The 60,948-nt window shown below is 47.0% G+C and overlaps 1 protein-coding gene and 1 long non-coding RNA gene across 13 annotated transcripts; one reads left to right on the top strand and one right to left on the bottom strand.

The window, feature by feature from the left end:
* Positions 1-548: 548 nt before the first annotated feature.
* On the bottom strand, positions 549-12,826 carry LOC145524899 (uncharacterized). Its single transcript, XR_014067933.1, has 2 exons — positions 10,016-12,826; positions 549-727 (listed from the first exon to the last, which is right to left on the bottom strand). It is a non-coding gene; the product is annotated as an uncharacterized LOC145524899 (long non-coding RNA).
* On the top strand, positions 12,186-27,229 carry SPATA19 (spermatogenesis associated 19). 12 transcript variants are annotated; one of them, XM_081537959.1, is made up of 11 exons: positions 12,186-12,291; positions 13,168-13,283; positions 14,258-14,287; positions 19,339-19,442; positions 21,154-21,304; positions 21,644-21,700; positions 22,190-22,282; positions 22,444-22,535; positions 25,514-25,591; positions 25,844-25,919; positions 27,051-27,229. In XM_081537959.1, the coding sequence occupies exons 6-10, from the start codon at positions 21,656-21,658 to the stop codon at positions 25,908-25,910; spliced, it is 375 nt and encodes a 124-aa protein (XP_081394085.1). In that variant the 5' UTR covers positions 12,186-12,291; positions 13,168-13,283; positions 14,258-14,287; positions 19,339-19,442; positions 21,154-21,304; positions 21,644-21,655; the 3' UTR covers positions 25,911-25,919; positions 27,051-27,229. The 12 variants fall into 12 exon arrangements, 10 of the variants coding, with proteins under 10 accessions (XP_081394085.1, XP_081394088.1, XP_081394083.1 ...); XM_081537962.1 differs by having other exon boundaries at positions 13,168-13,352; positions 27,055-27,229; XM_081537957.1 differs by having other exon boundaries at positions 13,168-13,352.
* Positions 27,230-60,948: the final 33,719 nt, after the last annotated feature.

Below are 60,948 nucleotides of genomic sequence, written 5' to 3'. Positions count from 1 at the left end.
GTCGGCTGCAGTTTCAGTCACTGCTGGGGGCCTCACGGAGAGAAGTCAGCCCCTGAGCAAAAGCTGAGTGGGCCACTTACAAAGTTCTTTAACTTGTAGACTTTGAACCCGAAATCTTAAAGAGCTGGGAGAAGATATGCTGACTGCTTGGTTAGGTGATGAAGACAGTCTTCGGGCTTGGCTCCATCTGTCCAAGTGGGTCCCAGCCCTCACGGGCAGGCCCGTGGCGACATTTCATATACACGAGTCAGTGGTGCAGCGGCCACTCTGTGCTGAACCCCAAAGGGGCCGTCATCTGGATGGACCCAAGGGACCTGACTGCTGAGACCAGCACACCTTCCCCCTGCTTCTTAACGGCCTTGCTTCCTTGTGGTCTGCCTCAGCAGTACTCGGCTCATGTACCAGCTCAGACTAGGCTTGCTTTTAGTTTCCTTTGGTCTTCAGGTGGAGTGCAAATACCAAAATGCATTTCTATTTACGCTCATGGCTCCAAGTGAAGAAAGCAGCTGCACCACCAGCCCAACAAAAGCAGAAACCGGGCCAGCTACAAATTTAAAAACATCTTTTATGATAAAAAAAAGTCTCCATATAAATTGCCCTTAGAGCCAGGTAGCGGGGCGGTTGTGCCAGCAGCATGCCTCTCAGTGTCTGTCTGGCTTTCTTTGCCTCAGTGAACTGTCACCATCCTCCTAGTTTCCGTTTCCTGCTTCCTTGATCCTTTTGGAGTCTAATGAAAAAATATATATATATTTTGATATTTCATACACTCTGGTCTTAATTCTTAAAAGCGGGTACTTGGAGTGTTTTGTAGTCTCCTGTTTTCACACAAATAAGAGTGCCAACCCTTCAAACTCCCCGGCCACAGGCTGTAAACTGGGACCCCTGGATTTTGTGTGGCTGAGGATATGGACATAAATGAACCTTTCTGGTTAGACCTGTCAGCTCTGTGGCAAAGCTAAATTTAAAAAAATTAACTGGTGAGGAGAAATAAATAGTTTCAGTCAGGAGCCTCTTCTCTGTATTAAACTGTTATTTAAAGGCCCTTCATCTATTTTAAAATTGTCCCTAACTTCACGCTAACCCAGTGCTCCGCACTTCAGAACATTCTTCCATATGCATTTCATTTGGTACCCATGGTGACCTTAGGGATTAAGTAAGGTGCTTGTTCTCTCTTTTTTAGAGCCAGGAACGGATTATGAGACCCGGTAGAATCAACCAACCAATGTCCCTTCTTCCCACTTCCCCTCTCCCCCTGCCCACTGCCTCTCCTATCCCTCAGTCCCTCCCTCCCTTCTTTCCATACCCCTCTTTCTTCCCCAAAAGTTTAAGGCAGCAAGAAATGGCCTTATAGAAGAGGCCTCAGTCTTGAGTCCTTGTCCGGTACTTTTTCCTCAGTCTACCTTTCCGATGGACCATGACCCTGTCCCAGGATATCTGTCCCTCTGGTCAGGGGGCCTTGGACCCTTGGTCTACAAACATGGTGTCAAGGAAGGATTTCAAGATGGTTTGGTCTCTGTCATCTGGGGGTGGTGGGCAGGATCTTTTCTCTAGGACTTTGAAATCCTAGATCATTGACCACTCTGTATTTTTCTCCTTGACATCGCAGCCCCAGCCCATAAACCACCAGCATTTATAATGTTTACTCTCCGTTAGTAACTGATGAATATCAGCAAACTGTTCAACTTTCCTGAGGGAGCTGGTCTTGCCAGGTTCCCTCCTTCAGAAATACGGACATTGGGGGTGGGAGGAGGCATACAGGTTCAAATGTCAGGAGTCAGGGGTGCTGTGTGGTCCCTGAGACCCCTCTTGGGTATAGGTTGAGTCACAGGCTCTGCAGTTCAGCCACTGGCTGTTGCAAGAAGAGAGATAACGCTCTCTCCTGCCAGGACAGGCTATCTTGGAGCCCTTGCTCTGTGGGGCAGCACTTTCCTCCCGCCCGTACAGAGAGGGGAGAAGGCAATGGCAACCCACTCCGGTACTCTTGCCTGGAAAAATCCCATGGACGGAGGAGCCTGGTAGACTACAGTCCATGGGGTCTTGGAGAGTCGGACACGACTGAGCGACTTCACTTTCACTTTTCACTTTCATGCATTGGAGAAGGAAATGGCAACCCACTCCAGTGTACTTGCCTGGAGAATCCCAGGGACGGAGGAGTCTGGTGGGCTGCTGGCTATGGGGTCGCACAGAGTTGGACACGACTGAAGCGACTTAGCAGCAGCACAGGAGCAGGATGTGCCTGGCTGGGCACTGACACGGGGCAAGCCTTCTGCACAGGACCTTCCCCAGCTGCAGAGGCCTGGGGGGTGGTGCTCAGGCTGACAGGCTGCCCCTTTGGAGGGTGTGCTGGTGGTAGCCAGTCCTCTTGAGAAGAAGAGGCATGCAGCTCCTTTTTGTTCTCAGTTTGGGGCCTGAGTTGCCAACCTGAAGACAGCAGGAGTATCGCCTGTTATGTGCACTTAGCACTCAGTTACACTTGCTCAGGCTGTGTCTGCCTCACTAGTGTGTAAACTCCTTGGGGTCTGGGCCCCATCTGTCCTCTTCACTGTCAGAACCCAAGTGCTTATCACAAAAGTGCGACTTACTAAAAACTTAATGAAAGAATGACTTCTCAGAAAACACCTGTTCTGTTTGGCATTGCCAGACAAGGAGGTTATTGGTAACCTTGGTGTGAGCAGTATCAATGGAACGATGGAACTGACTCCAGGCTGGAGTAAGGTGAGGCAGGCAGAGTGAGCAATCAGAGACACGGTCTACAGGCAACACTTTCGAGAAGCCTAGTGTCCTAAAGTATAGGACATTTGTGTATAGTAAGGCCAACAGATGGTGCCTTACTGTTTGGTGCCTGGCCCTTGGGTGATTAGGGTGGGGAATGATGGCCTGGAGTATGACGGCCTGATAAAGGAGGTGGTTGGGGTGTAGACCCTGGATCAGTTGGCCTGTGTTTGAAAAGTGAGCAAGTTATTTGCTCTCTCTGGGAAGTGGTTGATCCTCGGAGGGGCAGTCCCTCCAGGGTCAGCAAGGCTCCAGATGTCAAAGCATCATAACACAGATTCGAGATGCTCAGTTAATCACAGGATGATAAATACAAAGCAAAATACACCAGGCACACAATAGCTTGTTAAAAACTAAAGATGCAGAGAAAAATCTTGGAAAGTTCAGGGGAAAAAAATCATTATCTTCAAAGAAGCAACAATAAGATTTATGACAATCTTTCCCATATAGACAATGGAAGACAGAAGATAGTGGAGATATCTTTAAAGTGCTGAAAGGAACAGTCAGCCTCTAAGTGAACAATGAAATAATTTAAGTATGTGACCTAAAGTAAAACAAGGACAGGATAGGAAAGAACAGATTGTGTAAATAGAAAAATGTAAGGTGTTAATCTTAAAGCTATCTAAAATGTATTAGTAATTACATTGATTTAAAATGGACCAAATAATCCAGTTAATAGACAAACATTGTCACACTGGATAAAAACCCAGAACCTTATACCCTTTAGAGGAGCATTATTATACAAATAAAGAGATGGGAAATGATAAAATTTTAAAATATATACTATGTTAAGTCCTAACAAAAAAAGAGCTGCTATAGTCATATTAAGTTAGAGTCAACTTTAAGGTAAGAAATATTGTTTTTGTTCAGTAGGGCTATTTAATGATGATCAATAGCAGTTTGCTTTGGCCACCTGATGTGAACAGGTGACTCATTTGAAAAGACCTTGATGCTGGGAAAGATTGAAGGCAGAAGGAGAAGAGGGCAACAGAAGATGAGATGGCTGGATGATATCACCAATTCAATGGTCATGAACTTGGGCAAACTCCAGGAGTTGGTGAGGGACAGAGAAGCCTGGTATGCAGCAATCCATGGGGCTGCAAAGAGTTGCACACAACTTGGCGACTGGACAATAACACACCAATGTTAAATTTGTATGTACTTAATAGCACACTTTCCAAAATTTATGAAGTGGAAATTGACAGAACTAAAAGAAAGAACAGAGAAATACACAATCATAGTTTCAGATTTTAGCATTTTTCTTCAGTAACTTGTATAACAAGTAAGGAAAAATTATTAAAGATATTACTAAATTCCTGCAAGGAACAACATGCTCAATCAACTTGAACTGACTGACATATGTAGACCTCTACACTCACCATCTGCAGTGTGCTTATTCTTTCAAATGCTGCCAAAACAGACTATACACTGGGTGAGAACACCAACCCCAGTTCATTTCAAAAGAGAAAGCCCGAGTAGTTTTCTACTGACTACAGTAGAATTAAATTATAAATTAATAATTAGAATATCTCCAAAAGGTTTTCAGTTAAGAAATACAATTCTACATAACAAAGGTCAAAGAAGAAACCGCAATGTAAGAAAATGCTTTGGGTTGGATGATTCTGAAAATATCATTATTGTCAACTAAAGCAAAGTTCTGAGGACAACTTTTAGTTCTGAATGTATATATTAGCAAAGGAAAATAGTTGACAATCAGTGATAACGTCATCTGAAAAAACTAAAACAAACTACATCCAAAGAACATAGAAGAAAGAATAATGGTAGACATTATCGAGATTGAACACACGACAATCAACAAAGGATAGTTATGGGAAAAGATTAATAATGTTGACAAACCTCCAGAAAAACTAATGAAGATAAAAACGTGAAAGTCATATATTAGCATTCTCAGGAATAAATAAGTAGAATCACATCAAATTCTACAAACATTAGAAAGGTATCAAAAGGTGTGAACACCTTTATGCCAATAATTTTGACTGCTTAGATGAACTGGATACATTCCTTGATAAATACAATATTTAAACTTACACAGAAGAAAACCAAATCTGAATAATTCTCTATATATTTTAAGAAGTTAGCTCTACTTTAAAAATATCTGTTAAAGAAAACTAAATGGATTCACAGATGAATTTCTCAAAACGCATAAGAAAGAAATAATATAAATCTTAAAAGTTATTCTTTCAGAGGATAGAAAACAGTCAACACTTCTAAATTATTTTATGTGTTCAGCCTAACATTGATACCAATATCTGACAAGGAAATACAAAAAAAAATTACAAGCCAATATCCCTTATTATAAAAGATGCAAAAGTGCTAATGAGACTACATATATATAAGTGTGTGTGTATATATGTATATATATATTATGTGTATCAGTTCAGTTCAGTTCAGTCACTCAGTCGTGTCCGACTCTTTGTGACCCCATGAACTGCAGCATGCCAGGCCTCCCTGTCCATCACCAACTCCCTGTGTATATTTATATAAACACTGAACAAGTGAGTTTGTCACATAATTTCAGTGGTTTCCCTGGTAGCTCAGCTGATAAAGAATCCGCCAGCAATGCAGGAGACCCTGGTTCGATTCCTGGGTTGGGAATATCTCCTGGAGAAGGAAACAGTTACCTACTCTGGTATTCTCGGGCTTTCCTGGTGGCTCAGATGGTAAAGAATCTGCCTGCAACGCGGGAGACCTGGGATCGATCCCTGCGTTGGGAAGATCCCCCTGGAGAAGGGAACAGCTAGCTACCCACTCCAGTATTCTTGCCTGGAGAATTCCATAGACAGAGGAGCCTGGCTGGCTAGAGTCAGACACAACTGAACAACTTTCACTTCTTTCACTTAATATCTGAAAACTAGTCAATGTAATTCACTGTAATAACAGACTAAAAGAAAGCCCTTCAATCATCTCAATAGATGCAGAAGAAAAGTGGTAAAATCCAACACCTTTTTTGGACAAAAATTCTCAGCAAACTAGAAATAGAACAAACTATATTTAAGGGAAGCTACTCAAAATCTAGCACTTATTTAACAGTGAAATGCTGAACACTCTCCCTCTAAGTTTAGAAACAAAGCGAAGATTGTTTATACCATTTCTACTCAACATTTTACTGAAGTTACTATCTAGAACAAAAGAGCAAGAATAAGAAACACTATAATAATTGGAAAGGAAAAAATGATCATTATTCACCCGTGATATGATTGCATATGTAGAAAATCCAAAAGAATTTATAAATAATCATTATAAGTAAATTTCAAAGGCTACTGGATACATGGACAATACAAAACATTTGTTTATTACTGACTAAGCAGTTGAAATAGAATGGAACTGAAATAAGAAATACAGCTGAGGGCTTCCCTGGTGGCTCAGTGGTAAAGAATCCACCTGTCAATGCAGGAGACATGGGTTTGATCCCTGGTCTGGGAAGACCCCACATGCTGTGGGACAACAAAGCCCGTGTGCCACACTCTTGAGCCTGTGCTTTAGAGCCCAGGAGCCACAACTACTGGGGCCATGTGCTGCAACTACTGAAGCCTGCACACTAGAGCCCATGTTCTGCAATAAGAGAAGCCACCGCAATGAGAAGCCCACACACTGCCACTGGAAAGTAGCCCCTGCTTGCCGCAACTAGAGAAAGCCTGCACAGCAACAAAATCCCAGCAGAGCCATAAAGAAATAAATAAAAAGAAATACAGTTGAAAGTAGCACTAAAATAACAACTACCTACAGATAAACCTGGCCTTCCCCGGTGGCTCAGAGGTAAAGAATCCTCCTGCCAATGTAGGAGGTGTGGGTTTGATCTCTGGGTTGGGGAGATCTCCTGGAGAAGGAAATAGCAACCCATCCAGTATTCTTGCCTGGGAAACCTCATGGACAAAGGAGCCTGGTGGGCTACAGTCCTTGGGGTCGTAGAGTCAGACATGACTTAGAGACTAAACAACAACAGTAGATAAATCTAGTGAGATATGCAAGCTCTCTACACTGAAAACTACAAAAGCGTTGCTGGTAGAATGAAAAAACTTAATGGAAAGATACAGTATGTTCAAGAATGGTAATCTCTTTTTTAAAATAGCATTTCTCACTAAGTTGAGCTACAGAATCAATAAAATACTAATCAGAATTCCAGAAGTTTCTTTCTTGGTAATTCACAATTTGATTCTAAATATATATATGGAAGTACAAAAGACCTATAGTTGCCAAGATGATCATGAAAAAGAATTTAAAAGCAGGAGAATTTCCATAACTAAGTATCAAGACCAATGATAAAAATTAAGGAAGAGTGCTATTGATGTCAAAAAAGGAAGACAGATTAATAGAATAGAAAAGAGAACCCAGAAGTAGCTCTACAATGCACAGCCCTCTGTTTATGACAAGGCACTACTCCAATTCAGTGGATAAGGATTATCTGAATGGAAAAGATAAATGAATCATTTTTTCAAAGTTAGGAGCTTTTGTTTATTAAGACATAACAAAAATCCAAAGTGTGAGAAGACATTTGTAATATATACATACAACCAACAAAAGATTTGCACCCACAAATGATTTCCTAGAAATCACTATGGGAGATAGAAAATTCAGTTGTATGCTGGTCAGAAGACTTGTCAAGGCAACTGAAAAAACAAATGCAAATGGAAAATAGGCACATGAAAGGCGCTCAACTTGATTAGAGGAATGCAAATGAAAAATATTACCAGCTTGGCTATGATTTATAAAAAGATTAAAATGCTAAGTATTACTGAGTTCATATAAATGAACTGGAAACACTGCTGGAAAACTCTGTCCATGCCTACTAAAACTGAACATACCCATGCTTGTACACAGCAATCTCAAGCTCAGATTGCACTTAATAAATATGTACTGAAACATATATGCACCATGAGACAGACCTGCATGTTCCAAGCAGTAGTATTCCTCATATACATAAAATGTCAACTACCCAAGTGCCCTTCAGTAGAAGACATGGTACAGTTGACATAACAGGATAATATCCAGAATGTAAATGAATGATCCACTACATCACAGAGCAACGAGGGAGACATCCAAACATAAAGTTTAGCAAAATAAGTCACACAAAGGAAAACACACAGCGAGTATATAATTTAATTAAAGTACCAAAAAAAGAAAAAGAAAAAACCCAGGTAAAACTAACCTACACTATGAGAAGTCAAGATAAAGTTTATCCTTACAGGGTGAAAACAGCTGAAGGGAAATGTGAGCAGAGTTTTGAGATTTGGGTAATGTTATTTTTCTTGAGCTGTATAATATTTACACAGATGTGTCAAGATTGTGAAAGTTCTTTGCACTACTATGTAAATTATACTGCAAAATAATTTTTTCTTTTACAAATAGGGTGTCTCTGATTGCAGTTAATTTCCAAGTTCAAAATTAAAATAAAATAAAATGATAATAAAAGACATCACAAACCATTGCAACCAAAAAAAAAGGCCAGAGTTACAACTTGAGTATCAGACAAAGTTTTATTTAGGGACAGAAAAAGAAAATGAGAGAGAGAGAAATGAATACTTTTATAATGATGAAGCTTGAACTACACAATGACTATTGAACAATTTTGCACATATATGTAGACTAACACAAACTGGTCATCCACAAAGATGAGTGTATAATGACCTCTGAAAATTTGCACCTCTGTAAAAACAACAAAAAAATGGATAATCAACATTTTCAGAACTCTGGAAATTAACAAAAGGCTGGCTACAGTAATAAAAATGATATGGTATTGCCATAAGAATAGATATTTTAGTCCAGGGAAACAAAATTGAAATTTCCAAAATAAACCCATACATCCACAGGCAATTGGTTTTTGATAAGTATGGCAATACCAGTCAGTGGGGATGAACAGTCTCTTTAATAGACAGTGTTGGCATAACTGGATATCCACACGCAAAAGAATGACAGTGGGCCCCCTACCTCAACCACATACAAAAATTACCTTAAAATTGATCAATAACCTCAATATAAGAGCTAAAACTATAGAACTTTTGGAAGAAACTTAGGAGTAAATTATCAAGACTTTACCTTTGGCAATGAATTCTTAGATATGATACCCAAAGCAGGAGTTACAACAGCAAAAATAGGTAAGTTGGACTTTAAAATGGAAAACCTTTGTGCTTTAGAGGACAGGACAAGAAAAGTTTTGAAAAGACAGTCACAGAACGGGGGAACATTTTTTCAAATAATGTGTGTAAAAGGAATTTATATTCTGAATACGTAAGGAAATATTACACCTCAATAACAAAGAGAGACCACCCAATTAAAATATGGTAAAGGGACTTTAATAAGCACTGACCCAAAGATAAACAAGTGTCTAAATAACACATGGAAAGATGTTCAGCAGAATTAGTCATTAGAGAAATGCAATTCAAAGCCACAGTGATATACCAGTTCACTAAAGTATCCATAACAACAAAAATAAATAAAAATCTAAGGAAATAAGTGTAAAATAACGTGCTCCTAGAGGATGCGGAGAAACTGGAACCTTCATTCACTGTGGGCGGGAACATAAAACAGTGCCGCAACTGCAGAAACAGCTCCTCAAAATGTACAACGTAGAATCGGAAAACCACCCAGCAGCTGCACTGCTAAGTATACACCGCAAAGAAGTGTCAGCAGAGACTCAGACATACCAGCAGGAAACGATCGATAACGGTAACTACTGTTGTACAGCCAACAAGAAAAATACTAAATTTGGATGATTCATGTCTTGAACCAAAATATTCTTGAGTCTAGAAACAAAGTACGAGGTAAATAAAACCATAAAATGCGATGTAGTCTCAGATTAAAGAACATCCTGCTATGTATATTTCATAACTCAAGAGACATAGGAGATCTACAGGACCAAAGAAACCAAAACACCATGAAATAGTCACAGGAGGACCTGAGCGAGAGGACCTGCCCATCCCTGGACCTATGGCCCTGGGGACCAGCCCTGGGAGCAGGCCAGACCGCAGAGGCCTCTCAGGCACATAGACAAGCGGCTGGCCTGGGAGTGGGGGGGCGCAGCAGTCTTGCCATCAACACCTCCCCACCTCTCCTCAATATGATTAGTCATTAGAGAAATGCAATTCAAAGCCACAGTGATCATACCCCAGCCCAGCCTTCGCAGGCAGGGATCACATGCAAGGAGCTAGTGTTCCAATCACAGACCCCACCTGAGGGCCAGGCACACTCACCTCGGGCTGCCACTGTCATCCTGTCATGGACTCACCTGAGGGCCAGGTGTCCTGTCACGGGGCTCCTCGGGGTCATGGAGTTGCCTGAGGGGCTGGCGTGGGGTTTGATCCAGGGGTCGCTGGGTGCTCGGGCGTCTGACGGCTCCATCTGCTCACCGGAACTTGACCAGTGTCTGGGGTCCGAGTTAAGTGGTGGAGGGGTACGTCTGAGTCTCAGGTTTAGGTCTGGGTCCAGTTTACGATAGCAAGGGGGTTACAGATGGCCCCTGGTTTATACCTGGGTCTGAGTTAGGACTGGGGGTGGTTTACGTCTAGACCTCAGGTTTATATCTGGGCCTGCTTCCGAACTTGAGTGAGTTTCATGCCTGGGCCTGATTTACGACTGTGAGTGTTTAGGCTGGATCCCAGGTTTACAACAGAGCTCCAGGTTTATGATGTCAGGGTTGTAAGCACTGGGATATTTAGTGTGTCTGAGGTTTCCTGGTTTCTGCCAGGGGTCACCTCTCTACTACCTGTCTCTGGTGGTCCCACCCTCTTGCCCCCGCGTACCCACAGGAGGGTATGTGTGTGCTGTGCTAAGTCATGTCCGACTCTTTGAGACCCCGTGAACTGTAGCCCGCCAGACTCCTCGGTCCATGGGCTATCTCAGGTAAGAATACTGGAGTCGGTTGCCATTTCCTCCTCCAGGGGATCTTCCTGATCCTGGGATCGAACTTGTATCTCCTGCATCTCTTACATTGTAGGCAGATACTTTACCCCTGAGCAATTCAGGAAGCCTGTAATCAGTGGAGAAAGAGTCCTTCAGGGGCCACCAGCTCCACTGTGCAGGAGCCTGGTCTTCCTGGGAGAGAGGGCTCCCATCGTGTGGACATAGCCGCCCCTAGAGGTCAAACATACTGGAGGCTGAAGGTAACACTTTGTGGGGCCCTGGGCAGGCGGGCACGGTGCTCCCCCTCCCCCCACCTTCGGTGGGGCTCTGTAGCACTGTGTTTAGGTGCAACTGACTTTGAGCAGCTAGCCTGCAAAATGTGTGGGTCCATTCACACCACTGGTTTTCAGTAGACTCGTTCTGCAGTAACACTGTATGATCTTAACTCATCACATAACACACAAAACAAATTTGACTTGGATCACAGGTGTCCATGTGAAAGCTTCTAGGAAAAGACATGAGGCTATCTTCATGACTTTGAGTAGGGGTTATTTTCTTAAATGTGAAACAAAAACATAATATAAGGGGTGACATTGGGAAATTGTTAACAGGGTCTGGATCCTGAGTAGTTCTGCCCGAGCTGGGCTGTTGCAGCTTTTCATGACCTTGACTGCAGGCCATGATGGTGCTCAGAGACACCCTGAGCTCGGCTCTGCTCCATCATATTCTTCCTCACCCCAGTAAGTAGGGTAAGTCCCTTCTTGGTCTGTTGATTCCGTCATACCCGAGGAGCCCAAGGTGGCCGGGTGATGGTATTAGGTATTACTCCCATGGAATCTTTGTGTTTCTTGGTAGAAGCTTCCCTCTCTTTGGAACTAAGGTCTCTAGACCAGAAGGACATACGATGGTGGGGCCAGGAAGAGAAGACTTTGCTGGTGAGTCACTAGGGGAAACAGTGAATGGTGCCACTGCCGTGTCCACTCCTTGATTCCTGAACCCCTGAACCCTGGTTATGGGAGGAATAACAGTACACTGGGTATTGATATAGGACGTAGAACACTGCCCCAGCCCTGCAAAGCATTTCCATATTGTTGGTGCTGTAGTTGAGTCTCCAAAAGACCAATCTGTTTTTTTAGCAAGTCAGCTGCTACAGGATGGTAGGGAGTGTTGTTGAGATGAGTGCTAGGAGAATGGGCCATAAGGTCCCTTGATCAGAAGCAGTGCTGTATAGAACACCATGAGAGTACATAAGGCATCTTGTAAGCTCACTGATGGTAGTGTGGCAGAAGCGCTGTGCAGAGAGAAGGCAAATCCACATCCAGAGTGAGTGTCTATTCCAGGAAGAACGAACACTGTCCCTTACGGAACGGAAGTAAGCCCATACAATCAGCCTGCTGTTTGGTAGCTGGCTGGTCACACCAGGGGATGGCACCCTGGCAGTGAGTCCCTGGTGGTCTGGTAGACTGGGCATCAGCAGTGGCTGTGGCCAGGTTGGCCTTGATGGGTGAAGTCACCTCCTTCATTGTTGCCAAGGCCCCTTTGGTCATGAGTCCACTGGGCAGTGACAGGGGTGGCTGGGGGAAGAGGCCGACTGGGAGCCATGGAGCAGGTCATCTTACCCTCTAGATCGATAGGATCTTCCTCCGTGGAGGTCACCCTTTGGTGAGCAGTCGTGTGGTACACAAATGTCTTCCTGTGTTTTGCCCATTCCAAGAGGCCTGCCCATATATCCCTTCCCCAGACCTGCTTGTCACCAATTTTCCAATCACGTTCCTTCCAAGTCCCTGACCATTCCTCCAAACCACTGGCCACAGCCCACGGATGACTATACAACCACAGGTCTGGCCGCTCCTCCTCCCGTGCAAAGTGTACGACCTGGTGTGCTGCTTCCAGTTCTCCCCAGGAGGATTTCCCATTGCCAGGTTCTTCAGGGACGTCCCAGAGCGGGCTGCACTGCTGCAGCTGCCCACCTTCAGGCGGTGCCTGCCTGTCGTGCAGAACCATAAATCTGTAAATCTGGCCTGTCTTCTCAGCCTCTGTCAACTGATCATAGAGAGCTCCCCAGGAGGCTGTTGGAGCAGACTGGGAGAGAAGGCAATGTCCAGGAGTGGGGACCATGGACAAGGGAGCCATGTAACTGTTTTGTGCCTTCAGGGCCTGCCTGGGCCTGTTCTCAATGATATCACTTCTGTTTGCTGATGGGTGCTGCTATGCATGCCCAGCTCTATGGCTTGGTGGGTCAGACAACAGCCAGCTCAGGTTCACATGGTAACCTGGTGTCCATGGTTAAGCATTCAGTCTCTCCTGGGGCCCACTAGCAAATCAGAAGCTGTATATCAAAAGGAGAGTAGCTATCCATAGAGGAAGGCAAAGCTTTTCTCCCAAGTCCTAATAATGGTCCTCACTGTGACTCACCTGTAGGGACCTCCAGAGGTTCTAAATTGTATACCTATCCACCACTGATAGTTTGAGCACCACTAAACTCCTGGGTCGCATGGCCCAAATGGCAGAGCTACTTATGGTGGTTTTCACTAACAGGCATTGAGAAGAAAGTACTTGCCAGATAAATTTCTACACATCGGGTACAAGGGAATGTATTACTTTGCTCATGCAACGTACATCTGGAACAGCAACTGAGTCGATGTCTGCTCCTGGTTAAGTCTACAATAATCCACTGCCAACCTCCATGATCCATTTGTCATCTGCACAGACCAGACAGACAGGTTGAATGGGGATGTGGTGGGAATCACTGCTTCTTCACCTTTCAGATCCTTCAGGGTGGCATTAATCTCTGCAGTTCCTCCAGAAACATGGCATTGCTTTTGGTTTACTGTTTTTCCTAGTTAGAGACAGTTCTAGTGGCTTCTACCTGACCTTTCCTACCATAATAGCCTTTGCACTGCACATTAGGGAAGAAATGTGGGGATTATGTCTATTGTAATTTCACATTCTGAAAGGAGAGAAATAACCACAAAATGGGTTCAGGGACTCACTGCACCCACTGTGAGATAGACGTGAGCTAAAAATCCATTGACCATCTGACCTTGCAAGCCCCGACTCTGACTCAGGGCCCACAGTAACTTTTTGTGTTTCCTAGAATCAGTATTGTCTTCCCTGGTGGCTCAGACTGTAAAGAATCTGCCTGCAGTGCAGGAGACCTGAGTTCGATCCCTTAGTTGGGCAGATCCCCTGAAGTAGGAAATAGCAATTCACTCTAGTATTCTTGCCTGGAAATTCCATGGACAGAGGAGCCTGACAGGCTACAGTCCATGGGGTCACAAAAAGAATTAGTTCAGAGTCAGTATCCAGTAATCCCTGAGAAGTTTATCTCCTTTCCCTCCGCGCACAGTTACTCTGATAAAAGGCTGTAAGTCCCTTTGAGGTGGGCCGGGAGAAGGATTAACACCACGCATGTTTTGTGGTATAGCAGGGTCCTTCCTTAAGGAGATCTGGCTTTTCCCTAATTCAAGGAGTTCTGGGTCTGTACACTGGCTTAGATCAGAATTGATCAAAAGGCCACAACTGTTTTTATCATTCAAGTTAGACTTCTGTTCACCTGTCCTAAAATTCTCTCACTTAAGTAGATCAAGCAAGAATTTCATGAACCGCTCATCTATTTCACTTCTAGGACACCATGAGCAACTAGCCAACTCCATAGGTAAGTCAGAATTTTTATTACTGCTTTGTCTTCGTTGGAAAAAAAATATGTGTATGTAGGTCTTCTGCCCTTTTTTGATTCGGCTGCTTGTCTTTTTGGATATTGAGCCACATGAATTGTTTGAAAACTAATCCCTTGTTGGTCACATCGTTTGTGAATATTTCCTCCCATTCTGTGGGTTATCTTTTCATTTTGTTTATTGGTTTCCTTTGCTATGCAAAAACTTTTGAGTTTAATTGGATTCCATTTGTTTACTTTTGTTTTTTATTTCCATTACTCTGAGAGATGGATAGAGAGAGATATTTGCTGTGATTTATATCAGAGAGTGTTCTGCCTATGTTTTCCTCCAAGAGTGTTATAGTGTCTGGTCTCATATTTAGGTCTTTAATTGATTTTGAATTTATTTTTGTGTTTGGTGTTAAAAGGGCTTCCCTGTAGCCCAAATGGTAAGGAATCTGCCTGCAATGCAGGAGACTGGGGTTCGATCCCTGGATTGGGAAGATCCTTTGGAGAAGGGAATGTCAATCCACTCCAGTATTCTTGCCTGGAGAATCCCATGGACAGAGGAGCCTGGTGAGCCACAGTCCATGGGGTGGCAAAGAGTCAGACACTACTGAACGATAACGTATTTACTTACTATGGTGTTAAAAAATGTTCTAATTTCAATTTTTTACATGTAGCTGTTCAGTTTTCCCAGCACCATTTTTTGAAAAGACCATCTGTCCCCTATTGTATAGTCTTGACTTCTGTGACATAGATTACTTGATCATAGATGCGTGGGTTTGTTTCTGGGCTTTCTGTTATATTCCATTGATCTATATATATAGTTCCATTTTTGTGCCAGTACCAGGCTACTTAATGACTATAGTTTTGTAGTATAGCCTGAAGTCAGGGAGCCTGATTTCTCCAGTTCCATTTTTATTTTTCAAGATTTCTTTGGCTATTTCTGGTCTTTTGTGTCTCCATACAAATTTTAAGATTTTTTTTTCTAGTTCTGTGAAAAATGCTCTTGGTAATTTGATGGGGATTGCATTGGATCTTTAGATTGCCTAGGGTAGTACAGTCATTTTCACAATATTGGTTCTTCCAATCCAAGAACATGGTATTTCTTTTTATCTGTTTGTATTATCTTTAATTTCTTTTATCAGCATCTTATAGTTTTCAGAGTACATGTCTTTTGCCTCCTTAAGTAGGCTTGTTTGTAACTAGGTATTTTATCCTTTTTGATGCATTGGAAAATGGTATTGTTTCTTGAATTTCTCTTTCTGATCTTTTGTTTTTAGTGTAAAGAAATGAAATAGATTTCTGTGTGCTAATTTTAGAATCTGCAACTTTACCAAATTCATTGATTGAGCTCTAGTAGTTTTCTGGTGGCATCTTTAGGATTTTCTATTTATAATATCATGTCATCTGCAAACAGTGACAGTTTCCTTCTTTTTTCCCCTATTTGAATTCCTTTTGTTTCTCTGATTATCATAGCTAGGACTTCCAAAACTACACTGAATAAAAGTGGTGAGAGTGGACATCCTTGTCTTGCTCCTGATCTTAGAGGAAATGCTTTCAGCTTTTCACCATTGAGTATGATATTAGCTGTAGGTTTGATGTATATGGCCTTTATTATGTTGAAGTATGTTCCTTGTATGCCTGCTTTCTGGAGAGTTCTTGTCATAAATGGATGCTGAATTTCATCAAAAGCTTTTTCTGCATCTATTAAGATAATCATATGCTTTTATTCTTCAGTTTGTTGATGTGGTATATCACATAGATTGATTTGCAGATATTGAAAAATCCATGCATTCTTGTGATAAATCTCATTAGATCATGGTATATAACCTTGTAATATATTGTTGAATTTGAATTGCTAGTATTTTGTTGAGGATTTTTGTGTCCGTGTTCATCAGTGATTGTGACTTTGCTACTAAGTTGTGTCTGACTCTTTTGCAACCCCATGGACTGTAGTCAGTGACATTGGCCTGTAATTTTCTTTTTTTGTGGTATCTTTGTCTGGTTTTGGTATCAGGGTGATGGTGGCTTCATAGCATGAATTTGGGAGTTTTCCTTCCTCTGAAATTTTTGAAAGTATTTCAGAATGATAAGTGTAAGCTCTTCTCTAAATGTTTGATAAAATTCGCCTGTGAAACTATCAGGTCCTGGACTTTTGTTTGTTGGGAGATTTTCAAATCATAATTTAAATTTTAGTACTTGTGATTAGCCTGTTCATATTTTCTATTTCTTCCTGGTTCAGTCTTGGGGGATTGTACCTTTCTAAGAATTTGTTTGTTTTTTGCAGATTGTCTGTTGTATTGGCATACAGTTGCTTGTAATAGTTTCTTATAATCTTTTGTGTATTTCTGTGGTGTCCGTTGTAACTTCTCCTTTTTCATTTCTAATTTTATTGATTTGAATCCTCTTCCTTTCTTTCTTGATGAGTCTGGCTAAAAGTTTGTCAGTTTTGTTTATTTTTTCAGAGCCAGCTTTTAGTTTCATTGATCTTTGCTCTTGTTTTCTTTATCTCTATTTCATTTATTTCTGCTCTGATCTTTATGATTTCTTTCCTTCTACTAACTTCAGGGATTTTTTATTCTTCTTTCTCTAGTGGCTTTAGGTGTAATGTTAGATTGTTTGAGATTTTTTTTGTTGTTTTTTGAGGCAAGACTGTATTGCTGTAAGTTTTCCTCTTAGAACTGACGTTACTTCATCCCATAGGTTTTGGATAGCTGTGTTTTCATTTTCACTTGTCTCTAGGTATTTTTTTTATTTCCTCTTTGATTTCTTCAGTGATCCATTGGTTGTAAAGTAGCATGTTGTTTAGCTTCCCATGTTTGTGTTTTTTATAGCTTTTTTTCTTGTAGTTTATTTCCAGTCTCATAGCGTTGTGGTTGGAAAAGATGCTTGAAATAATTTCAGCTTTCTTAAATTTACTGAGGCTCGCTCTGTGGCCAGCATGTGGTCAGTCTTGAGAATGTTCCATGTGTACATGAGAAGAATGTGTATTTTGTGGCTTTCAGTGCTCCTGAATTGGATACAAGCATAGTTCTAATTGTTGTATCTTCTTCTTGGGTTGATCCCTGGATCATTGTATAGTGCCCTTCCTGATCACTTGTAACACTCTTTATTTTAGAGTCTATTTTATCTGAATTGTGTATCGCTACTCCAGCTTGCCTGTGATTGTGGATTCTGTTCCTCAGGCTGCAGAACTGTAGCTCCTCTTTGCTTCTGCTGTCCATCCTCTGGTTAATGAAGCTCTCTGAGTCTTGTGTAAGCTTCCTGATGGGAGGGACTGGTGGTGGCTGGAGGTGGGTCTTGTCCCTCCGGTGGGCAGGGCTATGCTCTATAAAACTTCAACTAGCTTGTCTGCTGATGGGTGGATGCTGATGGTGGGGCTGTGTTCCTACCCTGTTGGTTGTTTGGCCTGAGGAAATCCAATCCTGCAGCCTGCAGGCTATTTGGTGGGGCTAATGGCTTCTGCAAGGGCTCATGCCAGTGGGTATTTCCTAGAACTGCTGCTGCTAGTGTCCTTAACCCTGGGGTGAGCCACTGCTGGCCCCTGCCTCTGCAGAAGACCCTTCAATCCTAGTACGTAGGTCTGGCCCAGTCTTTTATGGGGTCACTGCTTTTCTCCCCTGGGTCCTGGTACACATGAGACTTGGTGTGCACCCTCCAAGAGTGGAGTCTCTGTTTCCCTCAGTCCTGTGGAAGCTCTGCAATCAAACCCTTTTGGCCTTCAAAGCCAGACTCTCTGGGGACTCTTCCTTTCGTAGGACCCTCAGGCTGGGAAACTTGACATGGGACTCAGAATTTTCCCTCCGTGGAATAACTTCTGTGGTATAATCATTTTCCAGTTTGTGGGTTGGCCTCTTGGTAGGTATGGAAATTGATTTTATCATGATAGCACCCCTCCTACTGTCTCATTGTGGCTTCTTCTTTGTCTTTGGATGAAGGATATCTTTTTTTGGTAAGTTCCAGTACTTTTTTGTCTATGGTTATTTAGTAGTTAGTTGTGATTTTGGTGTTTTCATAAGAAGGAGGTGAGCTCATGTTCTACTCCACCATCTTGAGTTAATCTTATGTCTTAACTTTAAAAAAGTAACAGTAACAAGTGCTGGCAGAAACATGAAGTAACTATTATAGGCAGTAGTTGGTACAACCGCCTTGCAGTACTTTTTGTTATACACTAGCACTGAATATATGTAAAGCCTATGACCAAGCAACTCCACTCTCTGTTATTTATATGTGTAGAAGATTTAGTGCTTATGTCAAACAAATATTCATAGTATAAGAATATTCATAGCAGCATCAGTTTAAAAAGGATCAAATTAGACATAACACCAATGTCCATCAGTTGTAAATTTGTTAATTTGTGTTGTGGTAATACAGTGGGATACTAGGCAAAACACTTATGGTGATAAATGTCAAAATGCTGGTCTCCTTGTGGGTCTGAGGGCCCGCTGGGGTGCTGGAAGTGTTCTATATCTTGATACGGGTAGTGGTTAAACATATATATATATATATATATATGTATATATATATATGTATGTGTGTGTATATATATATATATATGCACACTTAAAATTTTTTCTGAGCTGTGAATGTATTTATATATTTTACTGTGTGCATTTCATAACATAGTAATAAAATGTGAGAATAGATTTATGTATCTGTTTCATTTTGGAAACGTAAACACAGATGTACAGCCTAGAAATGTATGAAAATCCTTCTGAAGAACAAGGTTGAAGAGACAGGGAAGAAGATGGAACTTCCCTCAGTGTATGTTTTCATGTAGTTTTAATTTTTCAGTAACATTAATGTCTTAGGGATTCAAACAGTAAAATTACATCAGTAAGGATGGAAACAGTTTTTAGGAGGTAGTGGCAGAAACAGAGGTGTTGATGAGTAATTTCATCTTTTGTTTTACAACTTCCCATCTCCCGTGGCATTCAGTTTGGGGTCCTATTACTAACACTGGCCGAAAAGCTTTAAGAAGAAGCCTCTGGGCTAGAACAGAAGAGGTGATTTTATTCCTCCGTGTGTTATCTTCCTTTTCTCTGCAGTCACACAGGTCACATCCTTATAGCATGGGGCCAGAGGACAGATTTATCCCTGGATCTCTACATCACCACGTGGAGCACAGCTGGCCTGAACTTGTGCTTTGAGAGTGAGAAATAAACCTCTTTCATTTGGGGGACTTACTTGTTGCTGCAGCATAGCCTAGCATATTCTGATCAATAGAGAAGATGAAAAACTCAGGTGATTTTTTGAGAGTCAGTAGATATAGTGGCTATTTTAGGGAAGTCGGGGAGAGTAAGATAAAGGTTTTCTATATTCTTCAGAAGAATGAGAATGAGAACACTTATAGACTATTAGAGCTCGAAGAAAACTAGAGACATTGTATTCGTTGTGAAGACAAAGAAACTGGGACCACAGTTCAGTTCAGTTCAGTCACTCAGTCGTGTCCGACTCTTTGCGACCCCATGAATTGCAGCACGCCAGGTCTCTCTGTCCATCACCAACTCCCAGAGTCTACCCAAACCCATGTCCATCGAGTCGGTGATGCCATCCAACCATCTCATCCTCTGTCGTCCCCTTCTCCTCCCGCCCCCAATCTACCCAGCATTAGGGTCTTTTCCAATGAGTCAACCCTTCGCATGAGGTGCCCAAAGTATTGGAATTTCAGCTTCAACATCAGACCTTCCAATGAACACCCAGGATTGATCTCTTTTAGGATGGATTGATTGGATCTCCTTGCAGTCCAAGGGACTCTCAAGAGTCTTCTCCAACACTACAGTTCAAAAGCATCAATTCTTTGGCGCTCAGCTTTCTTCACCATCCAACTCTCACATCCATACATGACCACTGGAAAAACCATAGCCTTGACTAGACGGACCTTTGTTGGCAAAGTAATGTCTCTGCTTTTAAATATGCTATCTAGGTTGGCCATAACCTTCCTTCCAAGGAGTAAGCGTCTTTTAATTTCATGGCTGCAATCACCATCAGCAGTGATTTTGGAGCCCCCAAAAATAAAGTCTGACACTGTTTCCACTGTTTCCCCATCTATTTCCCATGAAGTGATGGGACCAGATGCCATGATCTTAGTTTTCTGTATTCTTCAGAAGAATGAGAATGAGAACACTTATAGACTATTAGAGCTCGAAGAAAACTAGAGACATTGTATTCATTGTGAAGACAAAGAAACTGGGACCACAGGGACTAATGATTGGGTCAAGATCACATGACAAGTTAGTGGTAGAGACAGGATTACAACCCTCATTTCTGAGGCCTTGAGAATAGTCTCAGGGTTAGGCTACAACTACTTTTGAGAGCAGCTAAACATTTGCTTTAGGCTATTCTGAGCTTCACTTCCTTGGTAAAGGTTCTCGGTGGGAATCACAGCGATCTGAGCCCCTGTCAATGTTTGCCCCCAGCTCTGCGGTCGTAACAGGATCCCTCTTTCATTTCCACTTGACTAACCTTCTACCTAGCCAGTCTACTGTGGGTGACTTGGGAAAGTCAGGAAATATCCTTCACCAGAAATGCCACTTTCATACCCTATTCCTCTTATTGCTTGAATTATTATTTTTGTGATCTGAATCACTTGTGTAAACAAAGTAGACACACAAACAAAGGAAATGTCCTTGTTGAGAGGTGTGCTCCTCCATCTTTTGACATTTTTCTGGGTGGATAAGCCCTTTCTCCCCCAGTTTGTAAGAGTAAGAATAAGAAATGCCTATCTAGAGGGCCCAGGTGGTTTTGCCACAAATCTCTTTCTGCTTCAGCTTTGCTCAAGACTGGGTGACCAGCCATAAGTCTTCCCCACCCCTCATAATTTCTATCTATGATTTGGTAACTGTTCCTTGCATCTTCCTCAGGCTCATATCCTGAGTGCCCACACCCGCCTCTCCATTTCTGAGCCATGGCCATCTCTAAGGCGGACACCTCCAGACCTTTGTTTTCTGTCCCAACTCTGACCCTGGGAATTAAAGGAGGTCATTGTCACATCATCACTGGCCAGCCAATCAGGTAGGCACCTCCCTCCAGGGACCACCTTGTGCCAGGGGAGTTCTCAGGCTGCTTCGATGGAAGGAGGGGCCCACGAAGGAGGCCTGGCATAAGTGCAGAGATGATAATCACAACATGGATGGTGTACATCCTTGCTCGGAAAGGGGCCGGGCTCCCCTTCCCACCCAGAGTCAGCTCGGTGAGTGGGGCTGGTGATGGCTAGGTGGAGAGTATCTTAGGTGCCATCTCCGCTCTGAGCCCTGGCACTTCCGGAGAGGAGAGTTCATGTTAGATGCGGATAGTGGAGCAGGGGTGGGTCTCTCCATATTCTGAGGGCATTGATTTACCACTTTGTTGCAGGATGTGGAAGTTATGGAGAGCGAGGCTGTGTCTGTAGTACAGCACTGGTTGAAAAAGGTAAGGTTCCTCTGGGACTCAGGGTAGCCTAGATTGTAGAGAGCTGGACTTCTCCCTCCGTAGAACCAGGAAACCCAAGTTCATTGCCCACCAGCCTGCCTGGAGCTGCGTCTGATTCATGGCATGTTTGGGAGGACCCAGTCTGTCTCCTCACCAGAGGAGCTCCAGTGTCACCACCGGCCCCATCCTGCTTCTCAAGCGTGGAGTGGAGGGGGTTCAGATGGGTGGCCCCTACTGCAGGATTTCTCAGGAGGACCTTGGGTTAGGGCCCATGACTTACTGAGTCCCTGGAATTCCACGGGAAGGTAGCGGCAGATGGCTTAGTGTCAGAACTGTGCAATATAGTGCACGTGTATGGATATGCATGTGTATGTTATGATAGGGAAGAATAAAAAGGAGAAGGAAGAGGAAGGAGGATTGGGGACCAGATGAGTGAAGGAAATCCCTCTGAAGGAAATCACTCTCTGAAGGAAATCACTCACCTTTCAGACTGAAGAAGAGGCTTCCCAGGACATAAAGGAGAAGATGTCCACCAACTTCCCTCCCATGCAAGGCCAAGATGTACATGTGACTAGAGACGTGGTAATGAAGCCTGTTAGCCGCATCCTGGGGGGAGGGGAAAGGGAAGGGGGGTCTAATGCAAGGGTCCTGGGCTAGTGGGCAGAGCTTGTCCAGGCTGGGCTGTACCCTGGCCATGGAGTCCTTGCTGGGCAGTAACCACTGGATGCCACTGGATTTCCTAGGTGAAGCACCACCTCTCAAAGTCTGGTTTGTTAGCAAACCAGAGTCAAGAGGTCCTGGAGGAGAGAACAAGAATCCAGTTCATAAGATGGAGGTAAAGCATCTCTTTTCCTGGAGCTAGACTGTAGGGCGGGCGAAGCAGAGAAGGCACGAGCCCCCTCTCCAGGATTCCTGGCTGACAAAAACTCAAGGCTGTCCTTCTCTAGAGGTGTTGACTCCTTTGGCTGAGAAGTTTTGCATCCTGCATTTGGGGTCTTAAGGGATTGTTTTTGCTGTCTTGAGAGCCCTGCAGCTGCTGCTGTTGAGTCACGTCAGTCGTGTCCAACTCTGTGCGACCCCATAGACAGCAGCCCACCAGGCTCCACTGTCCCTGGGATTTTCCAGGCAAGAACACTGGAGTGGGTTGCCATTTCCTTCCCCAGTGCATGAAAGGGAAAAGTGGAAGTGAAGTCGCTCAGTTGTGTCCAACTCTTAGCGACCTCATGGACTGTAGCCTACCAGGCTCCTCTGTCCATGGGATTTTCCAGGCAAGAGTACTGGAGTGGGGTGCCATTGCCTTCTCCACTTGAGAGCCCAGCTCATCCCTAAATTTTGAAATAACTGGAGGGGTTGGAAAATGGCTTGCTTACCATCTCTTAACTGCTTCTGAATACATTTCAGACTTCTGTTATTTTTGCACTTGATTTGTTCAGAAGTGGCTGCACTTTAAAGAGCAAAAAGAAAACAAGCTCTTAAAATGCAGAAGCTGAAACCCTCCTGTTGGCCAGAGGTGAGAGGAGGTTTCTCAGGCTGAGGCTGGAGTCCTGAGCTCCACGTAGCTGCACAGGCCGTGGCCACCTTCTTGGCTCCCCACCTTCCTGCTCTGCAGAGGCTAAGACTCCAGGCAGGGGAGCCTGGGGCCTGGAACTGGCTCACCTCCTTGGCACACGCTTCCCTGTTTCCTCCTGGGGTGCGCGTTTGCTTGGGCCTCCTCTCCCAGGAGAATCTTTGTAGCACTCTGCTGGCCTTCCCCCTTTCACCTCTGCACTCAGCTTCCTTCCTGTGCTCCCGTTGCCAGCTCTGCTCTCTCCTATCAAGGAAGATACACTTCTCAAGAAATGTGTTTTTGCGTCTGATCCATCAGGATGCTGTTCTCCTGTGTTTACCCCTTCCAGTGGCATTAGCATTTTAAAAGGGTATTCAGATGCTCAAGCATTGCGTTAAGAGGAAGGGTCTAATTTGAGACCTCCCTAGGAAAGGAAGGGAAACCTGCCAAGGTGGCCCAAATCATGAACATTGATAACTGCCCCCCAGCCACTGCCCTACACGTGGGATGCTTGTCTGCTCCTGGCCTGGCTGTGCCGCCAGCTGTAGCTGCTGTCGTTCCTTGGTTTGGATAATATGAACATCATCCTCTGATATTTTTTAGACCTTGGCTGCATAGCATATGTAGGTTAAAGCTCTGGAGACATGGGACAGGAATCAGCCAATTATCCACATAGACGTTTTCCACTCTGGATATTCTGTGGAGATTTTAAACCAGTAAACACAGCCTGGTTCCCCCTCTGATCCTCCTATCAGTTTTATTAAGTACGTGGTCAGGGTTGCATATCCCTTTATTAAGCACCACTGAACGCGCACTTATGTGACAGGTGTGTACCGGCCACCTGATGCTTGTTAGGCTTTCTGGAAGACAAAACAGCATAAACGAAGCCCCCATTTGAAAGGCTACATAGGACCTGGGTGGAGAAGCCTCTGAGCACTGAAGGACATGTTGGGGACACCACAGGAGCACCTGTGAGGGTACAGTGCAGGGCTGTGCCACTCGGCTTTGCTGCCTGGGCTCCTTGCAGTATGTTCATCTGGGCTGACCCGTGTCTGGGCAGGGACTGGACACACAGGTGCCAGGTGAGGCCTCCCACAAAGGCAAGAGTCTGGGAACTTGGCCAACCCCATCTGGCCCCTTCTCCTCAGAGGCATCCATCCCTCTGTCCCCTAGCCCCTCTGTCCTCTCTCTCTCTCCCTGCGCACTGGCCAGCTTCATTGTGTCTGAGCCATATTTCAGAGCACATCTGGGTTGCGGTCCTCACAGGTGGTATCAACACTGAATTCACAGAGAAAACCCCAAACCTAGAACAAAGTTTACCCAGAAGGCACTGTCAAGAATGGGGGAGTCCACAAAAGAGACACAGATGTAAAGAACAGACTTTTGGATTCTGTGGGAGGTGAGGGTGGGATGATGTGAGAGAATAGCATTGAGACGTGTATGTTACCCTATGTGAAACAGATGACCAGTCCAAGTTCGATGCATGAAGCAGGGCACTCAAAGCCAGTGCACTGGGACAACCCAGAGGGATGGGATGGGGAGGGAGGTGGGAGGGGGTTTCAGGATGAGGGGGACACATGTACAACTGTGGCTGATTCTTGTCAATGTATGGCAAAAACCACCACAATACTGTAAAGTAATTAGCCTCCAATTAAAATAAATTAAATAAAAAGAATGGGGTGTCCAAAGGGCACAGGAATGGGGCTCCAGTGGGCAAGCTGCTTTTGCTGGAGTGGAGGGTCTGTGAGGGTTTGTGGGGGTGTGGAGTTGGGAAGGGAACAAAGTGAATGGCAGTGAAGAAGGCAAGTCCAGACTGTGAAATAAGACAAAAACAGCATCAAAGAGGAGCCTGCAGCCTCTCTGTGAAAGAATGCTCTGGCAGGATCTCTGAACCATGGTGAATATGCACAATGCTGATCATAGAGAGCTGGTAGAGAAGTGGGAAAGGAATTCAGAAGTGGCAAATTCACAGCTTCAAGACCTCTGACCCACTGTTTAACTCTGGCAAAGGCGCTTAACCTCTCTGTCTCCTTGACTCTTCTTAGGAACATTTACTACCTGCCTGGGATCGCTGGGGGGGCTCAGGGGTACTTGGTTAGTAAAAAGGATGCTTCTTGGTACTGGTTCAAGGAGGGTGGAGGCCCAGCTGTAAAGCTCATGAAGACAGTCAGAACTATGGTCCATGGGATTCCACCTCTGGCAGTTCCACAGTGACTGTTTAGTGGAAAAGGAGCCTGGGAACCCCAATGCTTGACGATGTTTTGCAGCCATACCCGTATCTTCCAAGTGCCGAGCGAGGCAAGAAACGAAGCCATGCGAGATCGGATAGAGCAGGTGAGACGAAGGTGAGCATTAGGAACGAGATGATTTGTGTCCTAACTGGGGGCAGGTGGGTGGGGGGCTGCTGGTCTCTCTGTGGGTCTCCCTCCGCCCCAGCCCTGGGCCTGGCTAAGCCTGGGATCCTTCTGGACTGAGCACCTCTTCCTGGGACTCAGCTCCAGGGCCCAGGCTCCGGCTGCCATGGTCTGGCTCTGCGCTCTGGGGGGCTCTGCTGCCCTTCCGTCTCCCTTGCCTCTCCTCTCCTCTGTCCCCTGCAGCATATGCCATCTTTCGGATGAAATCTCTCAGGAGCTTCACAGCAGAAATTCCTACTCTGAGTGCTGAGAGCAGCAGGTGGGAGAGCCAACAGGGGAGGGGCGGGGCAGAGAGGACAGCTCCCAGGTTGGATGGGGGCTTGAGAATACCAGTGGGGGGCTGCACCGACCGGGGGTGGGGTAGGGTGGGGGAGGTGGCCAGTGGGGTCAGGGAGAAGGCAGCAGCCTGAGGCTCCTGCCATGCCTCTCAGATTTCCAGAGGAGCTTGGAGTCCAGGTCAGATTTGTGTCTCTGACTCTTCACTGGTATCACAGACCAGTGCTCCTCCATTGCCCACAGGCCCAGGGGTCTCAGGGCCTTGTAGTCGAGGCCAAGGTGGGGCCTGCAGTTCTGAGTTGCTGGCACTCCTGAGCGTGGCCATTGCTGGTCTGCTGACCCCACTTTGAGTTACAAGGTCACACAGCCCCAGAGTGGGAGCAAGGGTGCACCAGTTTTGGCTCAGCCACAGATTAGGGCCATGACTTTGGGTCACGTGACCTCTTGGCTTGCACGTGGTACCAGCGGTCATGGCAGTGGTTGCTTGTGCAGCTCTGAATGGTGGTGGGCCATTGACCGGTGATGCCTCTCCAGGAGTCATCTGTCCAGAAAAGTTTGCTGCACCCCTGCCAGGCGGGGGCTGATGGGGTGACCACCAGCATGCTTAGAGGAGGGCCACAGAGGTGTATGTTGGCATTTATTGAGCACTTACTCTATGCCAGCTCCTGCACAAGGCACTCTGTCTATGTTTCTCATCTGAATACCCGAGTGACCGTAGGAGGAGGGCATACTGGTGCACTTATAGTTGAGGCAGAGGTGAAGCTGCCCTGGAGGGCAGATGCTGGCTTTCATCTGGCTCTGGCATGGGTACTTGCTTCATGCCCAGTGCCTCAGTTTCCTGACTTGAGGACATTCCTCGAGGACCATTGCATCCTGCCTGTGGCAAGCGCAGTGTCACTGGTTTGCTAATGCCAGTAGGGACAAGGAGTCAAGGCCTAAAGGGGCCTCTGGAGTCAAGCTCCCGTCTCAGCTCTACCCGACACAACAGCTGTGCTCCCCGCTCCTGTGTCCTGCTCTGTGAACGTGGAGCACAGCGGGCTCAGGAGGCATTGCCAGCCTTGTCCACTGGCCTTCTCACATTTCCATGCACCCCTTGGCATTTCCCTCTTCCCAGGTAGTTGTCCTTCAGGATCAAGGAGCAGCCTGTGTTGGAAGGACGTCCACCTACCTTGACCTGAGGAGCAACCACACCTGGGCAGTGATGATCCAGCATGTGAGCCCTGCCTTGTGACCGTGGCAGCACTGGAATCTTCTTGCTGAACTGCTGATAAGAGATGTGCTATTTAACCACCACCCCAGCCTCTGGTGTGAGTGCCTTGCTACCGTTCATTCTTTGGACCTTGAAGAGCCATGGGCTTGCCTCTGGGGACACAGGCTCGCTGCCTTGTGGGGAGACAGTGACAGGACCCCACCATTGCGTGAAGCAGACCTTGCTGGGGGCTCCTGGAGTATTAAGGGGAGAGCTGTGCTGTAGCAGGAGGACTTCCCGGGGGAGGTGTGACATGTGTGCCTCACTCTAGTATTTCATGTCCTTTTACTCCTTCTCCAGAGCGCTTCCTTTCCTTACATAGACCCGTGTTTCTGACCTACATCCTTTTCCTCTCTCTGAAGAACTGTTAACATTTCTTGCAAGGCAGGTCTGCTGGCAACAGTTTCCTTTATCTGAGAAAGTATTTCCACTTCATTCTGAAGGATACGGAAGTCAAGGTTTTCTTATCAACACTTCTAATATTTTGCTCCACTCTGTTCTTGCTGGCATGGTTTCTGAAGGAAAGTTGGATATAATTTTTATCATACTTCTCTCTAGGTAAGGTCCCTCCAACCTGGCTGTCAAGATTTTTGTGTGTTTGATTTTCTGCAGTTTGAGTATGATATGTTCAGGTGTAGCTGTTTTGCCATTTATCCTGCTTAGTGTTCTGAGCTTCCTGGATTTGCTGTTTGGAGTCTGTCATTAGTTTTGGAAAAATCTCAGCTATTACTTCAAATATTTTTTCTGTTCTTTTTGTTTCTCTCCTGGCTTCCCATTACTCAAACGGTACACCTCTTGTAATTATCCCCCAGATCTTGGATATTCTCTTTCACTTCTTTTCACTCTTTTTTTTTCTCTTTGTTTTTCCATTTGAAAAATTCCTGTTGACATTTCTTAAACTTCACCAACTCTTTCCTTGTCTACATGCAGTCTTCAGGTGAGCCCATCAAAGACGTTCTTTGTTTCTATTTCAGTGTTTCTTATTTCTGGCATTTCCTTCTGATTCTTTCTCGGGGTTCCCATCTCTCTGCTTACGCTACCCATTTGTTCTGGCATGGTATCCTTTTCCACTAGAGCCCTCAGCCTGTTTATCGAGGTTGTTCTAAGTTCTCAGTCTGATAATTCCAACTTATCTGCCACGCCTGATGAGTCTGGTTCCGATGCTTGCACTGTCTCTTCAGGATGTATGTTTCACTTCTCATCATACCTGTAGTTTGTTGTTGAAAGCCAGGTAAGATATCTGAGGTGGACAAGCCTTCAGTGTGAGGTTTTATATTTGTCTGGTCAGGAGTCAAGACTGTGTTTACTCTTTTTGGCAGCTGTGGGGTCAGAGGCTATAATTTCCTTTTGTGTCCTTGCTTTTGTCTTTGGGTTTTCCTAGAGATTCTTCCTTAAATAGGGCCTGACGCTTGCAGCTTTTAGAGCTGCAGTCCCCTCTCATTTTACAGGAGCCCTATTGATGTGGTGAGGGCTGAGCAGGGCAGCAAAGGAGCTTCCTGTAATCCTCTGATGAGGTCTCAGTCTCCGTTACTCTGTGCCCCTGGCCTGGGACCTTCATATGTATTTCTCAGCTCCTCCCTGACCCCTCCCTCAGGAGATGCAGGAAAGCAGGAGAGGGTACAGCTGAATATTCCTTCCTTCCGTCAGGTAGCCTCTGGAAAAGTAGTTTTCCTTGAGAGCAGGCTTTTGTTAAGGAAGCAGAATGCTCTAGACATGTTTCAAAATGCCTGTTTCCACCGCCTCTTGCTGGGAGACTGGGGGGAGGCTCCTCTTATCTTCGTGGTGAGAGTCTGGTGGGGTTCCTGGAGGTAAAACTCAGAATGTGTGGGGGCTTCCCTAAGACTGGCCCACTGGAGTTGTTAACTTTCAAGCCTGTCTACAGTGAGTTACTAATAATTCATCAACTGAAGTTTAAGTCTTGCTCTCTGGCCTGGTTCCCAGGGGTTCTGCTCTGGGGCATTGTGAGTCTCTGTCCACCTGTCTGTCTTACATAGTTTCAGTCAGCAGTTTGCCCTGTGACCTCAGATCTCTGATGGATCTGGAAAGAGTTGTTGCTCTTTGGCTTATGCAGCTTCTTTTTCTTATTGTGAGGACAGTTGAGAACTTGCAAGCTCTTTACACACAGACCAGAGACTGGAGATCTCCTTGGCGCATTTATCAAGTGGCTAGTAGAATAATGGCCTTCCCTGGTGGCTCAGTAGGTGAAGAATCTGCCTGCAATGCCAGGTCCCCTGGAGGAGGAAATGGCTACCCACTCCAGTATTCTTGCCTGGGAAATCCCATGGACAGGCTACAGTCCATGTGGCCGCAAGAGTTGGACACGACTGAGTGACTAGACCACCACTACAGCAGAATAACAGCTAGCATCTGCTGAGCTTCTGCCACGTGCTGGGGACTGTATGCACTTAACCCAAGCAGTGTAGATTCTCTGTTATTAGTGAGAGACCATGTGAGACTGAGTGGTGGGTCCTTGACCAGAGTCACTTTGTGGCTGAGCAGTATGGAGCCCAGCCTGGCCTTCTGGCTCCTGGCACCCTTTCTCAGCTGCTTCCTGTGTGGGCCCTGGGCTAGGCTGGGGAACACGAAAAATCAGGACACCCATCCCTGTCCTGGTGGAATGGTCATTCTGACAGGGGAGACAAGTTTTAGGCTGTAACAGTCACAATGTTCACAGCCACCATAAAGGAGAAGTATTGCCTTCAATGAGAACTTGCCCTGATTAGAGAGAACTGAAATTTATTTTCCGTTATTTTAAAACCATCACCTCATTTTGCAGATGAAGAACTGGAAGATCAGAGAGGTTAAGTGGCTTTCCTGGTGCCACCCAGCCATGAGATACAAGGCTAGGATTGGGATCCAGGCTGTCTCAGGGCACACCACAGTGCAGTGCACTGGGGTGAGGAGTGGATGGTGGTGGCGGTGGTGGTGACCTTGACTAGCAGATGCTGAGTAGATGGGGGTAGAGGTAGGACTGTCCTTCCCATCTGCCCATCTGCCCCGCTGTCCCTAGTGGTCAGGAATGCCTGCCCGAACCTCCCCATCACCATCCCCCAAGCCTCCCTCCACCTGCATGTACAGTGGAGGAGGGCGTGAGAAGAGCTGCAGTAGGAGTGGTCAGGTCGGGGTGGGGAGAGTGCTCCAAGACCTGAGAGGAGGGTGGTGCCATAGAGGCAGCACAGCAAGGCTGCTCCAGCTGGATGGGAGGGGAGGGAGAGGGCACAAGGGGGCAGCTGAGGGGCCAGGCCTTGCCCCAGCAGAGATGGGAAGTGTGGGAGTGTTACGTGCCGCCGCTGGGCTGTGGTGCAGGATGGGGGCGGGGAGCCCAGGAGGGGACTCCAGGGAGGTGAGGGGGATGGGTTTGAGACAGGACAGAGGTGACCTGGTGACAGTGTCACCTGCAGAGCAGGGATGAGGGGATGTGGGGACAGCTGGTGACGGGGCAGTTCTGCCCAGGCAGGGTCTTGGGGGGTAGGTTGTTTGGGTCCTGATGTGGTCTTGCAGGTGATGTCCCGCAGGTGGATGGACAGACAGAGCCAGGCTGGAGGGGTGGCCCGTGAGAGGGCCTTTGCAGGCAGGGCGGCAGTCCAAACCTCAGCAGGGGAGGGAAGGATGAAGTATGTGGACTGCTCTCCGCAGCCCCTCCCGACCCTCCTCACATTCCGGGGAAGGTGCGGGATGGTACTCGCTGGCCAGACTTCCTAGCCACCGGCTGCTGGCTCACAGTTCAGCCAAGGGACAGCACCTGCTCCACAGTCTAAACTGCATGCCAATTTTGCCAGAAACCACCAGATGGTGCCACTTCCATGCAAGAAAACGTTTCCTGAAGGCGAAAGAGTCTCCACTTTGAGTCAGAGCCTATGTGCAACTCAGGGTTTAGATTTTACAGCCACTTGGGAAATGTGAGCAGATGGGAGGCCTTTGAGCGTCTTGGTTTAATGCTGACTGTAGTTCACATCCACTTCCATGCACAGTGTGGGGGCGACTCACTTGAATGAAACGTCCTGAGCACTCCACCCAGCTGCAAGCCGGAGCGAGGGGCTGCCCAGGCAAGCGTTCTGTCCCATCCCTGGGGGCTCAGGGTGGTGGAGGACTGGCAGGTACTCAGTAGTGCTGGCTTGTGGGAGAACAGACAGGAGAACAGAGGATGGGGAGTGGTCTTCTCTGCTTTAGAGAAAATGGACTTCCTGGCAGAGGAGACATTCAGCAGAGGCTTCACCAGACTCTGGCAATGAGAAGGGGTCTTCTGGGTGAAGGGTCAACAATATGGGAAGTCGTGGAGGATGTTTGGAGAATTGGGCCTGGCCCTGAATGTTTGTAAGGCAGGGTGTGGTGAGGATCATGGCAGGGGAGGCAGTGGGGACCCTACAGGTGGGTGCACAATAACCCCATGGAGCCTGCCAGAGGACCCCAAGGAAAGGAGACAGGTGTGCTAGCCATGGGACACGGGGAGTGGGGTGGCTTGCATGGGCTCCAGCTTCATGCACCTGGAAAAGCAGGGTGCCCTCAGGATGGAAGGGAGATCACGTCCTGGGCTGACCTGGAGGTAATGGTAAGGAGCCGATCACTCTCACGCACAAACACCTGGAGTGTGGGGAGTGAGGACCTGCGTTAGCATTTTAGCCACGGCTCCTCTAGACCTCTGGTGGAAATGGAATCATTAAGTGGCTCAGATGGAGTTTTGTTCTGTGCGTGATTAACCCCAGGAGGGGAGTTTGGGAACAAATACGCCTCCTCTACCTGTATTACAGGGGACTGAGCCACGGTAAATTAAAAGAAAAATCACTGGCAAATTTGGGACCAGTCAGCTGTGACCAAGCCATTTGTGTAGTTAAATGGAGCTGAAAGAGCTAATAAAGGTGTTGTGGGTCATGGATCCTTCCTGGAGGGGAGGGGAGTGGAGGAGAGGGTGGGGCGAGGGGTGGGTAGGTGGGCGAGGAGCTGCTCCCTCTGCTGTTTCCGTCAGTCTTCCGGAGGTGGTGCTGGTGGTGTCGTAATGCTAACGGGGAGCTCAGTTCTAGGCAGAGGCAGGACGGAGACCCAGCCTTGGCCCCTGGCGTCTCAGAGGACAGACTGGGTCTCGGCAAAGTGGAGCCCTGGGACACAAGGGACATGGGAGCAGCACCTCCTGAGTCTGTTTCCCAGAGTGAGGGGGCTCGACCGTAGTGAGCAGCCCAGTGTCGTGGGCACCCCCAGGGCAGAGGTCCAACCAGTGCCCTGGCTGTCCTTCGAGAGCTGGGGTGGCTCTGATCCACACTCAGAGGAGGCTGTTCGACACTGGCCAGGCCAGGACATGAATGCAGGGCCCCAGGTAGGAGGGTGGCAGAAGTGCCGAGACGGCAGGGAGGGAAGTTCTGCAAGCTCTGAGACCACCCCAGGGCATGGAGCAGAGGCACTGCAGCGGAAGAGGAAGCAGGAGCTGGTCACGCCCAGACCAGGCTCAGGGGACCCCTGGTGGTGCTGGCCATGCTGTGTTCACATTTGTTCCTGGGGATGCTGACATAAGCCTGGGTCCTTTAGAACAGTCCCTGGGCGGGGGTAGAGGTGGATGGGTGGGGGGTGGGGAGGAGGGGTGGCAGCTGCAGACCAGGAGCCCTCGGCGCCCCTGGATTGGGAAGCCCAGTTGCTGGGCAGGTGCCTATGTGCAGGGGTGGGGCTGAGCCTCCCTCTCCCTCCCACACCCCTGTTACCAGCCCCCCTCCCCAAGTCACTCTGCTCCCTTGCCCTCCTCCTTGCCCTCCTTGGGCCTGGCAGCACAGCAGGAGGGGTGCACTGGGTTCTGTCAAGGAAGGGGGCCCAGGCCTGCACGTGCAGGGCCCCTAGTCAGTGGGCTTGGTTGGGGTGGAGAACCCGGGCGGGGAACTGGTCGGGGGAGATGGCAAAGGCTGTCCATGTGGCTGACAGCCCCTCAGCCTCCACAGCGAGCTCCATGCACTTGCAGGAGGCAGGCCGCTGCTGGGCCTCCGGGTGTGTGCTGTGTTTCCAGAGCTTCCCTCGGTGTCTCCACCCTTGCAGGGCTGTCATTTTGGATGTCATCCTCAGGCAACTCTTTGAAGGTGGTCTCAGGAGGGGCTGTGAAAATAAACAAGCATCTGGTGAAAATAAGTGTTGGGAGTGGTTTGGGAGCCAGTGTGTGAGGGGATGTTGTCAGGACCTATGGGCGGTGGTCACGTCAGGTTGGCACCTCAGGTAACTGAGTTTGCCTGGAACAACCAGTCTCAACTCCAGAGGCTCTGCCTGGGGACCAGCTGGACTCCAGGACGCCCCTCAAACCCTGGGCAGGGGGCTTCTCTGGGCCTGTGTGCCAGCTGAGGAAAGGTACCTCCTCTGGCTGCAAGCTCCTGTGCGGTCTGGGAGAGAGGTGCCCAGTATGGCCTGTCACGGGTGTGTGTGTCTCTGTGTGTGTGTGTCTGTGTTTGTGTGTCCTGTCCGGGTGTGTGTGTGTGAAGTGGCATCCTGTGACCAGCAGAGGATGCTGTTGCCCTGCGTTGGCCCTAGATGGTGCCTCTGATCCCACACGCATCTGCTCCTCCTCCGCCAGCTGGGGGGTGGGGGGGGTGGGGGGGGTGGGGGGGTGGGGGGAGGCGGGTGCTTGTTTTGGGAGCAGGCACCCTGGTGGCTCAAACAGTAAAGAATCCGCCTCCAATGCAGGAGAGCTGGGTTCAATCCCTGAGTTGGGAAGATCCCCTGGAGGAGGGCATGGCTACCTACTCCAGTATTCTTGCCTGGAGAATCCCATGGACAGAGGAGCATGGCGGGCTACAGCCCAGGGGGTTGTAGAGTCAGACATGAGACTGAGCCATTAAGTACAAGCACAGAGACTACCTGGCCTTAGTTTTATGGGGTGTGGGGCTTGCTCTGTCTGGTTGCAGCCAGAGGCTGGAAGAGGGCAGCCACCGTCTTAGTCCCCGAAGCCCATCCCTGCCTGGGTCCTGCATGGGTGGCTCTGACACAGCCGTCTTCAGGCTCTTCCTCAGCAGAAGGGAGCCCAGGAGCTCCTGGTCAGCTGCCTCCTCTACCCAGGGTTTGGGGGCATCTTTGGCCAATTACCTTGTGACCACCTGTGAGTGTCCTGCTCTGCTTTGGTCCCAGGATTAACAAAAGGGAGAGAAGCAGAGAGAGACAAGTCACACCCAGTGTGGCTCCCCTGGGGCCCTCTTCAGCTCTAGTCCTTTCCACATCCCCCTTTGCTGGCTCCCTCACCTCTAACTCCCCTCTAACTCAGGCCCCTTAGGTTTCTAGCTGTTTCTGAGTTCTTCCTGGAGGGCTTTGGCTCTGTTTCCTGAAGGGGAGGCACTCAATGCCAGCCTGGGGTGTGCATTTCTCTGCTGGGGTGAGCTTTTCTCTGCCCAGTTTCCTGCCATTGGGACCGGTGAGGCCTCGTGAAGCAAAGGAAACACCGATTGCTTTCCTTGGAGTTTGCACCGTTTCGGCTCCCTTTTATGGGACTGCTGCTGCCAGCTCTCAGCGAGGAGGTGGGTGGGGGGCATCTACATGAGATGTCCCTGTTCTGCCCTCGCTGGCTGTGTGGTCGTGACTGCGTCACATCACTTCTCCCGCTGTGGCTGTCCCCTGTGTCTCCGTGGGGCGGCATCAGAGGAGGCAGAGCCCTGCCCTCTGCTTCTCCAAAGTGCATGAGTCCTCGGGCAGGCCAGCCCGTGTCTGGAACCCCCTTGCCCTCACTGCTCTGCGGATGGGACTGCTGAAGCCCCCCCAGAACTGGTCGTGGTCGCGCTGTTGAGCGGGGCGGTGGGGGGCTGCTCAGCTATATCAGTGCTTCCTTTCCCTCCTGCTCTCTGAGCCTGGCCAGGACCTTGGGGTCCAGCTGGTCTTGGGTCTTGGGTCTGACGCCCGTTCTTTATTTTGTGCTGAGTTCATGACGGGCTCCGGTGGCCTGAGTGAGCCCCGTGGAGGACGTGCCTTCCCAAGGTCACGGGGGAGGGTCCTTGTAGCCATGAACAGCCCCCAGGGCTGTCCTTTGGGGCTGCTGTCTACGTTTGTCACTGAACCCGGAAGGCCTAGGACAGACGGGCGTGTGGCAGCTCTCACAGGCTTCCCCTTCACGGGCCTCTCTTCTCTTTCTTCCTGCCACCCGTCAGCACCACGGGCCCTGTCAGGATACTTGCTCTCTTGCCGGCAGTAAGGCCTCCCCTCTCTTCTGGACTAGGGACAAAAAGGCAGAAGAATTCCCCAAAGAAGGACCTTTGGTGAGGGATCTTGTGAGTTTTGATCACTTGGTCACAATCCTCTGAGTATGAGCCCAGCTCCCTCCCGTCCCCGCACCCTCGGTCACCCCAGGTGCTGCTGGATGTGAGTGGGTGGCTGCAGAAACGACCTCCTCCACCACTGCAGAGCCTCTCTGACCCTGGGAGGCCCTTGGTGAGTTGTATTTCTCAGAATTTAAGTTTGAAACCCCAGCTCTGCTGCTTCCTAGCTGTCCAATCAAGGGCAAGTGGCTTAATTTCTCTGAGACTCATTTAAAACATTTAAAAAATACACACACATACACACACACACAAATGTTGATTTTTGACCTGTGTGTCCTGGAGGGTGGTTGGGAGGTGGGGTGACAGACTGCGGCTGGGCTCTGAGCCGCTAAGCACAACATGAGAGCCTTTCCAAGGGGAAGGGGGGCCGCCCCGCTCACAGCCGCCTCTCCAGCACCCAGAGTGGTGCCCGCTGGGCATGGCTGGTGCTCACGAATGAATGAATGGAGGCTGCTGGGAGGGGGTGAGCTAGACACGGGGCTGTGAATGTGGTGGGTGCGGACAGAGGGGACAGAAGCTTGGAGTCCTTTTTTCGGGAAGTGCTGAGGACAGCTGGCTGAGGGGCCTCGTTGGTGTAGACAGCAGTGGTTGGAAGCTGCATAAATTGTTAAGACAGGCTCAGTCCCTGTTTCAGCTGTGCCAGTGCAGGCTGGACTTGCAAGGGAGAGACAAGAGAACCGGGTCAGCCTCAGAGGGGTGCTGCCAGTAGACAAAGGGCCAGGTCAGGGGGTGGGGATGCTTTGGGAAGCGAGTCACATGACACAAGACTAACATGGCTGGACAGCCACGCCCTAGCTCCCCTCAGGTCGTGGCCTCTGGGGTCAGGCTAGCTGTCCAGCAACGACATCGGGGCTGCACACCTGTTGTCCCCGTGTCTTCCAAGTGCCCGCAGACACCCTCGGTTCAAGATGCCAGCCGTGGCCCCAAGCAGCGGGTCAGTACACAACAGCAGCCCGGGTAGAGGGCAGAGGGGGCGGCAGGGCCTTCTCTGGGGCGGCTCTGCCCTTTCCTCTGGGAGGACTTGGTTCTCCTGAGGCTTCTGCAGCACGCGTACATCTCAGTGCCCAGTGATGGGCTTAGGGCAGGGATGAGTCACCGCTGGGCCTGGGCTGTGCCCCCACATGAGGTTCTGCTGCAGGGAATGGAGAGAGGATGTGGCTGCTGTGTAGGCGGCAGGGAGAATCTGTTTCGGGAGTGCGAGAAGGCAGTGTGTAGCCGTGACTGTGGCCGCTCTGTGCGGGGTCAGGAGGTGCGGGGAGAGGAGTCTGCCCGCGGCACCTTCGGGTCTCCGTGTCCTGCTGAGGCCAAGCGAGGGTGGGGAGGTGGCTACTGGAGCCCGGCTGTTGGGGAGCCTCAGGGGCTCTGGTCCCTTCCTGCTGCAGGCTTGTTTGTGACTTTGTCCTGTTAACCTCTCGGAGCCTTTACCTTTTTTTTAATCTATGTTTTAAAGGATCATTGTATTTGTTGTGCTCACTGATGTTAGCCTATGCTGATGTTCATGGGAAGAACCCTGGCAACAGGAACAGGTAGCGTCTGCTCCACCTTTGTCATAAACTGGAGGTATCATTTACTTCCCTAGACAACCGCGTGCTGTTGTGCTATCAGTCCCTACGCCTCACAGATGACAAGGTTGAGACACTAGCTCAGGGTTATAAAGACTGTACACGGAGGGGTGAGGATTTTCACTTATACCATGTGGCTCCTCACCTGCTCCTTTAACCATCGAGCATCCCGCCTCTGAGTGGGTGAGGTTGTGGTGAAGGTGAAGGCTAAGAGCAGCAGTGCTGACTCCTGCTGTCTTTTGAGCACACTTTATCTGCCATGCCCTCTTCCAGGACCTGACTTCAGAGTGGTGGGTGAAAGGAAGTCCTACTCTTACCCCTAGTGAGGGCAGGGGCTGGACAGTAAGCAAGTTGATAGATGCATGATAGGTAGGTAGGTGGGTTGGGGGGAACTGACATCTGGTGACATCTGGTCGGGTGGCCCTCTGCGCCTTGTCGGGACGAAAAGCAGGGAGAGGAGGGAGGGAGGGAGTAGAGATTGCTCTTTTATGTGACATGGCCCCTGGCAGCCTTGCTGCAGAGGGAGCGCTGAGGACAGACTGCGTGAGTAAATAAGTGAGCCCGGGACACCTGGGGAAGAAGGTCCAGGCAGAGGCCCTGAAGCACGTGTGGGTTTGGCCTGTCCACTGACAGCTCTGTGGCTGGAGCAGTGTAAGCAGAAGGGTAGAGGGCGCAGGAGATTGCAGCCTCCCCTGGGGGTGGACAAGGCCCCATAGCTGGTGTGTAGAGTGATGGGAATGGATGGCTCGGGAGGGTCCGGTGAAATGGGCCTTAGCTCTGACTGCCTCTCTGCTGCCTCTTCCTCGGGTAGATGCTTAAGGCAGCAGAATGACATGATCAACTTTGCATCTTAAAGCTCTCTCAGTGTCTCTGCGATCCAATTTTCTCATCTATTAAATGAGAACAGTGACTGCTCTGCTGTGGAAACTTATAAGATTTTGTCAAGATCAAATGACATGCTTGAAGCTGTGACGTGCAGCACAGATGTGAGTGGCTATTCCAGAAGTCAGCCCCCCCTCACCCCCAGATTAAGGTTTGGTCCCCTTCCTCCAGGCCCACGGCCAGAGGGTGCATCTCCATCTCAAAACTTGAGGAACACGTTTCCCTCAGGTTGTCTCACTTACTCGTTGTATCTTGTCCAGAGTGGCTGAAATGATTGGTACTCCCCTTTAACAAGAAAGGAGACTGAGGCTCAGAGAAGTCCGAGAGGTTAACACACAGCTACCGAGTGCTAGGTGGGTTTTCAACCAGCACCGTCTGGTTCTAGATTTGGTTCCCAAGAAGAGGCTGCTAGGTGTTGTGGAGGTGGGGTGTGGAGAGGTGGGTGGGAGGTCAAGGTATAGATTTAAAATTTGGTTGTATGTGGGCAGACGTGGAGCTACTTTGAGTGACAGCTGCTGTTATGATCACACACTCAGTTCCTGGAAAAGAATGCAGCGTTGTAGACAGCACAGATTAATGCACAATAAAAACTGCTGAAAATGGTCCAAGCAGATGCTAGCTATAGTACGGGAAGCTTAGCAAAATAAGGTGAAGTCCTAGCATACCAGCTGATGACAGTTAATTGCAGAAAATAGAAGAACAGCGTGGTTCAACTAAGATCTGAGAGCCTAGCTCTAACCGTGATAGTGGCCACTGAGGAAGATCAGGGTCCCTGGTGGGGAGGGGTATGGGGGGTGGTGCTTCCCTCTAGACTGGGTGAGCCAGGAAGGAGCCACAAGTGGTCTCCAAGAATCTGACCCCAAGCCCCTCTGGTCTACACTCTAACACTCTGAAGGAGTTCCTGGTGTTCTTTGGGGCTTCCCTTGTGGCTCAATCAGTAAAGAAACTGGAGTCCTTGGGATTTTTGATTTGCCTTTGGAAGTGTCAGCAGGCTGGGAAATTCTGCAAGTGTCCAGCTTGTGATGGGCAGTTTGGCAAAGAACATTCCACAGAGGTCACTTTAAAGCAGCCCTCACCTCCAAGCAAGACCTTTTTCCAGTAGAGGCAACATGCATGTGGCTGGTTCTGACTGCAGAGAGGGGATCCTGTAGCCTTGGTGTTCTCTACTGACAGGAGACTCATTCATTCCTCTTGTTCATTCTTCATCTCCCATGCTGGCTCTGGTCCTTCCCAGGAAAGCTCACGGATGCCGAACTTGCAGGCTTGTGGGGAGCAGAGTGAGACCAGAGTTGGGTGAAGAGCAGGAGGTGGGAAGAGAGTGGGGACGTGCACAAGGGCAAGGCTGCTCTCCTGGCAGGCAGCTCAGGCTGAAGAGGTGGGCGGCGTCCCCTGTGTGCCTTTATCAGCATTACCATGCAATATTCCCTTCAGCTTTGTCTTTGCTTTGCTTTTTATCAGTACCTCCAGCGGATCCCGCTGTCCCTTTCTGTGGGTTTATTAATATTGCCCTCTGATCTATGGGTAGCTGCCATGCTTTATATTCCAGCCCCATCCCGGTTTCTCCAAACTCAGACACCATATTTAATTAGATTTTCTCCCTGGCTCAGGCAAACAGAAATTGAACTCGTGGTATATCTCTATTGCTCTGGAGCCCAGGTCTGACAGAAACAGACAGCTCTCTTTCCCTCCCTGGCTTCCTCCACCTCGTGCCCTCCAACCCTACCTCTGACATTAATATTCCAATGCTGGGTCCCTTTCTAGGTTCATTCTTTGGCCCCAAACTCTGAAACCCATCCTCAGGTCACCCACTGCCGTTCACACGATTCATGTGCTGAGGTTTCACTGCTCGGTTTGATCTTCCTCTAGACCTTGGGCAAACCTGAGAGCTGATGGGTGGGCAGAACGTGGAGGAGATGAGGGGCGGAGGGCTGTCCTGCTCTGGACGCCATGTTGATGGGTGGTTCTGCCTGGGAACAAGGAGACGAATCAGATATCCTCTCAAGATGATGACCCCACCCTCGAAAGAGTTTTCGGGAAAAGTCACTGTACTGTGTTACAGCTTTTCTGTCTGGAAAATGGAGAGCAAACAAGAATTGGGCTCTATTGAAGTTATCGAGAATGAAGATGTCTGATCTCACTTTCTGTCAACAAAATGAGTGGGGTTGAGAAGAGACGCAGGGAGGAGCATTCCCAGACAGCTGAGCGGGAGGACGTGAGCTCACCTCCCCACACAGACTCGCCAAAGTTATAGCTATTGACAGAACAGCCTTAGATGATAGAGACTGGAACCTGCCAGCAAAGACTCTCTGCAACTAAAGATACAAAGTGCTTAATATCCAAAATATATAGAGAGCTAATACAACTCAGTATCAAAAAAAACCCAAATAACCTGATTAAAAATTGGGCAGAATACCTAAATTGAGATTTTTTCCCAAAGAAGACATACATATGCCAACAGGCACATGAAAAGATGCTCAACATCACTAATCATCAGGGAAATGCAAATCAAAACCACAATGAGATATCACATCACATGTATCAGAATGGCTATCATCAAAAAGAACACAAATAACATGTTGGCAAAGGTGTGGAGAAAAGGGAACCCTCGCACACTGTTGGTGAGAGTATAAATTGGTGGTGAGTCAGATAAAGACAAATACCACCTGTTAGCTCTTATATGTGAAACCTTAAAATTAAACAAGTGAATATAACAGAAAAGAAACAGACTCACAGATAATAGAGAACAAACTAGCGGTAACCAGTGTGAGGGGCAATATAGGGAAGGAGGATTAAGATGTATAAACTGTTATGTGTAAAATAAGCTACAAGGGTGTATTGTATAGCACAGAGAATATAGCCAATATTTTATAATAACTATAGAGGATAATATATAAAAATTTCAAATCACTATGTTGTATACCTGAAACTAATACAATATTATTAAACCACCTATACCTGAATTAAAAAAAAAAAAGCTACAGTTCTCTGTAGCACCATAGCAATGAGTTGGTCCTGGGCCAGCTTCCTGTGCCAAGGATAGTCCTTTGGGCAGGAGCTGGACAGCCAGGGTTTCCAGCAGCTCATACCCTTGACCCTCCCCTAGGGAGGGGACCCAGGGGAGCCTAGGACCCAGCAGAGCTCACCTCCCTGCCCCACCCCCTCACTCTCTTGAGAAATTCATATATTTGAGACTCAGCTTCCTCATCAGTTAAATGAGGATAATGTTAGTGCCCTGCATGCATCTCATAGGTGTCCCGCTCAGGTAGACTCACGTGCCTGAATGTCTCTTGTAGGCTGTGATGCCCTCCATGAGAGCAGGCACTCCCCTTCTCAGTTAAGTCTTGATTTGTAATTGCTGTTGGAAGAGAACAGGGCATGGGTGATGTTCTCTTTCATCCTAGAATCATAGATCATGGAATGCTTTTTCTTTAGCTTTGAAATGATTTTTATTTTATCAGGGAAATTTGATAATTAGCCTTCCTTGCTTGAGCACTTAGACTGGTATCAGGAGAAATTTAAGTTGTCAAAAGGGGAAAAAAAGAAGGAGGAGGGAAAGAAGAAAGGAAGGACATATGCAAAAGAGAAAGAAAAGCAAGCAAGCAAGCAGGCAGACAGCAGAGAAAGTGGTATATGTGAATTCCTTGGGTAATTTGAAATAGCTTCATACCACAATGTGAACATATGCACATTTATTTTACATCTGGTGAATATTTAGGAAACTGAAGTGTGAGAGGTAACAAGGGCTGGGGGTGGGAGGGTCTGTCTGCTGCCCAAAAGGCCGCAGAGGGAGAAAGAAACTCTGGAGGGGTGACCTGCTCGCACTCGGAGGGGCGTCCTGGTTCCCACCCAGCCCGCAAGCTGGGAGGAGCCTGGGTAATTAGGGGAAGGGGGGCTCCTCTGTGCCTTGGTCCTGGAGAGGGCAGTGAAGGGCACATGAGAGGCAGAGAGAAGCAGCGGCCCGGCCTCTCCACTGACCGAGTCAGGGCACAGTGGACGTGGTGCGGCTGCAAGGAAAGCGTCTGGAGCCTGGTGGGCCTGGGCTGGACCCTGGCTGTGTCGCTTATTAGCAATGTGACCTCTGGCCGGTTGTAAATCTCTCTGAGCCTCAGGTGTGCCGACACATCAGAGGGAAATAGCGCCTGGTTTGTGGGGTGGCCGAGGGTGGAGGAGGTCCTGCGTGGGGGGCCCTATGTGGCTTCCCGCCCTATGTACTCCTGGCCCCTCCACTGGTTCATCTCCGCTTTCCCTGCCTGAGGACCCTGGGCCCTACTGTGGGGCTCAGGATGCTAGGGTGGTACAGATCTTCAGAGAAGCCACCTTTGCCTTCTGATCCTGAGATCTGACAGGTGGGACATGTGATGGGAGGGGGCTACAAGGGGGGGTCAAGCATTTGAGTACCTGGGGCAGAAATAAAGATGCTCAGAGATTCTGGTGGAGCAGGGCGTCAAACTCTTTTTGTCAGCACACCCCTTGAGATCTTGCCTCTTCAGACCAGAGTCTTAACCTGGAAGCTCTCAGGCCCAACCAGGTAAAGGTGAGACAGGTCTGTGATAGAGTCCTGGCCGCTTAGCCCCTAGGATGGAGCCCCCTTCCCAGAGTGGACCCGCCCTCTCTGCCCAGGGGTAGTCCCGAGACTTTGTGGGCACAGGGCTGGTTAATGCAGGGCCACTTTTAGATACTCTCTTAATCCAGAGGTTATCTCCAGACAGCACCATGTCTCTTGGTAGAGGGGTTCTGGCTGTTCCCACCCTGCCTGTATTGCTGCATATCTTAGGTCAGACGACACTGGCTGCTCCCAGATGTCAGCAGCCCAGTGCAGCACAAGTTTGCTTCTTGCTCACGTGATGGTCTAATGTGGGATTTCTCATCAGCAGATGGCAGTCCATCCTGGGACGGTGGAGGCCTCAAGATCCTTCGTCCGTGGTTCTTTCATTTCAGAAGGCTGTGCTGCCTGTTTATCTAGAGGCCAAGGGGAGAAGTACGGTGCAGGCACAGATATACTTATAGGCCAGGAAAAGGCAATACATGTTCACTTGTTTTCCATTTGTGAGAACTCTCCGTGTGGCCACATGCACGAGAGACTGGGAAGTAGAGTCTGGCCGTGGGCCCAGAGAGGAGGGCACAGCCGAAGTCTGGGTGTCAGTAGACAACTGGCCACAACTGAAATCCCACAGGTGACCCTCTGGTGACCCCCTTTTGGGGTCTTGCTCCCCACGCAGAGCTCCTCGCACACTCTGACCTCTGAGGACGCACGGTCTTCCATGCCAGGATTCCCTGGTTCTCAAGGTCTGTGAACTGAAAGCTGAGCTCTTCACCCCCCACGCTTGCCCCCGACACTCACCAGGGTCCCCTGCCCGTTCAGATGGCACCCAATGGCAGGCACTAGGATTCCACAGAGGTGGTGACATCTCGGTGGGTGGGCAGTGGGCAGAGGTTCCACTCTGGGTCTGCCCAGGAGAGAAGTCCTGTCTGCTGCTCTCAGAGCTTGTGCCCTGCCCTTTGCCCACACCTCTGGTCACAATTGAGGAGGGCTCTGGGGAGACTGTCCTCCTGGGACTGGCACTGCTTTCCCAGTGTGCTGCCCTCTGGGGCAAGTTTTCCACTTACTCTGGTATTCAATTCCCTTAAATCTCTGGTGGGTTTCTGAACTATTTGCTTCCAGTCAGTTCTAAGTGCTGGTAACTGCAGCAAAAGTTCTTTCCAAGGTAGGATTCTCAGTGTGCTTAATTCTTTCTTATCTGCCCCTACTCTGCCCCCAATTTCATAGAAGCCACCCTGAGCCATCAGAGCTATAGGCTTGGCAGGTGGTGGTTGTGATTTGGCTGTCATCACAAAGTACTGCAGGCTGAATGATTTAAAAAAGGCCCTCATTGTCTTATGGTTTTGGAGGCTGGAGGTCCGAGGTGCAGGTATGGGGTTGTGTGGGGCTCTTCCTCCTGAGGGCTGTGAGAGCCTGTCCCTGCCCCACCCCTGCTCCTGGTGGTCTGTTGCCAGTCTTTGATGTCCCCTGGCTTCTGCTCCATCACCCTGACCCTTTCTTCCATCTTCATATGGCATTCTTCCCGTGAGGCTGTCTCCGTGTCCACACTCCCTCTTTCCATAGGACATCATTGTACTGGAAGAGGCTCCCTGCTCATCTTCATTAGGACCTCATCTTCACTAGTCTCATCCAGATAAGAGGTCCCGGGGCTAGGGCTTCGGCCTCTGAATTGTTCAGGGACACGATTTAACCCCCAGCAGAAAGCACACAACCTCTTAAACCTGGTCTCTGCTTCACTGAGGATTCTTATCGAGCCTCTGCTACTAAAAGGCCCCTTCAGTTTCATTTCAATCCCAGCCCTTCGATGCCCCAAATTTCTGAACTCTTTTCAAACATCCTTCCTAGAAAGACAACTGATCCTGAGGAAAGGAGATAGGCACACACTGAATACCTGCCGAGTGCCAGGCACTACTGCATATCCTGCATCCTTTTCAGCTACAAAATCTGGGGATTCTGTGAAATTAGAACCTTCCATGCCTGCTGGAGAGAACTTTTCCACAAGCAAATCATTGTTTTTGTAATTACTGTTTTTCATTGAGGTATATTTGACACATAACACTATGTTAGTTTGGGGTGTACAATATCATGATTGGATATTTGTATATATTGTGAAGTGATCACCATGGCAAGTCTAGTTGACATCCATCACTATGCTTAATTACATTTTTTCTTATGATAAGAACTTTATAAAAAATTTATTGACTTATTTGGCTGTGTGGGTCTCAGTTGTGGCATTTGGGATCTTTAGTTGCAGCATGTGGGATCTAGCTCCCTGACCAGGGATGGAGGCCAGGCCTTCTGCGTTGGGTGCTCAGAATCTCAGCCACTGGGCCACCAGGGAAGCCCTGTAATAGGACTTTTAATCATGTACTCCCTTAGCAACTTTCAAATACACAATGTAATATTTTAACTAGAGTTATCACAGAGCACATCATATCCCCAGGACTTAGGTTTTTTTTTCACAATTGGAAGTTTGTAGATTTTGACCTCGTTCACCTATTTCACCCAGCTTGGCTTTTGTTCTTTGTTTTTTATTTTAGATTCCACACAAAAGTGAGATCATACAGCACTTGTCTTTCTCTGTCTGACTTATTTCACTCAGCATAATGCCCTCAAGGTCCATGCGCGTTGTCACCATCCACAAGCAAACTCTGAACCTCACACGCCCTCTCTAACCTGCTCACTTCTCTGTCTAGATGTCAGTCCCTGGGGGAGCGTTCCTTGAACTCCTGGCTTAGAATTATGCTGCTCCAGTGCTTGCGGTCTCAGACACTTTCTTGCGCTTTTTCCTGTAGCTCTTGTCCTGACCCCCTTCTGGTGAAGTGTGCCATTTTCTGATATTCTTGTTTGTTGTCCATCTCACTAGGTGTGTGCCCTGTGGAGACAGCAGAGAGTTTTGCTGCTTTGTCAGTGAGGTACTCAGCTGGAGCAGCACTGGGCACTTCGCTGGCAGTCACTAGATGCTTGTTGAACGCATGAATTGAAGGCGTCGGGTGGAACTGGGGAGACGGGCCAAGGGCAAGTTTCTAGTGACAGAGCCAGCATCGCAGGCAAGCAGATGGATGAGTTGCTGCAGTGATTTCCCAGGGGTGGCTGTGAGGTGAGGTAAGTCCCTTCATCATTCTGTTCTTTAGTTTCCTTGTTGGAAAATGGGAACAATCTCAGTCTATCTGTGATGGGACTGTGGGAGGATTAACTCACAGAACACACAGGAAACGCTACTAGGAGCCCAACATGCGGGTGGGCTGACAAATGTTGGTCTTACTCGTCCCATGTTGACAACACTGGTGCTCACAAAAGAAGATCGCTCTGCCTTTTCTCCTGTCACTTTGCTTGACCCCTTATCTCAGAGAACATGAAATGATGCCCCTGTACGTAAGGAGGCAGAAGGTGCGTTTTACTGATTCTAGTCCACTTTGTTTCTACCTGGCCCCACGGACAGTTACCCAGTCCTGTGCACAGTTGTGAGACCACTGGGCTGGCTGACATCTCGTCTGGTCCCTGGGTGCTGTCCTGCCCACCCCTACCCGGCTGGACACCTGGGTCCTTGAGCCTCATCATGCCCCTGCCTCGTTTCTTTATCTGTGAAATAAAGGGGTTTCCCTCTTGGTAGGTAATTTGGGGGTATCAGAGGGTTATAACAGAAATGAAACTGGAAGGGGCTTTGAGTAATGACAGCCCATCATAGCTTTCATTAAACGAAGCGGATCACGTTCCTTCGGTTCCAGCTGTTCCTGATACCTCCCTCTGTGGTTTAGCCAGAACTGCTTCTCCCCAGTCACTTGAGCCTCTAGATTCTGCAGGCTGCTGAGCTTGCCAGACTCCCGTGCCTCTCCTGGTGCCGCCCGAGCAGGTTCTCTTTTGGCCTCTTTCCATGAATTGTCCTGGACCATTGGGATTCACCTTGGCTCTGCATGTCGGAGTTCTAGAGAGTCGGTGCCCAGCAGGCTGGGATGTGCAGGTACAGGGAGATGAGGGAGGGGTGAGAGGGTCAATGGCGACACCCACCCTGTCCCTTCTGCGCATGGGAGCTAATTCAGGGCCAGCGAGGGCAGGGCAGGACAGTTGTACCCTGGCTGACTGTGTGCTTATTAATGAAGAGCAGATAGTGCAGGGCTGTAATGACATCACAGCGTGTCAGGTCTAATTATGCTAATGGATTTCTACGGCTCATCACCGGGACTCTCAGGTGGCTCCTGTCAGGGATTTCCCCAGAGGACCCCGAGAGGCTGCTGGGATGGAGTGGGAGCCGCTCTGTTCAGTGGAGCGGCTGGTGTGTTCCCTGGAAGCCGGCTGGCTGGTGGGGCCCCTCCCCTGCTGCAGGGTCTCTGGAGAGGGCTGGGTGTGAGCTGTGCTGCGGGAGAGTGGAGCCGGAGGGCTACATGTTACCTGTGGCTTCACAGGGGGTGCCCCCTCCCTCGTGGCCTGAGACTTGGTGCATTCCTTGCTGGCCTATGGCTGGGTGTGGCCAGGTGAGATGTGCCCCCCTTCCAGTTCCCCTCTGACCTTCCCCTCGTCCTGCCAACTAGGCCCAGAAGGGCCAGGGGAGGACTCAGAGCAGCAGTGCCCCTCCTGGTCCCACCCCCACCATCCGCGCTGGCCCACAATCAACTGGGATGTGAGCAAGAAATAAGCCTCCAGAGTTTTTGTAAATTGTGGTTAGTCTGCCCTGACTAGTGCAGGCTGTTTTCCTGACATATCCTTTGAAGAAACAGTAAGTAACATTTGTAGGTAAGTCCCTTTCTTTAATGTTCTGGTACATCAATGCCCTGCCTCTCCCAGCCCTCCAGGCACAGCTGATTGCTTCAAGGGTGTGCAGATGACCTAAACTGAGTTGGCCACCTCCCCTGGCTGGGACCTTCGGACTGGGAGTTGGGTAGGCTGGTGTTGGGACTTGTGGCTGAGAGGGGCCCAGTGGGGCAGCCGTTGGTTGCTGCTGGGCACAGAAATGGGGCTGGGTGGTGGGAGAGGATGCCTTGCACCTTGGAGAGTGAGGAGCTGGGCTGGACCCTCCCATCCCAGCTGTCCTTTCCTGCGTTCTCTGATGGATTCCTCGTTTATATGATCAGCTCCCTGTGTGTCTACTTTTAGTGGCTTTCATTTGTCATAAACCAGAGTTGACTAAGACAGAAGTCACCTGTAAGAGTGTTAGTGGAATTCCAGAAGGAGAGAGCACTGTACACAGTAGATTGTATGTTATGGCCTTGAACTTCTCTGGTCGTTGTATATAAATGTATAAGGAATACATAATCGACACCAACAGATTGTTTCTGGGACTAAAGGCAATATAGGTAATTTTGAAACTTTCTTGTGCTTTTGGCATCTCATTTTTGTACCACCAGCTCTGGATCCTGGTTGTTCTCCTCTTGGCCCCTGACTGGCTTTTCTGAAAGATTGCTGGCCAGATTGGAAGGCTGGCTTTTACCCTTTGGTGCCTGTTGAATTCTTTCACTTCTGTTACTGCCTTGTCCACCTAGCCTGGCCACACTTCCTTCCCAGGAGCCAGCTGGCTTGACTTGGTCTCACTTTCCAGAGCAGAGATGATCATCTCTGCCCAGCCCCACCTGTGGCCCCTCTCCTCCCTGCTTACACCTCAGAGGCTTGGTGTTACAGAGCTCCAGCAGTCACACTGAAGATGAGGCAAACTCACACAGGCCCTTTCCTGGAGCTTCTTGGGCCCCCACCCGACTCGCTCCTGGGAGGGCATGTTGGTCTTCCTGCTTCTGAGCACTGGGGATGTTTGCGTGCGTGGAATTGCCCCAGCTCCATGTACAGTGCTGTTGGTTGAAACTCATATTTTGCAAGTGCTTGATGACAGTTTCATTTTATTGTTTGTTTTAATTATCACCCTCGTATTGCCTTGCAGCAATGTTCTCTTTACCCTGCAGGAATGTTAGCCCAAACACAGCTGCCTCCTTGGGTTCTGTAGGAGCAGGGCCTGGAAGGAGTGAAGCAGACTGCAGGCAGGAAATGAGTTGGACCTGAAGTCTGTGTGTAAGAGTCTCAAACCTGCCCTGGGTTTGGGAAGAATCCCCAAGAGGGGCCATGAACCCTGGGGGCCGACATAGCTGACTAGTGCACCGAGGCAGCAGTAGCCACTCTCAGAGCTGACTGTCCTGGGGGTGGGTGGTAGATATGTTTTCAGTCCTCTTTTTGGGAGATGGGACATTCATTTATTAAGAAATTAGAAGTCAAAGCTAGTAGGAATCCATAGTTGAAAGTACTGAAGTACAGTTCAGGAATACCTTTGTTGCTTTAAATGATATCTGTGTTTACATATGAGGCATCTTGTAGGATTCATGAGGATTTTGCATCATTTACCAGGGAGGATCAGCAACTACAACTTTCATCTTCTTGTAACTTTGGTGCTCCTTGGGATGCATATCCTCCCCTGACAGGCACATTTGTACAGTTGCAGGGACTTTGTGATGAGCGTGACAGTGCTCACAGAACGCAAATGTCATTGATAACAGCAATTATTGGGCTAAAAAACTAAACCAAGAAAGTCAATATTATTCCCATTTCTACTCCTATTCCTACAACATGAACCAAGGCTCTAAGAAGTTGTGTTCTCTCTAAGGTCACAGCGTCGAAGGGGTGCAGTAAAAAAACACAAGACCACCTGGCTCCAATATTGATGCCTTATTTCTCTAAACATGGGAACAATGGAACTAAAACTCACAGTAACCCAACCCAACCCAACTCAGCTCAACCCAATACAACCCAACTCAGCCCAAGTTAAGCCAGCCCAATACAACCCAACCCAACACCACACAATACAACCCAACCTGATCTAACCCAACCCAGGTCAAGCCAACTCAACCTAAGCCAGCCCAAGTCAGACCAACCCAATCCAAGTCAAGCCAAACCACCCTAACCCAACACAAGTCAACATAACCCAACACAAGACTGAGTTGCTTAGAGGACAGGAGAGAGCTCTCCCCACTGTACATGGGAGACGTTTATGTCCTCCAGTTTCCCAGTTCCCCTTGGATTTACTCTTGTTAGGGGCTGGTAGACTGTGACATTTCAAGGAGAGAAACATCACTCAGGGTATCCAGATCTTCCAAATATTTGATACTTATTTGGTAATGGGATTTGGTGGGGGCTTTGCTAGGGGGGGCCTGGGGTAGCGTGTGCTGATGACTGCCATTCATAACATGTCAGGTGGAGGAAATACTATCAGTCTTGAGAAGGATTAGAGCAAACACGTTGAATCTTGTTCTGTGAAACTTTTGTTCAACTTTTACCTTTATACTCATTTGGGCAGTTTTCTGTCCTTCTGATCTTCCCTGAGCTCACACGTCCCCCAAGCTCTTCTGTTGCTGGAGAGATAGTTATGCATGTGCACTGTTCTGTCTTCAGAGCACAGGGCTGTGTGCTGAAGGCGCTCCTCAGCCTCTCCTTGTGGATCTTGTGAAATTTCATTGTCTCGTCAGAGGATCGAACCCTTTACAATTAGGTTTCTATGGGTAAGAGATGGTGAGAGGCACTGGTATTCCAGCAGCCATTTGCAAATAACAATTATTAATCTGACAGGCCAGGGGGATTTGGGGCTTTCTGAGCCAGACAGTGACGGAGAGGCTGAACATATTCAGTCTCTAAAAGCTCAGGATCTGGGCCCAGCGGTCCAGCAGGATCACTTCCTTGCCGTGTAAATTTGTGTTTTGGCCCGAAGTCCTTCTTGGTACAGGGAAAGGCCTCTGTCAAAAGCAGGCTGAGTGTGGCAGCTGTCCCAGGCCTGGCCGCATTCCCTTCCCTCCCCCGCCTCCTTTCTCGTGGGCCTTTCGGTGGGGCTGGGCCCTTGTGGGGCTTATCAGGTGCACCTCATTCACTGGGCTCCACTGTATGAGATGGGGCTCAGCTGGAGGCAGCGGCGTAGGGGGAAAAAAGGGCTGATTGAATTTGGTTTGGGACCAGCTCCAAGTCCCGCAGGCTTGCTAATGTTTGGGGGTGATTTCCATATCACTCTAAAGTTGCTTGTCTTTCTCCCAAGGCTAAGGCTGCTGCCAAGAGAGGAGGACTTAAAGCTGAAGGCTGCCCTAAAGATGGGAAATGAGGCAAACTCCATTTCTGGAGCTTGTGCTCTGCGTGTGTGTGTGTGTATGCATACATGTGTACACATGCATGTGTGAGCATGATGGCCCTTGGCTCCCTGCTGACTCCCTGTCATAGAGATCACAGTGCTGAGGAGACACCCAAGGGCTGGCTAGACACTTGGAGGGGGGTTCTTGGAAGGAAATGGAGTGCGCCAGTGTGAGCTTGGATGCTCTGGAGGATTGTACAGGGCAGGGTTGGTGACGAGTGTAGGGTGACCCTCGGTAAAGCAGGAGGAGCCCGGCAGCCCACGTGCATCCAGATCTGCTGAAATTCTGTCATGCAAGTCACTTGCTTCTCTGCACCACATAGTTGGGTCGAGTGACCCTCGGTGGAGCGCATGGAGCCGGGCAGCCCATCTGCAGCCAGATGCTGGTGTGGCCTGTATGCTGTTCCTGACCCCAGGAGCAGAGGACACCCTCAGCCATGGGAGGGGTGTCGGGCTGCTGGGACAGGCTGGAGATGAAGTTGGGCAGGAAGAGAAGCACAAACTGAGTGATGTCTGGCTCTGCTGTGGGTTATCTTTATCCTGAAGAAGGGGACTGTGATCCTGTCAGTCTCAGATCATAAGAGAAGCCTTTCCTGAGTGCCTGAAAGGTACATGAGGCTTCCCTGGTTAAACAGTCTCAAAGAACAGATCTTTTCCTTCAGAGCTCTTACCTAGCTTATAATTAAAATGATTTTCATGTTATCATATTATATCATGGCTGTGCTGAGTCTTCGTGGCTGTTTGTGGGCTTTCTTGAGTTGCAGAGAGCGGAGGCTACTCTAGTTGTGGTGCACGGGCTTCTCACTGCACTGGCTTCTCTTGTTGTGGAGCACGGGCTCTAGGGTGCATGAATTTCAGTAGTTGTGGCTCATGTGCTTAGCTGCCCTGCAGCATGTGGAATCCTCCTGGACCAGGATCAAACTTTTGTCCCCCACACTGCAGGCAGATTCCCAAACACTGGACTGCCAGGGAAGTCTTCACATTTTCTTTTTAATGGTTCTCATTCTCCAGCATGACAGCACTAAAAATGACCCTTTAGTGCATGATCCTTGCACTAGAAATGCAAGGATTGTCAGTACTTTCCTAACCAGCCTGTGTCCAGTGCTCATCACAGTGGCCGACACACTGTGGAAATGTTGTAGATGGTGATTGCGTGAACACGTGTCCCAGTGATAGTGTGTAGGGGCTCATTTGCCTGCATGTGGGCAAATCTTCCAGAAGACCAGGTGAGATAAGGGTGGGCTGAAGCACGTGGGAGGTGGTGTGGACAAATGGAAAGAAGTGGGCAGACATAAGAAGCACCCCGGAGGTTGTGGCGGGTTAGCTGCGAGGAAAGGGGGAAGGGCTGCCAAGGTTTCTTGCTGGAACAACTGCATGGATAGGGTGCCTTTTGTTGAAGTGAGTTCTCAGAGAGGAGCTTCATGAGTGGCCTGGGTGGAGATAATGCCTCCAGTCTGGGCCTGGTTGCCCCAGAGGTCAGCTCAGTGTCACATCTGACTTCTCACTCGTTGTATGTAGATGGACAGCTTCCGTCTCCCGTTCTTCACATGTGGACACTTTTCCATCCAGCTCTCATGCATGAGTCTGTTGTCCACACAAATGGTATGAAGTAAGTAATTCTCTGTTGTCAGCTGTTCAGATGTGGTCACTTGAGAAATGTGGGGAAAAACAGGATGAGGGCTTCAGGACCGTGCACTGACTTTACCTCTGGAAAGCTCTATTCTGACTCTCCGGACTTCCCTCCCGACTTAAACAGGATTGATGGGCTGGACTGGGGTGTTTGTGTGCTTCACCAAACCATCCCTGACCACCGCTACAGCCCACAGCCCCTAAAAGACATCCCTGTTGATTGTATTACTTCTCTTGTCTCAGTTCAAGCTGGTTGAGTTAGAGGTGAACACTTGATCCCAGGCCAGCTAACCAGAGCGGTCATCCAGATTCCCTTAGGGATTTGGTCATTGGAGGCATTTGAGCTGAAAAGCCTACAGGTTTGGACTGGGGTGTTCTGAGGGTCCAGGGGAATGTAAAGAATAGATGACCCACAGTCAAGAGACAGAGGAGGACATCGATCCACAAGTGGTGATGAAAGGCCAGCTGGAGGCAGGGAGCGAGAGACCCATTTCTAGTTCTTATTTCAGTGGAAGTGAAGGGACCTCATGTCCTTTCTCCTCAAATGTCAAAGGCAGCCTAGAGAGGCTGGGAATTTTACCTCTTCTCCTTGTAGGAGCAAGCTGGGGATGAAGTCACTACTGCTTGCTTCTGCTCGTTTACCTGAAGTATGTCAGAGGTATAAGCAAAGAATGATAGCAAAATTTGTGTACTCACCAACCGGATGGACCAAATCTTACCATTTTCTCTTTTGCTCTATTTCATGACCTCCCTGCACTTCTCTCCAGTTCCAGGGAGGTACCCCCTACTCTAAATTTATTGTTTATCAGATAATTTTCCATATTCGATTTACATACTGACATTATAAAGTATTGAGTTTGGGGACTTGGTATTAAACTTTATAATAATTGGCTTTATTCTGTAAAAAAGAAGCTATAATGTTCTTTACACTTCATGTTATGTATTTTAGATTTATCCATGTTACTCACTGTAGGTCTGATTTTTTCATTTGCGCTGCTGTAAAATATTAAGTCACATGATTGTATTCTAGTTTATCCATTCTTGTATTGATGGTCTTTCTCACCAACATTTGGTATCATTAGACTTTTTAATCTGTGCCAATGGATGGATGTGAAATGATATATCACCCAGATAATCATGATGGTGTGATCACTCACCTAGAGCCAGACATCCTGGAATGTGAAGTCAAGTGGGCCTTAGAAAGCATCACTACGAACAAAGCTAGTGGAGGTGATGGAATTCCAGTTGAGCTATTTCAAATCCTCAAAGGTGATGCTGTGAAAGTGCTGCACTCGATATGCCAGCAAATTTGGAAAACTCAGCAGTGGCCACAGGACTGGAAAAGGTCAGTTTTCATTCCAATCCCAAAGAAAGGCAATGCCAAAGAATGCTCAAACTACCGCACAATTGCACTCATCTCACATGCTAGTAAAGTAATGCTCAAAATTCTCCAAGCCAGGCTTCAGCAATATGTGAACCGTGAACTTCCAGATGTTCAAGCTGGTTTTAGAAAAGGCAGAGGAACCAGAGATCAAATTGCCAATATCCGCTGGATCATTGAAAAAGCAAGAGAGTTCCATAAAAACATCTATTTCTGCTTTATTGACTATGCCAAAGCCTTTGACTGTGTGGATCACAATAAACTGTGTAAAATTCTGAAAGAGATGGGAATACCAGACCATCTGACCTGTCTCTTGAGAAACCTGTATGCATGTCAGGAAGCAACAGTTAGAACTGGACATGGAACAACAGACTGGTTCCAAATAGGAAAAGGAGTACGTCAAGGCTGTATATTGTCACCCTGCTTATTTAACTTATATGCAGAGTACATCATGAGAAACGCTGGGCTGGAAGAAACACAAGCTGGAATCAAGATTGCCGGGAGAAATATCAATAACCTCAGATATGCGGATGACACCACCCTTATGGCAGAGAGTGAAGAAGAACTAAAGAGCCTCTTGATGAAGGTGAAGGAGGAGAGTGAAAAAGTTGGCTTAAAGCTCAATGTTCAGAAAACTAAGATCATGGCATCTGGTCCCATCACTCCATGGGAAATAGATGGGGAAACAGTGGAAACAGTGTCAGACTTTACTTTTTTGGGCTCCAGAATCACTGCTGATGGTGACTGCAGCCATGAAATTAAAAGACGCTTACTCCTTGGAAGGAAAGTTATGGCCAACCTAGATAGCATGTTTAAAAGCAGAGACATTACTTTGCCAACAAAAGTCCGTCTAGTCAAGGCTATGTTTTTCCAGTGGTCATGTATGGATGTGAGAGTTGGACGGTGAAGAAAGCTGAGCGCCGCAGAATTGATGCTTTTGAACTGTGGTGTTGGAGAAGACTCTTGAGAGTCCCTTGGACTGCAAGGAGATCCAATCAATCCATCCTAAAAGAGATCAATCCTGGGTGTTCATTGGAAGGTCTGATGTTGAAGCTGAAGCTCCAGTACTTTGGCCACCTCATGCAAAGGGTTGACTCATTGAAAAAGACCCTAATGCTGGGTAGGATTGGGGGCGGGAGGAGAAGGGGACGATGGAGGATGAAATGGTTGGATGGCATCACCAACTCGATGAACATGGGTTTGGGTAGACTCCGGGAGTTGGTGATGGACAGAGAGGCCTGGCGTGCTGCAATTCATGGGGTCGCAGTGAGTCGGACACGACTGAGCGACTGAACTGAACTGAACTGAACTGAATTTACATTTCTATGAATACTAGTGACTTGGCTATATTTTCATATGTTGGACATTTCAGCTTTTATCCCCCCTATGAATTGCCTGTAAATTCCAGTTGCCAGTTTCCCCCCATAGGATTGATTTGTTTATTTGGTTTCTATATATTCTGAATATAAATCCTTGTTGGCTCTATGTCTTGCATAAGTCTATTTCTTATTTGTGGCTTGTCTTTTTAGTTCATATATGGTAACTTTTCATGTTAGTAGGTTTTCAGTTTTAGTGTGAAATGTATGAGCCTTCTTTATGGCTGGTGCTTTTGTGTCTTAAGAAGTCCTTTCCTACCTTGAGGTCATAAGGATATTCTCTTGTTTTCTTCCAAAAGTTTTTAAAGATTTGCATTTAGTTTTTAGATCCATGTGGAATATATTTTTGGTCTGGAGTGAGGAATATAATTTTGTTTTTTTCCCAAATGAGTAACCTTGTTACCTTGGCATCATTCATTTATCATCTTGTACTTTGCCTAGTACTAATCACTCTGTCATATATACCAGATTTCATTGCATTCAAGGTGCTGTCTTGGGCCCTCTATTTTGTTCTCTTCATTTCTGCAGCAGTGTCACATTATTTTAATTTTAGCTTTATATTATCTTTTTTTGCTCTATTATATTTTTTTGCTCTACCATCAATACAAGAATGGATAAACAAGTATACAGTCATGTAACTTAATATTCTATAGCAGTGCAAATGAAAAAAATCAGACCTACAGTGAGTAACATGCATAAATCTAAAATACATAACATGAAGTGAAAAGAACATTACAGCTTTTTTTTTTACAGAATAAAGCCAATTATTATAAAGTTTAATACCAAGTCCCCAAACCCAATACTTTATAATGTCAGCGTGTAAATTGAATATGGTAAAATTATCCGATAAACAATAAATTTAGAGTAGGGGGTACCTCTGAGGGAGGGACAAGTAGGATGGAACTGGAGAGAAGCTCATGAAACAGAGCAAAAAATGCCTGATGTAATTATTATGCCCACTTTATTCTTCCTAAAAGCTTTTGGTCAATTTTTCATCTTTTGATTTTCTATACACATTTTAGATCAGCTTGTCATGGTACTCTATGATTTTATTGAAATGACACAGAATGTTTAGACTAGTTTGCAAAGAAGGATCAGTATCATAATATTATCTTCCCATTTATGACATACCACTTCATTTATATTTTCCTTAACATATTTCATTGATATTGAAGCTGAAACTCCAATACTTTGGCCTCCTCATGTGAAGAGTTGACTCATTAAAAAAGACCCTAATGCTGGGAAGGATTGGGGGCAGGAGGAGAAGGGGACGACAGAGGATGAGATGGTTGGATGGCATCACTGACTCGATGGACATGGGTTTGGGTAAACTCCGGGAGCTGGTGATGGACAGGGAGGCCTGGAGTGCTGCGATTCATGGGGTCGCAAAGAGTCGGACACGACTGAGCGACTGAACTGAACTAACATATTTCAGTAACATTTTATTATTTTTTCAGAAACATAATATATTGCTTTTGTTTTTATATTACTCTATGCCATTGCTATTTTTCTATTATTTTGTATACTTAAAATTTTTTTTAAATATTATTTTAAAGCTACTTTTGCTTATATGTAGGAATACAACTGACTTTTATAAATTATTTATATCTGTAATAAACTTGCTGAACTTTCTTATTGGTTCTAATTTTTTGTTTTCTGTTTATTTTTTCTTAGTTTTTATTATTTTGTTTTTTTTTTTTTAAAAAAAGCTTTGTGTGTTATCTTGTTAGTTTTCTACATTCTTGATTTTAGGTATTTCTCAATCTTATCTTCTAGTAAATTCATTTTAAAGCTATACATTTACCTCTAAGTACAACTTTAACTGCATCTTTCAAGTTTTTAAAAATTTATTTATGTTTAATTGAAGGATAATTGATTTACAATATTGTGTTTGTTTCTCCTATACATCAACATGAATCAACCATAAGTGTACCTATGTCCCTTCCCTCTTGAACCTCCCTTCCCCTGTAAGTTTTAATATGTTATATTTCTATGGCTCAATTCTAAATATTTTGTTACTGAAGTAGTGATTTACTATATTCAAGGGGTTATTAAAGAATACATTGAAATTTCTAACATTTATTTCCTGGACAATCTTGGTCTATCTCTTTATTGTTCATTTTCATATAAATACAATTTATCAGAAGATGTGTTCTGGGATATTGATACTTCTAAAATTTCTGAGATGTTCTCTGTGCTAGTTCAAGTTCAGTTTTCTTGAATGCTTTATGGATGTTCTTCATTTGTTGGTACAGCAGTCCATTTTCATGTCTGTCTGATCAAACATAACTTGCTTTGTTGAATGAGTCTTTAATATCTTAACTTCATCTACTTGCTTTATCTATTTTGTATAGAAACACTCTAAAGTCTCCAGGTATGATTGCAAAATGTTCATTTCTTTTTAAAAAATAATTATTTATTTTAATTGGAGGCTAATTACTTTACAATATTGTAGTGGTTTTTGCCATACATTGACATGAATCAGCCATGGGTGTACATCTGTTCCCCATGCTGAACCCCCTCCCACCTCCTTCCCCATAAAATGTTCATTTCTTAATGTAATTCTGTCAGCTTAAAATATGTTTTGAGTCAGAATCATTATTTGCATAAAATAACAATCTTTATCATTTCCTGGTAGACTGTTTTGTTGATCATTCTGCACTGGCCCATAATGGTAGACTGTATTATTATTAAAATGTTCACTTCTCCCACTAAGGGAAGATTCTTACTTCTCTTCCCTTGACATAAAGTTTAGTTGTGTAACTTGGTTGGGGCAGTGAAGTAGAGTGGAAGTGAGACGTACCACTTTCAAACAGAAGATTTAAAAGCCAACACATGGTTCATGATGCCTTTTTCTTTCCTTCTGTCATGGGACCAGCAAAGTTTTGGATAGAGATTAACCCAGCAGCCAGGGTCCAAGAGTGAATGTATTATAAAACAGAGCTGCTCCTACCTATGATGGATGTGTTTCCAAGTGGGAAGTAAGCCTTTTTTTGAGTAAGAAGCTGAGATCTTTTGGGTCACTTGTTGCTACCACCTAACGTAACCAATCCTGACTAATGCTTTCAAAGGAAGCTAGGATGGCTACAGTCATGATAGACAGAAATCACTCCTGTGAGTGCCTTCTACCTGAAGGTTGATTTCTGTATATCATGACTGTAGTCATCCCAGCTTCCTTTGAAATACTGTTTTCCTCGTGTATCCTCTTTAATCTCCTTCCCTTCAATTTTCTCGAGTCTTATCGTTTTGGTGTGTCTCCAGCAAACCCCATTTAGCTATATTTTGTTTTCATTCTATGCTGAGATGCTCTGGCCATTTAAATTTATTGTTTCTGCTGATGTATTTCTTCCATCTTGGTTTGTGATTTCTGCTTAGCATACTTTTTGCTTTTGCCTTTACCCTCTCCCATCATCCGCAAACTGATGTAGTGAGCTGATGGAACATCCAGAAAGGGGTGTTCCATTCCTAATCCCCAGAACCTGTGACTGTGCATATGGCAGAAGAGTGAGTATGGCCTTACATGGCAGAAGGTATGATTCAGTTAAGGTATGATTCACCATCTTGGGAGAAGCAGCTTATTCCGTATTATCCAACCGGGCTCTAAGTACAATCATATGTATCTTTATAAGACAGATACACAGAAGAGAAGGAGGCAGAGGTTGGAAAGATGTAGCCACAAGACAAGGAAGGTGGGCAGCCCCCAGAGGCAATGAGCAGCTTCTTCCCTGGACCCTCCAGAGGGAGTGTGGTCCAGCCAATGTCTTTCTCTAAGACTCTGGCCTCCAGGGCTGTGAAATAGTAAGTTTCTGTTGTTTTACGCCACCTGGTTTGTGGTAATTTGTTACAGCGGCCACAGAAAACTAACATACGTGGAAAAAAGGTGTTTGTATCCCTTGGGTCATCATGAGAATTAAACAAGGTAATAAAGATAAAGGAGTTATCAGTGTCTGGTGTACATTCAGTGCTCAATAGTTTTTAGCCATTATTCTAATTATTATTGTTAGTTAAAATATGTTTTAGGTCTGGTTCCCAGAAGAGCCTGAGGTAGAGACAATTTTTTTGGCTGCACTGGGTCTTCGTTGCTGTGTGCAAGGTTTCTCTAGTTGCAGCAAGCAGGCTTGTTACTGTGTGACTTCTCTTATTTCTTGGGCTCTGGGGCACATGGGCTTAGTTGCCCCATAGTGGCACATAGGCTGAGTTGCCCCATGGCATGTGGGATCTTAGACCAGGGATTGAACCTGTGTCCTCTGCATTGGCAGGTGGATTCTTCATCACTGGACCACCAGGGAAATTTGGAGACTTTTTGAAGGAGTAAACCCAAAAGATAGTGAGGGGAACAGGGTAGGGCAAGGGGAGCATTTAGAATCTAGTCACTAGATAGGAGGTGAAGGTGAGTCTTAACCTGACCCTATGAGAGTCTATCAGCAACTTTTGGAGTTGTCCCACCTTGAGGCAACAAAGCTAGACTTTTCTTTTCCTGTATTAGACACTCACTGGATGGGCACCAGAGAATGGAGTGGAATGGGGTGGTGAGGTATGGAGGCAACGTAGCCTCCTTGTCACTTCAGGATGAGCCAGCTTTTCCCATCCCAGGGGAGATCTCTTGAGAAGGCTGCAACCATGAGCCATGGGCGTCAAGTGCTCACAGCAGCTGGCAATTGAGCAGAGCCCAGGTTGGGGTGTGTGGCTAGGACACCCCCCCCCCAACAGAAGCTGAAAGACAGTAGTATAATGACTCCAGAGTGCTGAAGAAAAATCACTGTCAACTCAACTCAGAGTTTTAGCTGCATTTCCAAATATTGTTCAAGTGCTAGGAAAAATACAGTAGCATTTTCAGACAGTAGAGTTTTCCACCCATTGGCCATTACAAAAAATAAATTAAAGGATGTATTTCAGCAAGCAGAAAAGTGAATTTAGCAATGAACAAGTGGAATTTGAAGTTAAAAAACACATTAATATTTACTTAAGCAACCTCCAAAGTGAAATACTTAGGTATATATCTAACAGAATATATAGAGGACCTATATGGGGAAAACTGTAAAACTCCAATGAAAGATACCAAAGAAGAAATAGATAAATGGAGAAATATCCCAAGTTTATGGGTAGGAAGACTCAATATTGTCAGGATGTCAGTTCCTCCCAACTTGATCTATAGAGTTAATACAATATCAGTTAAAACGCTAACAAGTTGCTTTGTGGATATCAACAAGCTGATTCTGCGGTTGATTTGAAGAGCCAAAAGACCCAGGGCAGCCAGTACACTCTTGAAGGAAAAAGAACAAATTTGGAGAACTGACACTACCCAACTATAAGATTTACTTTACATTAATAAGACAGTATTGGTGAAAAAATAGACTAATTAATTAGTGAACAGAATAGAGATCCCAGAAACAGACCACATAAATACAAGCAAATGATCGTTGACAGAGGAGCAGAGGCAATACAGAAGAGCAGACAGCCTTTTACAACAGATATGCTGGAATAGCTGGACATCCACATGCAGAAAATAAATCTAGACACAGGCCTTGTACACTGCACAAAAATTAATTCAGAATAGATCAGAGACTTAAATGTGAAACACAAACTGTAAAGCTCCTAGAAGATACGCAGGAGGAAATCTAATGACCCTGACTTTGACCTTGGGCATGGAGAAGATGGTTTCTATACAACACTCTAGGCACAAAAGAAATAACTGATAAGCTGGACTTCAGTATAATTAAAAACTGCTCTGTGAAAGGCAATGTCAAGACAATGAGATGATAAGCCACTGGCTGGGATAAAATATTTTCAAAATATACATATGTGGAAAAAAAAAGAAAGAAAAAAAAATATACATATGATAAGCAGCAGGAATTTCCATTCATTGCTGGTGGGAATAAAAAATGGTACTGCCACTTTGGATCACATTTTGTAAGTTTCTTACAAAACTTGTTCTGTCACTCAGTCATGTCTGACTCTTTGCAACCCCATGGACTGCAGCACACCAGGCTTCCCTGTCCTTCACTATCTTCCTGAGTTTTCTCAAACTCATGTCCATTGAGTT

This window comes from Giraffa tippelskirchi, chromosome 10 (genome assembly GCF_054371585.1).
Source record: "Giraffa tippelskirchi isolate mGirTip1 chromosome 10, T2T-mGirTip1v1.2.pri, whole genome shotgun sequence".
Classification (NCBI taxonomy): Eukaryota; Metazoa; Chordata; class Mammalia; order Artiodactyla; family Giraffidae; genus Giraffa; species Giraffa tippelskirchi.
This window is presented reverse-complemented; position numbering and strand designations above follow the sequence as displayed.

Bases quoted from the DNA above. Each gene is read 5' to 3' on its own strand.
- SPATA19 (XM_081537956.1), top strand. From the start codon at position 21,405: ATGATAATCACAACATGGATGGTGTACATCCTTGCTCGGAAAGGGGCC. The intron at 21,483-21,643 runs GTGAGTGGGGCT...ACTTTGTTGCAG, and splicing joins TCCCACCCAGAGTCAGCTCG to GATGTGGAAGTTATGGAGAG. The intron at 25,592-25,843 runs GTGAGCATTAGG...TGTCCCCTGCAG, and splicing joins ATAGAGCAGGTGAGACGAAG to CATATGCCATCTTTCGGATG.